Source organism: Neoarius graeffei, chromosome 12 (assembly GCF_027579695.1).
Source record: "Neoarius graeffei isolate fNeoGra1 chromosome 12, fNeoGra1.pri, whole genome shotgun sequence".
NCBI lineage: Eukaryota > Metazoa > Chordata > Actinopteri > Siluriformes > Ariidae > Neoarius > Neoarius graeffei.
In genome coordinates, this window is record NC_083580.1 from 66398307 (window position 1) to 66470395 (window position 72089).

Here is a 72089-nt window from a genome sequence, read left to right on the forward strand (position 1 = left end):
GGTTAACGTTGACTTCAAACATCAGAATGGGAAAAATTGTCATCTCAAAGTGTGACTTTCACTGTGGCATGGGTGTTGGTTTGAGCCAGATGGACTGGTTTGAGTATTTCAGAAAATGCTGATCTCCTGGGGTTTTCACACACAACAGGCTCTAGAGTTTACACAGATAGAATGGTGTGAAAAACAAAAAACATCAAGTGAGTGAGTGAGTGACAGTTCTTTGGGTGGAAACAAATGCATTGTTGATAAGAGAGGGTCAGAGGAAAATGGCCAGATTGGTTCAAGCTGCCCGGAAGGATATAGTAACTCATAGCAACTCTTTACAACTGTGGTGAGGAGAAAAGCATCTCAGCATGCAACAGCAGAAGAACACGTTGGGTTCCACTGCTGCAGCCAATAACAGGAATCTTAGAATCAAGAACTAGTTCCTATTAAAGTGGCCGGTGAGTGTACAATGCAATGATCATGAATATTTTAAATTTTATAATTAATACAGGCCTACTGTAATACATAACATTTATTTGACCTTGAAACCAGCAAAACTGGAGGTTCTTACTAACTGAAGGAACTCAAAAAGCACACAAAGCTCATACATTATCAGATATTTTACAATTCCTTTAAGAACAGACACACACTGAGCACTTTCTTAGGAACATTTGTACACATACCTATTCATGCACTTATCTAATCAGCCAGTTGTGTGGCAGCAGTGCAATACATAAAACCATGCGGATACGGGCCAGCAGCGTTGGGTAATGTTCACATCAGTCATCAGAATGGGTAAAAATGTGACTGCAAAAATCTGATTTTGACCATGGCATGGTTGTTGGTGCCAGATGGACTGGTTTGAGTATTTCTATAACTGCTGAGCTCCTGGGGTTTTCACACACAACACTCTCTACAGTTTACTCAGAATGGTGCAATTAAGAAACATTCAGCGAGCAACAGTTCTGTTGACAGAAATGCCTTGTTCATGACAGAGGTCAATGGAGAACATCCAGGCTGGTTTGAGCTCAAAGAAAGACTACAGTAACTCCGATAACCACTTTGTACAACTGTGGTGAGTAGAAAAGCATCTCAGGCTACATCCACACGGCAACGAGATGTTATTTAAAAATATATCGCGTCCAAATGGGCAACGATCAGTAAAATATCAGGTCCATATGGCAACGCAACGCTTGCTGAAAACGATGCAATACACATGTCACACCTCTAGGGGCGCTGTAAGACGGTCCCTTCGGAGACACCAGAACAATAGAAGTAAGGACGCATGCGCATAAACTATTATGCACGAGACTTCATATTAGCCACAAAGTCAGGAAAATCTGTTCGTAAAATTACATTATAATGACCAAATACAATGAAAAGTATTTTTCCAGTCTCACCTGTGAAAGGTAATCCCATGTGATCTCGTTTGGACGGCAAACCTGTTGGTACAGTTAAACGCAGCTAATCTTTATTCTCCGCTTTGACCTATCCAATATGACGGCGAGGATGACGTATGATTCTACGCGGAAGGCGGCGTCTTTAATGGTCCGGAATAAATTGAATGCTACACGTTGATGGATTAATTTGTTGTTTCTCACCTGTGAAAGGTAATCCCATGTGATCTCATTTGGACGGTAAACCTGTTGGTACAGTTAAACGCAGCACATGAATCTTTATTCTCCACTTTGACCTATCCAATATGGCGGCGAGGATGACGTATGATTCTACGCGGAAGGCGGCGTCTTTAATGGTCCGGAATAAATTGAATGCTACATGTTGATGGATTAATTTGCTCTTCTACGCCCTTTTTGAGGAATGTATTGTATAGGACTTAAACCAACATCTGAAGAGCTGAGATCGCTCCTTTTTTTCCCTATTTTTGCTGGCGGGATTGACTCTGCCCTAAGGGCAGAGTCTCTCTCTCTCTCTCTCACTTTGCACCATTACACAATAAATATTCACAGTGAAAATATTTTGTAAGCGCGTTTCATGAACCAAGTTATAGGATTTGTTGACAACTCGCATCGAGTTCGTTACACTTCTACCCGGCGTGAAGCACTCACAGTCATGTGGTTGTGACATCATCGTAAACAAATCCGTTCTACTCATCCAGACGACTTCACAACGGCAACATTGCCAGATCTTTCCACTCTGGAACCCGTTCTCAAAAAGATTGCGTTTTGGGCACCCAAAACGCCGGTGCCGTGTGGACGCCAGGCCTAAACGATAAGCAATTGTATCGGAGTCACCTGAATCCGTTGCCGTGTGGACAGGGCCAAATGAGAATGAACAACACATTGGAACCTTGAGCCGGATGTGCTACAAGACCAAAAGACCATTTCAGGATCCACTTCTGTCAACCAAGAAAGCTGAGGCTGCAGAATCTCAAAGGAATATCTCGAACATCTTGTGGAATCCATGCCATGAAGAACTGAGGCTGTTTTCAGAGCAAAAAGAGACCCTACACAGTATTAATACAGTATAGTGTTCCTAATAAAGTGTTAGTGTGTATTAGTAAGTCAGCGATATTCTATGTACTGAAACACAACAGACTCCCACAGAAGCTGCTCATAAATTTCTACCGTTGCACCATTGAGAGCATTTTAACTTATGGCTGCACAGTCTGGTACTCCAGCTGCACTGCAGTAGAGAAGAACGACTTACAGCGGGTGGTAAAAATGGCTCAGTGGATTGTTGGCTCTCCACTCCCACACCTGAGTGGCATCCATTCGAGCCGCGTCTTCAAGCGGGCCTCCAACATTTTTAAAGGGATCCTCCAGTGGATCTATTCTCAAACTTATTTCCAGTAAAAGTAGTCACAGATTTCAAAAATCAAGCTTTCATTTTCGGAGATCAAATAGTGTTCGAGAAAAATGAATTTTCTTTAAAATGCCAGATGGGCTTGACGTATGCGATGACATCATGTAGTGGTCACTTGGAGCAACTCAGCTGTTTATATTCTCTGTTTACATCATAGTTTTGCTAGTTTTACAAGTATTTTTACCAAATTTATCAGTTTTTAAATAAGTATGCCTCATTGTGTAGCATATAAATGCCACAGTGATGCTAAAAAGAAAGCACAAGCTGGAACTAAGACTACGTTCAGACTGCACCCTGAAACGACCCATATCCGATTTTTTTGCCCATATGCGACCTGTATCCGATTTGTTATTGACAATCTGAACGACACAGATCCGATTTTTTCACATGCGACCCAGGCCGCTTGGATATGTGGTCCTAATTCCGATGCATATCCGTTATTTTCACATGCGACTGCAGTCTGACCGGACAGGTCGCATTCATGCGACCTACACGTCATCAACAAGAGACAAACATCACTATTCTGCATTGGCTAATCCCGCCTCTTTGGTGGAAAACAACAACATTTGTACAGTTTTCAGAATTTAAATAGACTTTTATAGAATTGATCAAGCTAATGGTGGATTTGGTAGGGACCTGGATGTTTATCTGTTAGCCTGGTTAAATAAAACAGTTTCTATAACTGATTTATAACTTAAACCATCCTGTATTACAAGATTATAAGATTGTTCTGGAAATTTCCAGTAATTTGACACCTTCGGTCTCATTAGTCTGCTGCCCACATTAATCAGATTATTGTGTGAGTTCCGCCGCCGCCACAAAAACCACATCGCCAGGTCTCGCCTCATCTCCATGCTTTACTTGCAAACTTGAAGAGTGCGCTTTTTTTTGTTTACGTATTACGTTGATGTGCTTATTACGTGTCAATTTGCGCATGCGGGACACTTTTGGGTCGTTTTCCGTTCATATTGGAGATCGCATACAAGTCTCATATAATTGGTAATGTGAACGGCCTAACAAAAAAATCGGATTTCACAACAAATCGGATATGGGTCGTTTCAGGTTGCAGTCTGAACGTAGTGAAAGACTGCATTTCCACAGAGAAAATGCAAAGTGTGCTTACTCAGCTGGAACAGAGCATCACCAACAGAAACTGGATCAGATGCTACACGATGAGGCATACTTGTTTAAAATCTGATAAATTCGGTAAAGTACTTGCAAAACTATGATGTAAACAGAGAATATAAACAGCTGAGTTGCTCCAAGCGACCACTACATGATGTCATCGCATACATCAAGCCCATCTAGCATTTTAAAGAAAATTCATTTTTCTCGATCACTATTTGGTCTCCGAAAATGAAAGTTTGATTTTTGAAAACTGCAACTCATCTCATTATCTCTAGCCGCTTTATCCTGTTCTACAGGGTCGCAGGCAAGCCGGAGCCTATCCCAGCTGACTACGGGTGAAAGGCGGGGTACACCCTGGACAAGTCGCCAGGTCATCACAGGGCTGACACATAGACACAGACAACCATTCACACTCACATTCACACCTACGGTCAATTTAGAGTCACCAGTTAACCTAACCTGCATGTCTTTGGACTGTGGGGGAAACCGGAGCACCCGGAGGAAACCCACGCGGACCTGGGGAGAACATGCAAACTCCGCACAGAAAGGCCCTCGCCGGCCACGGGGCTCGAACCCGGACCTTCTTGCTGTGAGGCGACAGCGCTAACCACTACACCACCGTGCCGCCAAAACTGCAACTATTTTTACTTAAAATAAGTTTGACAATAAATCAATTGGAGGATCCCTTTAAAGACTCCTCACAGCTTGGACACTCCCCGTTCACTACCCTCCCATCAGAACCATCCGAACCAGAACCACCAGACTGAAAAAGAGCTTCTTCCCAAGAGTTGCGGACTCACTTCTGAAATCATAAACACACACATACACACACCTGATGGACAAGTGCAATACACAATCATGCTGCTCGAGTTTTAATACAGTGATTTTATATATTGTTTTTATTTGACTGTTCTTTTGATTGACTGACTTTTATGTCTATTTATTTATTCAGTTATTTCCTATTATGCACCAATCACAAAATGCTGCTATTTGGAGAGTTACTGCAAACAAAGTGTCATTGTATTTTATATGCAATGTCAATAAAAACCATCTAATCTAATCATACAGTATTTTGCAGTATATTACTATATAGTATTTCCTTTGTAAAATGGTATAATCACTTAAACTACAACTGAAGGAAATTTATATGTCTGTATCGTAGCAATAAAAAAAAAAAAAAGAATGAAATAATTCATCCAGATCTCTAGTCACTATTTAATTCAGGTGAGCAACCTCTCGGTTAAAATCGTAATGACTTGTCATTTTGCCATCATCCAGTGGTACAGGTTTATGGCTTAATTATTACAGTACTGTGCTCATGTCATAAAGTTGTAGAGCCAGCAGGAAGAGGTGGGTATTTAAGCAGAAGAAATTTATCCACGAGTACTTTCCTCTAAAATCAGCCTTCCATTCACTCGTCATTGACATCATCTCTATCCAGCCATGGCTTACTCTGGCAAGTGGGAGACTGAAAGTCAGCAGGGATATGATGACTTCTGCAAACTTGTTGGTGAGTAAGTTGGTGCCTGGAACTACTCATCTCATCTCATTATCTCTAGCCGCTTTATCCTTCTACAGGGTCGCAGGCAAGCTGGAGCCTATCCCAGCTGACTACGGGCGAAAGGCGGGGTACACCCTGGACAAGTCGCCAGGTCATCACAGGGCTGACACATAGACACAGACAACCATTCACACTCACATTCACACCTACGGTCAATTTAGAGTCACCAGTTAACCTAACCTGCATGTCTTTGGACTGTGGGGGAAACCGGAGCACCCGGAGGAAACCCACGCGGACACGGGGAGAACATGCAAACTCCGCACAGAAAGGCCCTCGCCGGCCCCGGGGCTCGAACCCAGGACCTTCTTACTGTGAGGCGACAGCGCTAACCACTACACCACCGTGCCGCCTTGCCTGGAACTAGAGGTGTGAATTAGTGCTATGTTTTTTCGTGAACGAGTCAGCTTTTTGAGCTCTTTTAGGTGAATTTTTGAGAGTTGGCTTGCAGATATGAGCAGATATTGGCAGGTTTTTTTTATTTTTTCTTTGCAGTGATAGGCAATGTCATTACACATGCAATTCTTTTCAACATCTAATCTGTTAGATGTGGTAAATATGTACAGGATTTAATTGAGTGCACTACAGGAGGTGACCAGTTGTCAAGATAAATGAAGCTTCTTAATGAAGCACAGACACAGCAAGCAAAGGGATGCGACAATGCAGGGATTTGACAATGCATGTCAATACATTTACATTTGGCAGATTCCCTTATCTAGAGTGACTGACAGAAGTGCTATCAATAAATACACCTTCATACTGGTTCACTAGATCAGGGACTAGGAGCACTATCAGTCTAAAAACCCTGTTGGGAAGGTTAATATGGTATTTAAAAAAAAACAAGACTTTTTTAGTACACTCTCAGAAAACAAAGTATGTCATTATACCTTTAGGGGTACAATGGCTTGTCACCGGAGTAGTACTCTCTAAGGTGTACCTTTTTGGCCCTAAAAAGGTACCTATAGTTGCCTTGGAGACCAATAATGAGCCCTAGGGGGTACATCAGTGTAGATTGTACCTTGGGGGACAGAAATGGACTCCTACTGTGCCCCTATGACAGTGTACTTCATGAAGAGGTAGGTCTTTAGTTTTAGTTTGAAGGCAACCAGTAACTCATCTTAAACCTCGGCTCTGTTACTACCAGCCATTCTAGCTCAGAGGTGTAACAACACAGACCCTCGTTCCACATTCGGAAGGAATGTAGTGCAGTGCAGGGTGTCATGAGTGCTTTAAGGTAGATGGGCGTTGGTCCTTTTTGGCTTTGTAAGCATGCATCAGTGTATTAAATCTGATGCAGGCAGCTACAGGAAGTCAGTGGAGGGAGTGTAGCAATGAGAACTTTGGGAGAACTTGGGAAAGTTGGAAACAAGTTATGCAGCTGCATTCTGGATCAGTTGCAGAAGTCCAATGGTATGCAGAGGCAGGCTTGCCTTGCCAGGAGTGAGATACAGTAGTCCAGTCTCATAATAACAAGGGCCTGAACAAGCACCTGAGTGGCCTATGTGGATAGAAATGGACGAATCCTCTTAGGTGGGGTTTACATTAGACCGTATCAGCAGATCATCAGATTAACGTTTTTAAAACGATTAGCGTGCACACAGCAACGCCAATACACGATTCCCGTGCACACAGCAACGCTAATACACGGGTACGCTCAGCTCCGCAGGCATCCTGCGCTCCAAATCACTCCGCCCTGAACAGCGAGTGCCCTCTGGAGGGTGCGCACTCCGGCCCTGCGCAGCTCACAGAGCGCGCGAGTGAAGCGCACGAGCAGTGATTCGGGACTGAGCCGCTGTGTGTGTGCCCTCAGTGCATATCGGGTATGCGCGTCACTTACCACTTGCAAGTGGAAGGATGGCAAGCCTAAAGACAATCATAACTACACAATGGGCAGTATTTGCATCAGTATTTGCAGTATTTTCATACTTTTATACTCTTTAATGAAAGGTGATACAAGGCGGAAGTCCGCGCCGTTTTTCAGCAGTCGCGTCACATGACCAATGCCAGCGAATCAGGAAGGTGGATGTCACAGTGACGTTGTCCAATGAGACCCCAGCTAGAGCTCAGCACAGCGTATCCGCGTATTCTCAATGTTTACACAGCACCGGACCAGACACGATCTGGATTGAATACGTGGACCCTGGCGGATTCCCATTTCCCGGTGTTTTAATGTAAACGGACAGTGCATCCGCGAAGAAAACGAGACAGATACGGTCTAATGTAAACTTGGCCTTAATGCTGTAAAGGAGAAACTGGCATGAGCATGTCAGTATAGCAATGTGAGATGGGATGGGATGGACAATTTAAGGTTGCATGCAGTGACAAAAGGCGAGATCTCAGAGTTGTCCAGGAAGACCACAAGATCGTTATGTAGTGATGCATCTCCAGGGATGTTTTGCTCAATTTGCCTAGGATTAGGTTTCAGCTGATGAGCTTCCATCCTTAATGAGACGTCTGCCAGACATCCTGAGGTCCATGCAGAAATAGGAGTGTCTGAGCAAGAAAAGAATCAGGATAAGTTGAGTATCATTAGTGTAGGAGTGGTATGAAACCCAGCATGTGAGGATATTTGTAATGCCTATTAAATATAGGGTATTCTATAAAATGCAGTGAAAAGTAATATTTTAATTACAGTAAGAATACAAATAATTATTTCTGAAGAAATTTGAGGAAGGAGACAAGATGTTCTCAAGACAAGGTTCTTTTAAAATTGGTGCTCTTATGTTTTGGATCAGGCGGCACGGTGGTGTAGTGGTTAGCGCTGTCGCCTCACAGCAAGAAGGTCCTGGGTTCGAGCCCCGGGGCCGGCGAGGGCCTTTCTGTGCGGAGTTTGCATGTTCTCCCCGTGTCCGCGTGGGTTTCCTCCGGGTGCTCCGGTTTCCCCCACAGTCCAAAGACACGCAGGTTAGGTTAACTGGTGACTCTAAATTGACCGTAGGTGTGAATGTGAGTGTGAATGGTTGTCTGTGTCTATGTGTCAGCCCTGTGATGACCTGGCGACTTGTCCAGGGTGTACCCCGCCTTTCGCCCGTAGTCAGCTGGGATAGGCTCCAGCTTGCCTGTGACCCTGTAGAAGGATAAAGCGGCTAGAGATAATGAGATGAGATGAGATGTTTTGGATCGTAATTGAATTTTTGCAAGATTACATCCTTATTAGTTCATCCGGGCAACAGGTGATGAACTTATGCCACCATGTGTTGTCGGCCGTCCGTCCAGCGTCATCCGCATTTCACGAAAATCGCTTCTTCTCTCTCAATTCTTCACCGATTTTTATTCTTTTTGGCAGGAAGGTAGGTCTGTCTGTTGTGCATATAGCTTCTACCCAAATTTGCATAATTGCAATTAATAATCAAAATATGGAGTAATTAAGCCCTAACGAGCAGTTTCCACACAAATCGCTTCTTCTCTCTCAATTCTTCACCGATTTTGATTCTTTCTGGCATGAAGGTAGGGGGACCTAGGATGCATATAACTTCTACCCAGATTTGCTTAATTACAATTATTAATGAAGTTATGGACTAATTAAGCCTTAATGAGCAGTTCAACAAAAATTGCTTCTTCTCAGTCAATTCCTCACTGTTTTGGATTCTTTCTGGCAAATAGGTCGGTATTCCTAGGGTGTATATAGTTTGCACCATTTATTGCGCAAAGTGGCCTACTTTAGATCGTTCCTTCTGGACTAGACAGGGCCGGAGTGAGCTATGCCGTCACTGACGGTCTCATTTTTTGACGTTTAATCTCATGAAAATTTATTCTAATGTTTGGTTTTTTCCTTAATTTTTTTTGAAAGTGTAAATCTGTGTCTGTGGGCTAATAATATTTTGAGAATTTCACAAACACGTTGTTTTTCAGCTTCGGTGTAAGTATAGTCTTTACTGCAAGGACAAGGACATATATCTCAAAGGTTACAGAGACAGTGTTTTAACACAGGCAGGATAATAATAATGAGTCTGTGCCTTTGCATTTCAGGTATCCCTGATGATGTGATTGAGAGGGGTCGTGATTACAAGCTTGTGACAGAGGTGGTTCAGAACGGTACTGAGTTCTCCTGGACTCAGCATTACCCAGCCAACCACAGCCTCATCAATAAGTTTGTTATTGGCAAGGAGTGCGACATGGAGACCATCGGGGGAAAGAAGTTTAAGGTAAGACTGAGGCTGTCCCTCATGAAACAATAACACAGAAAACTACTGGCATTGCTATAACTCGCCATCAGAAAATGAACAAGATCTAAAGATCTACTATGTACTTCTACCAGGAAATTACAGCTCAGCAAGACGTCAAGTACAGATCTCATTAATTAAGATTATTTTTTAAAGAGAGACAATCTATTATAAGATCTGTGAATAGGATTTATTCTTCACGTCACCAGGCAACCGTCACCATGGAAGGAGACAAGCTCAGGACACAATTTCCCAACTACGACCATAAAGTCGAGATCAGCGGCGGGAAGCTCATTGAGGTACATCACTGAATAAAAGCTGAGCAGATTGTAGAACTGAAATTTTTGAGGTGGTAACTCATAACCATACCTAGGTATTATAAGTATCATATAATAGTATATTTAGATTATTAAAGTATATTAAAAATGAATACTTGTAACAAAAACACACTTTTTACTCCTTACAATTTAATTCAGGCCTTTTAAATGATCTCAAAGACCATTAGACAAATATTTTTGTCCTGTTGATGTTAAAAAATCTATTTAAATCCTTACCTTTGGATAACTATTTCTTACTTAATATTTCTTCATATATTAAATTTACTTGAATGAAAAAAAAACATACAAAGTTAAACAAACAAGGCAGATATGGTTGCATTTCATACATTTTCCTTCATAGCTTTTCATATATAATAAGTCATGTGAATATTTACAAATTTGATTGTATGAGACCATATTACACAGTCACACAAAGATATGAAGTTTATGTTTGAGTGGTGAACGTATATTTCACAAGTGAGTGTAACGAATATTATATAGCTACATCCATAAAAAAATATGCAAGTTAATCAAAAGGATTCTAATTTTGAACCAGTTTGCCATTTTGGCAATGCGCGTCCAGTCAGTGGGAAAACACTGGGAGTGACATCATCGGCGTGAAATATCAGGAATTATTATACATACAGGACACTTTTTCCATGGAATAAAAACGTGTTCTATTCCCTTCTAGCTGGTTTCATTCATTCGGTTTGATAGCATGCAATATTGTTAGCATATTGCTTATTCTACATATACAACGTCACTCTATCCGATGGAGAATGAGCATTCAATATGGTTTACGATATTGCATGGTTGTCAAGACAACATGCCATCACACATCGGAGCTGATGTGAATATCCAATGAGAAAGTTTTCTGCTGTCCATGCGCAGAAGCATTTCTTTGTTCACCAGGAAAGAGAAAGACGCATTGAATATCCGAAAGGCTACCAAAACTTCATTAGATATTCTTCACGCATATTTACAAGAGAAAAACATACCAACGGACATTGAAAAACTGGAAAAGAGACACATTGGAGATGTAAAACTTCTGCACTAGCAAGCGACTGTGACAGTTTGTAAGCAAACATGGTCACCAAGTTTGCTTCGTTAAAGACAGAAGATTTTGAGAGAATTTTGAAAAAGAAAGATGTGTTAAACACCCAAAAGGAATGTGTATATATAATAATATTGGCTGGCTTTTTTTTTGTGGTATATCAAATATATTCCATTCAGCTACTCGTCTTCGACTTGTTCAATATCATGCTAGCTGAATGGAATATATCTGATATACCATGAAAAAAAGCCAGCCAATATTATTTAAATACGTCACTCAAATCCACAATATGAAAAATGCAAGTTTTTCAACATGAGAAGATAAACTTCATATCTTCAAGCCAACCTGTGATTTTCTTTGTATTATATAGACACATTCACAAACAAAAAGTCTCCAAATTTATCAAAACAATTCATCGATTTCCTCATGAGTGACAAATAGAGATTTATGTCACGGTTTTGGTTCTCCATGTCTCGGATGTAGCTCGTACGAAAAACGCGTACGAGTCCACTTTTACATGATTTTGACACACTACCCATGTTTTCACTTTATTTTCACATTTCACAGTATGTAGAAAATGCCTAATGTGAATAATATTCTTTGCTACACAGACTTCCACGGCCACCACAGCTAAAGGTCCAGTTGTCTATATCCGAATCAGCAAGAAAATCTAAATGCATCACGTTGCTTGTGTATGACTACAAATGTATTCAATAAACTGTAAAAAAAAAAAAATTCTCCTTGTGTGCATCTTAATGTTTCTTTAAGCATATACACTACCTTTCAAAAGTTTGGGGTCACGCAGACAATTTTGTGTTTTCCATGAAAAGTCACACTTTTATTTACCACCATACTGTAAGTTGTAAAATGAATCGAAAATATAGTCGAGACATTTTTCTGGCCATTTTGAGCATTTAATCGACCCCACAAATGTGATGCTCCAGAAACTCAATCTGCTCAAAGGAAGGTCAGTTTTATAGCTTCTCTAAAGAGCTCAACTGTTTTCAGCTGTGCTAACATGATTGTACAAGGGTTTTCTAATCATCCATTAGCCTTCTGAGGCAATGAGCAAACACATTGTACCATTAGAACACTGGAGTGAGAGTTGCTGGAAATGGGCCTCTATACACCTATGGAGATATTGCACCAAAAACCAGACATTTGCAGCTAGAATAGTCATTTAGCACATTAGCAATGTATAGAGTGGATTTCTGATTAGTTTAAAGTGATCTTCATTGAAAAGAACAGTGCTTTTCTTTCAAAAATAAGGACATTTCAAAGTGACCCCAAACTTTTGAACGGTAGTGTAAATCCTCAAAATCTGAAATCTTTTTAAAAAACATTTTTTGGTGACCACATGGCTGCCACTGGGGGGCAGTCAGCTTTCAAAATGTGTTCCTGCCCTGAGGGTATGATGTACCCCTGCTAAAATCCTTGGCAGTTCTCTTTGTTCCAGAACATTGTGAGAACATTGTTTAAACATTACTAGGAAAGGTTTGCTGTGTCCGACGTTTTATAATTGAACCTGAAACTATGATGTGAAAAGTAAAACAACACATAAAATAGATTAATACATGCACTCAAACTAGTCTCCTTTTATTTTAGCACATTTAAACTCATTTCCACTTCCAACCCTCTTGACTTTATATTATTTCTTATGAAACGCTTTTAAGCTGTAAAACAACATCAAAAAGTGAATAGATGTTGCAGGTTGGGTTTGGAAGTAAACCTTTGTAATAATTAAAAGTGTGCCAGCACCTCTCCCCCCCTCCACCGTCCAAACAAAGGTTGTGAAAATGATCCATTACCCAACTGCCCCCTCCCTCCCTCCAGTCCTTTCTTCACACCGGCTCAGACATGTGGTGTACCTCCCTGGGCCTGCACATGTACCCCCAACAGAGCGCTCGCACAAAGGAGGCTCCCTCCTCTCCTCCACTCCTCCCAGGCTTCCTCTCTGTCGTCTTCCAGCCAATATCTTTAATTACTCAGATAAGACGGCTCTCTCAACAGACCCACTAATCTAGCACGACATCCCATTCTGCAGGTTTACACCTTATCAGACTCCCATCAGTCCACAATGAGAGTGTCTGGAAAAATAATCAGGCCTTTAAACAGGACAGATGGTTGGAAGAGCAAACAGGACATAGGCCACTTCAAAATATAAATGATGACATAAGTACAGCATTATGTCTTTATTATTACTGTCGTCCAGGATTTTTAATACATTTTATCTTTCTACTATCTTTTTAGGAGCTGTTCTTTAATCGAGATAATCTCGTTTCCCCTCCCCGTCCCAAATGTCCTACACAAGCTTTTAAATGAAACTATAGGCCAATGAATGAACTCGGTCATTACTTCCTGGTATACTAAATGTCTAGATTTAGAAGACATCGGCTGCGACGTACGTCGTTTTCCGAGTGGAGATTAAAAATCAAGACTTGAATGATAAAATTATGAATTGGATACAGTAGCACAGATATTTGAATTTCTGAGTGTTTCCTTTGACAACACTGATGTCTGCAGTGTTCTGCTTTTTGGACTGCTCTTTGATCTGGATAATCTTTAGCCCTTGCTCTTGCTCTTTATTTGCCGTTTAGTGACAGGAAAGAGTGTCATGCAGAGCAGGAATCTCCTCCATTGTCTTGTATGTAGCACATGAAGGGAGAGAGAGAGACAGAGAGAGAGAGAGAGAGAGAGGGGAGGGGGGCACTGCTTTTTGGGGTGGGGCTAAAAGGAAAACATGTCCACACTCCCTTCCGACCTTTTCATGTGCAACGACTCGACATTCATATTAAAACACGTGACCTATGCAAATAACCTGCTTTTACTACTTTGTACAGTATGCAACGAAGAAGAAGGAAAAAAAAAAAAAAAAGACATCTCTTCTGTTTGTTTTTCTTTTGTTTTATTTTTCAGGATTTTATATCCAAATGGCATGTTTTCCCTCCCGTCCCCACTGGCCTTAATCTCCTACACAAATACAGGCTTTTAAATAAAACCATAGACCACTGAATGAACTCTATCAGTACTCACTGATCTACTAAACTTCTGGATTTAGCAGACATCGGTTGCAATGTGCAACATTTTCTTGGTGGACGATTAAAAAAAAAAAAAAACCTTCAATCACTGCCTTCTAGCAGTAATATCCTGTTATAAAACACACTAAGGCTAAAATAATAAAAATAATGTAGTGGTAAAGTTAAAAAAAACAACAACAACAACAACGTGACAGATCTGCAGTAACATGAAATTAATGGTTACGTATTGCACACACAGAGGCTTCACTGAAATACAAGGAACTGAAATACAAATCCGTGCCTATATCCATCCGTTACAGTGAACACAATTCATCTACCTACATAATGAGACTTCAACATAAAGGAATTCAATGTTCTGTGGATTAAAACTAATCCTGAAGCTCATGACCAGTCAGAAAGAAGATAATCTAATCAAAACAAATCAAATCAAATCGAAGTCCTGCAAAATCAGCGTCAAAACAATAGCATACGTTGAGGTAGTTCAAGATTCAGGACTATCAGAGGACGATTTGGATCCAAAGTCCAGTAAAGTGGTTAAAAAGCTTAGAATTTAAGCAGGACATAAAGCAGACACTTTGGTCTTGCTGCCGGTTGACTTTACTGTGCAGTCGACATCCCTGTAAAACCCAACAAAACCTGAGAGAAATGGACTCGGAGTTGATGCTCGTCTAATCTTTAGTGTTCTAGGAAAACGTGTCTGACTTTCACAACAAAGTAAAAACAGTATGGAATGACAAAAAAAAATAATCATGGAATTCAGAACAACACATCATCTCTGATGTCTTTACTCATAACACCATCGTCAAGCTCGCTATGCACGTGCGCACGTGTGTGATTAGATCTCCTATAAGCGCCAGATCAGTAGTATAGCTGATTATGCAACTGTATAATATTCTCTAATCTACCAAATGTGTCCGGTTTCCTCGCGTGTGATCGCAGAACGACTGAGCGTCATTCGGCACAGCAGTAGCGTGAGGTAATCTGCATGCACCGCGGCGACTAAAAGAATGAGGTAAAAGACAATGAAGTCATCTTTCTATGGTAGTGAGCTTAACGTGGATGAATCAAGGAGGAGTCTCCCCCCCGCTGCCCCCGCCTGGGTAAGCAGCTTGTAAAGCTCAGCTTCCTCCAGCGCGAGTTACAGAGGCGACAGGACAGATGCCTTGCTCCCCTGGGGCTTCCCTTCCATCTGCCTGTAGGAAGACCGGAGGGATGGGGATCTAAGCCCAAAGCTGCAAGTAACCTTCCTTCCCAGACATGATCACCTTTAAAGCAGATCACATACAAAACACATTTACAGATTCACCACTTCATACAAACAAACATCGGCTGGTATTTTTTCAATGGCATTTTTTTTTCTTTCAAGTAATCTGCACATCCCTGATATGTGTGTTATTTAGTCACTGTAAACGATACTGAAAAGGGAGACAGGTTTCTTGGTCATAAAGCCAGCATCTGACTTTTAAGGCAGCAGCATCAAGGACGACACAATAATTCCAGTGTGAAATTTCTAGGACGCCTTATTTTAAAAATGATAAAAATAAAAAAAACAAGAAAACAGAAAGAAAAGGGGAAAAACAGCAGTTTGGGAAACTGATCTCCACAGTTTCTCTTCTTAAGGCTTTGTATGGAACTAAAATGCTCCTGTGGGACATTTCTAAGTGTCTGATAATATCATATCATATATATATCTTGCAGCGCTGGCGTTCTGTTTTCCTCCCATCACGTTTTCAGAACGTGATACATACATGGGCATGCTGTAGTCTTTGAGATATCTTTTCTCAACAGGCACCTAGGTGTTTAAAAGGAAGGGGGAAAAAAAAAAAGGGCAGAAGGTCCACACTTGAGCTTGTTTCAACTTAACACTATGACCTTTGATGGATCTGTTCGGCTGTGGGCCTTCTGTTTAGAAAGTCTGTGCCTCTGGCTGAGAGTGGATGGCACCGGGGAGGTGGAGAGGAGGGCGGAGGACAGCGGGCGCGCCGAGTTCAGTCTGCCCTCCCTCTCCTGGCGTCACCTGTCGAAACATCCGGCTGTGAAGCTGTGGTGTGAGCCCAGGTAGCTGTTGGTGTAAGCCAGGCCCACGCAGGGTCGTGGTTCCGCCGCCATGCCTACTTGCATGGAGAGGGGTCCTTGCAAGGGCAAGCCGCACAGCCCTGATGCCAGACTGGGGAAAGATGGGAATGACGCAGTGGGCATAGAGGAAGAGAGCAGGCTAGCCTGGTGCGGCTGGAGGTATTCCCGCGTGCTCACTGCGCCCATGGCCTGGCACTCGGCCAGCATGTGCAGCTGTGCCAGAGCAGGGGAGTGCTGAGAGAGCGGCGGGTAACTGCCAGTCTGGAGCAGTAGCTGCTGTGAGGTGGACGCAGGGTGTCTCTGTAGGGCTGAGGGAGCAGGGCTGGGCGAGACGTGAGCCTGAGGCTGTGCACTCTGACTGGATGAAGGTGACGACTTGGATTTGTTGGCTTCTTTCACATCATTATCGTGCGCACTGTAAAAAAGGCACCAACAATTAGATAACAAGTAAACTGTTCTTACTAAGAAATGAGACAAGATGTCACATGGATCAATCTCACTTTTCTCTCTTTTTTTTTTTTTTAAACTTCTCTCTTACTGGTTTGTTCTGCTAAAGCCCTTCGAGGGGAAAAAAGAAGTGAGCTGATTTTATGCTTTTTAAAAATTCTCTATAAAATGAACCTTATGACAAGCATTTCTGTAAGATGGTGTGTCTGAACTGGCAGTGTTTGTTTATTCAGAGTATTCCTGATGAAGCTTCGCAGGCTTTAAGCATCCTCTCCTCTCAGCTAGCTTCATGAGGAGGAGAAGGCAGCTTCACCCAGGAGGTTTTCTTAAAGGTTCCAAATAGGCCGAGCTCCTAATTACTTCTCATACTGTACATTCAGTTAAATTTTAAGTAAAAAAATGTTAATAGTAAAACGTTTTGAAGAAGTAAGAAATACATGATATATCATCATATTATTCTACACACATTCACTGGATATGAGCAATCGCGCGCTCTGATTGGCTACTCTACTACTAGGCTATCAGCTCATATACCGTGAGTAGAGAAAAACAAAACGGCGGAGTGTGTTACTGAACCAACCGAGGATGAAATAAACTCTACTCGAAAACAAAACTCCAAAAATAAAAAAGCAACAAAATATGGAATGAAAGTATTTGATAGTAAGAACGTCTTTTTTTTCAAGAATTAATAATAATAATTATTATAATTATTACTACTACTACATTTTTCACAAATTGCTACCATCATTTAGCTGGCTGGTTTACATTCTAAGCAGAAGTTAGACTACGTTCAGACTGCACCCTGAAACGACCCGTATCCGATTTTTTTGCCCATATGTGACCTGTATCCGATTTGTTATTGACAATCTGAACGACACAGATCCGATTTTTTCACATGCGACCCAGGCCGCTTGGATATGTGGTCCTAATTCCGATGCATATCCGATATTTTCACATGCGACTGCAGTCTGACCGGACAGGTCGCATTCATGCGACCTACACGTCATCAACAAGAGACAAACGTCACTATTCTGCATTGGCTAATCCCGCCTCTTTGGTGGAAAACAACAACATTTATACAGTTTTCAGAATTTAAATAGACTTTTATAGAATTGATCAAGCTAATGGTGGATTTGGTAGGGACCTGGATGTTGATCTGTTAGCCTGGTTAAATAAAACAGTTTCTATAACTGATTTATAACTTAAACCATCCTGTATTACAAGATTATAAGATTGTTCTGGAAATTTCCAGTTATTTGACACCTTCGGTCTCATTAGCCACCGCCACAAAAACCACATCGCCAGGTCTCGCCTCATCTCCATCGCAAACTGCACTGGTGTTTCTGCACCTTGAGCCAGCGCTGAGAGAAGTTGCAGAATTCAGCTGGCTATAAACAATCTAAATAAATATTTATAAAAATGTAGAAAAAGTTTATTAATATGACGAAATAAATATGTGCAAATTATTAAGCCTGAATTAAGAGTTTGGTAATACAGCGGCCGTATCCCAAATGACTGCCTACTGAAGCTCGAGTGCACTATATAGAGTTTAAAAATCCATTACTTCCTAGTAACATGTAGTGCACTTATAGAAATTAGAGAGACATTTAGGAGTCAACCCTCGTTACCAGGCTACACGTTTTCATTTCAGTTCAGAAACAAAAACACACACGAGACCTCACACTTTAACACTAACCAGATAATTAAACAAACAAACAAAAAAATCATTAAACTTGAAGAGTGCGCTTTTTTTTTGTTTACGTATTACGTAGATGTGCTTATTACGTGTCAATTTGCGCATGCGGGACACTTTTGGGTCATTTTCCGTTCATATTGGAGATCGCATACAAGTCTCATATAATTGGTAATGTGAGCGGCCTAACAAAAAAATCGGATTTCACAACAAATCAGATATGGGTCGTTTCAGGTTGCAGTCTGAACGTAGTGTTATTTTGTCGGATAAATAATAATAATAATAATAATAATAATAATAATAAGTTCAATTTATATAGCGCCTTTCACAAACCCAAGGACGCTTTACAAAAGAATTACCACCAAACAACAACAAAAAAAAACCACTAGGAAGAATAGTGTGAGGTAAAGAGAAAAGTTTTCAAGTTGGCTTTGAAGGAAGAGAGAGTGGAACAGTCACGAAGTGATTGTGGTAACGAGTTCCAAAGTTTAGGAGCAGCAACACTAAATGATCTGCCACCCATAGATGTCAGTTTAAAATGTGGAACAGTCAGAAGTCCACAGACAGAAGATCTGAGGAAGCGAGAGGGACAGTCCAAATGAATTAGCTCACAGAGATAGGAAGGAGCGAAACCATGAAGAGCTTTATAGGTTAAAAGCAAGATTTTGTATTTAATCCGAGAAATAACTGGCAACCAGTGCAGTTGCTGTAAAACAGGATGTTTTGGATAAAGTTTTTATTAGTGCTGTCAAGCGATTAAAATATTTAATCGCGATTAATGTCGCGACAGTCATAGTTAACTCGCGATTAATCGCAATTTAATCGTACATTTTTGTCACATAAAAAACCATTGTAATTCTCTTATCAGCATAAAAAAGTGAATGGGCTTGCTTTGTACCAATATTTTTTTTTTATTGCAAAGCATAACACGTCTTGACACAGCCACTGCAAAGTGAAACCTAAGCCGAGCACCGGCGCGGGGCTAGCAAGAGAACCATGAGTGAAATGATCTACTGTTTGAGTTAGTCTACAACTCTAATCAGAGAGACAGGTTACACAGTGACGGTAGGCTTGACATGCTTGATTATAATATAAAGTACACTATTATATTAAGTTTAAGTTGTTCGTTGATAAATATTGCATTGAATCTGATCTTTACTGTTTCAGCTCACTTAAAATATTTTGTACTTTTACACTTTCTGCCTGTTGATGCGTCGCGCTGTCCAATCAGAGGCAGCCAAATTTGCATATTACAGGAAGGATTTCTGGGATAGCATTGAGTTTACAGTTCAGAGGGATCTGGCTTCTTTAGACGCTGTCTTCTTAAAACTGAATAAATATTTAAAAAGAGCCAAATGAGCCAGTCTTTTGAACGGCTCTTTTCAAAGAACGGATCACAAAGATGCGGATCCCATCAAAGAGCCATAAATCCCATCTCTACTAGCGCGCCCCGCCCGCGCTGGTTCTTTGGGGGGGCGCAGAGGACTCTGGCTGTGTGGGGCATTACAGTCTAGCTGCTATCGGTTTTCTAAGCAAAAGTCTCTGTTCCAAGTTCCTGGCAGTTTCAAAAGCTTATGAAAAACCTACATCATGTCACAGAGCGTTAATCTCGCGATAATAAAAATTATCGCCGTTAAAATTGAGTCAAGTTAACGCGTTAATAACGCGACATTTTTGACAGCACTAGTTTTTATTTATCGAATTTGCAAAAAGTAAAAATAAAAATGCCCCGTTTCTCAAAATCCAGTGAATGTGGATAGAATAAAACAGTTATTCCATTCAATCTCATCGTACATGGCTTATAGTCAACTCAGTGCTACGTGCCTCATCAGCTATCAGCTCATGTACGACTCGATTTCATGGAATAACTTAAATATTTCTACCTGAGCCCCAAACTTCACTATTTACATTTGTCTTCGAAACAAATTGGACAAATTCCATAAGACTTTATCAAAAATGTCTTTAAGATGATAAAAATCTACATATTCAGTCGAGCAGGCTTAAACATTTGACTGATAGTGTATACTGTATATGGGTCCAAGGAAATCTAAATGGATGACGACTACATTTTTACAGAATTATTATTGATATGAATAATTACACAGTCCACTCTTACTTTTCTGTTTTTTCTCAAATAAATTTACAGGAAGAAAAGATATTAGTGAAGAAAAATCTGCAATATAATCTATCAGATGTTTAAAATAAGAGTGCTCTGAGAGCACAATATCCCCTGCAGGCAACTCTGCCATAACTCTGGTAAAATGCGACAATCCCCCTTCGGGCCTTTCGGCCAGCGGGGGATAAAAATTGTGAGGGAAGTTGATTTCAGAAAGCAAGCACACCTTGATGAAATTGCCAAAGTACAAGTTTGTTAATAATCAAGGGCAGAACTCTGGTCAAATTTGCCCAAATTAAACAAAATTTTAAATGTGTGTACGGTATAACTGTCATATAACAAAGCCTTTTGCCAAGTTTGGTGAAATTCCTCCACGAATTGTGAGAGGAGTTGATTTCAGAAGAACGTACACCCTCATGAAATTGTCAAAGTTATTTAATCAAGGGTCAAAGCTCTGGGAAAATTCCACAAACTAAATTAAATCACAATATGCGTATTACCGTCATATAACGAGGCCTTTTGCCAAGCTTCGAGAAATTCATCCAAAAATTGTGAGAGGAGTTGATGTCAGAAGGCGAGCACACCTTCATGAAATTGTCAAAGTACAAGGTTGTTCATCAAGGGCCACAACTCTGGTAAAATACAACCGAACTGAGCAAAATAACAATATGCGTATTACCGACATATAACGATGCCTTTTTCCAAGTTTCGTGAAATTCCTCCAAAAATTGTGAGAGGAGTTGATTTTAGAATGAAAACACACTCATGAAATTGCCAAAGTATAATTTTGTTAATCAAGGGCTGTAACTCTGGTAAAAAGTGACCGAACTGAACGAAATTAAATTATGTGCATCACCAACATATAACAAAGAATCCTGCCAAGTTTCGTGAAATTCCTCCGAAAATTGTGAGAGGAGTTGATTTCAGAAGGTGAGTACCCTTCCCGGGACGGACGGACGGACAGGCAGACATCGCCACGACATAATCCCCCTTCGGGCCTTTCGGCCAGCGGGGGATTAAAAACTTAAAAAGGACAAACAATAGTACAAACTGTTGTTTCAAAAATTCATTTCGTCTTTCACCTACATGTATAAATTACATATTTAATAGAATTTACATTGTATTGCGAATGTTCTACTTGCACGCTGTACTGACGGCTTTGTTATGATTTGATAGTTGGCATGTTCTTACAGCAGCATGAGCTGGATGCACTGGGTCAGGTGGTCCCAGGAATATCCCGTCAGCAGGTGAAGCACGGTTGTCCAACTTGGGGAAATCTGCAGGCAAATGCGAGAGGCTGCGATGCAGGCGGCTGCCACCTGCGAGGGTCTGAAGCGCAAGAAGGCATGATCTGGGACGAAAACAAAAGTATTCAGGTTGATGAAATGAAGGTCAATTTCAAATATTTTTATGCTACAGTAATCCTGAAGCCAATCCACATTAGCAATAAGTATTCCTCACAACCTCGAACTGAATTCACCTTGCAGGGAAATCTCCAGGAAGTAGTGCGTGTATTTGTCCATGAAGGCTTTGGTCTTGGACAGAGAGGTTAGGGGCCAGCCGTTGTGCAGGTCCCCCTCCTGCACAGCGGCGTGGAGGTAGTAGTCAATGAAGTGAGCTGGCGTGGGCATGCACAGGTTCCAGCCGAAGGTCTCCAGCAGCAGCAATTCCATTTTGATGAGGTCGCGTTTGTTCAGGGCCAGGTTGAGGCTGCACATGAAGCCCAGCGTGTTCAACTGCTCCAGCTTCGGCACACGGTCCTCCTTCTCCTCAAATTTACCTACACAGAGAGAAATGGGGGAGGGGAGAGAATAAACTTGACAGTTAACAAACGTAGTGAAGATCATTTTTCAGTTTAACTGCATTGCTTAAAACCAAGAACTTTTGTTTTAAATCACAAAGACCTTCTAGCACCCATTCCAGGACTCGATTTTCTGCCTTAAAGGAACAGTCCACCGTACTTCCATAATGAAATATGCTCTTATCTGAATTGAGACGAGCTGCTCCGTACCTCTCCGAGCTTTGCGCGACCTCCCAGTCAGTCAGACGCAGTCAGACGCGCTGTCACTCCTGTTAGCAATGTAGCTAGGCTCAGTATGGCCAATGGTATTTTTGGGGCTGTAGTTAGATGCAACCAAACTCTTCCGCGTTTTTCCTGTTTACATAGGTTTATATGACCAGTGACATGAAACAAGTTCAGTTACACAAATTGAAACGTAGCGATTTTCTATGCTATGGAAAGTCCGCACTATAATGACAGGCGTACTAACACCTTCTGCGCGCTTCGGCAGCGCATTGATACAGAGCTCAGATATCAATGCGCTGCCGAAGCGCGCAGAAGGTGTTAGTACGCCTGTCATTATAGTGCGGACTTTCCATAGCATAGAAAATCGCTACGTTTCAATTTGTGTAACTGAACTTGTTTCATATCACTGGTCATATAAACCTATGTAAACAGGAAAAACGTGGAAGAGTTTGGTCGCATCTAACTACAGCCCCAAAAAATACCATTGGCCATGCTGAGCCTAGCTACATTGCTAACAGGAGTGACAGCGCGTCTGACTGACTGGGAGGTCGCGCAAAGCTCGGAGAGGTACGGAGCAGCTCGTCTCAATTCAGATAAGCGCATATTTCATTATGGAAGTACGGTGGACTGTTCCTTTAAATGTGACACATTTTAATTTTTTTTTTTTTAGGACACAAACATTTGATTCCCTCCTTCATATCTAGATCAGCTCAGTAGGGAGTCAAAACAACAACAGAGAACAGCAACAACAGTGAGTGTATTCACTAGAAAGATGGAGGAATTAGTGATTTACTTGATATCAAGCAAAATTGGAAGGAACTTTGAGAAAATGAGTAGTGCCCAAGAAGTCAAGGTCCACATGCAGAACGTTTCGGGGACAGACGTGTTCAAATTCAGGACAGATAATGTGAACATCAACTGTCAAGACAGACAAATCAGGGGAATCAGGGTTGTGCAAAGAGGTTTGTACTGTGAACACAGCTTTATATGCCTTTAATATAAATACACAGGTGGAAATCGCATGCACTGATTATTGAGAAATGGTCTGAATTTCTCGACCAATCACCTTGAAAAAAAGAAAGAAAGCACAACTTTATTCATCACACACTTGTGAAATTTCCTCTCTGCATTTAACCCATCTGAAGCAGTGAACACACACATGTGAGCAATGAGCACACACACATACCCAGAGCAGTGGGCAGCCATACTAACAGCACCCAGGGAGCAGTTGGGAGTTAAGGCCAATTTATGCTGACAACGCAGTCCTCGCAGACGGTGTCGCAGATAGCATCTGCGTAGCCCCCCCCACCTTCGCAGACGCTCTGCGCGCACCTCCCAAAAATTGTGACCACCGCAGAAGCCTCGCAGACAGCGTCGCAGACAAGAGGGCTCCGATTGGTCCACTCTACATCCGCTGTACACGCACTTCCGCTTCCCTACTTTCCCGGTTTGGTTTGTTTTCACGACCGCCATTTTTAAAAACACGAGCGAAGATGGAGCAGCACGAAGAGCGGTTGATCGAGGAAGTGAGGAAGTACGTACATCTATACGACTCCAGTTCTAGTCATTATAAGTAACCGGAGGATAAACACTCCACTAACCACACCCACCAACTACTCCTAGCGATTTTGCGCCCCCTTGCGTTGTAGCGGTGAATAACATCGCGCACGCCTATTACTCCCCGCTCAACGATAAATTACAACTGTCTGCGAAAAGCTATCTGCGAAAGCCTTGTCGCAAGAGCATGCAGAGGCCTTTAGGGGCCTTGCTCAAGGGCACCTCAGCCCAAGGCTGTCCCATATTAACCTAACCGCATGTCTCTGGACTGTGGGGGAAACCAGAGCACCCGGAGGAAACCCACACAGACACGGGGAGAACATGCAAACTCCACACAGAAAGGCCCCCGCCGGCCGCTGGGTTTGAACTTTCTTGCTGTGAGGCGACTGTGCTAAAAACTACGCCACCGTGCCGCCCAAGCGACTCGTCAAAATGGCGCCCAATCGCTTTGTCACTGTAAGTGAGGAAGCATGACAAATTAAAGAAAATGCTGTTCCTAAAAGCACTAAAGATGCTATGAAATTTGGTCTAAAACTATTCAAAGGTAAGGTGGAACTGTGATTTACTGTATTTTATCGATTTCAAAAAGTATTTTATGAGAGTTGGCTTAGATAAGTGACAAGTCTGTGCCGCGCCGTTATTACATTTGCATGCTGCTTTTGAAGTTTGAAATAAATTTTTTTTAAATAAAATCACCTGTGTATTTATACTAAAACAATTATCTGCCTCAGGCTCGGTGAATAATAACCTCGACTTTGTCCCAGTTATTATTAACTACTTATTACCTGAGCGCGGGGTTTTCTCATCTCATTATCTCTAGCCGCTTTATCCTGTTCTACAGGGTCGCAGGCAAGCTGGAGCCTATCCCAGCTGACTACGGGCGAAAGGCGGGGTACACCCTGGACAAGTCGCCAGGTCATCACAGGGCTGACACATAGACACAGACAACCATTCACACCCACATTCACACCTACAGTCAATTTAGAGTCACCAGTTAACCTAACCTGCATGTCTTTGGACTGTGGGGGAAACCGGAGCACCCGGAGGAAACCCACGCGGACACGGGGAGAACATGCAAACTCCACACAGAAAGGCCCTCGCCGGCCACGGGGCTCGAACCCAGACCTTCTTGCTGTGAGGTGACAGCGCTAACCACTACACCACCGTGCCGCCCGAGCGCGGGGTCTTTACGGGAAAATATCAGACTGAGGTTTTGACAGTACTGACCGAGCCTACGTACAAAAAGACCAAGGTCTGATATTTTCCCATAAAGACAGAGCAAGCTAGGTTAATAAGGAGTTTATTATATGGCTTTTTTTTTTTATTTCTAAGGTTAAAATAGACGGTCATTATAACGAGGCGTGACGCTGCTTTCAGTCCTGTCATATTTGTAACATAGTTGAGTCACGCATGCAGAATAAACTGCTAGCGGTTTCAAAACTAAATTTCTGTTAGCAGTTAGCGGTATCTGAATGCTCTTCGTTGCTCAGTTCTTGAATAACTCTGTGACTCTTGTTTGTCTTTTGATTTCCAATTAATCTTTTTTTGCCGTTTTGTTTTTTTGTCACATTGAAAGCTGGCGCCTTGGAAAGAAAGAAAGTCCATCATCGCTCACGGGCATTACGGGGAAATACTACCCGCCAAGGAACCAATCAGAGCGCACGATTTTACCAGAAGTAGCTCGTGCCTAATAATAATCACTGATATTATTTACCAAAGGTGAAGTGAATTGTTAATTAACTCTTCTACACCTGTGTACTGTAATAATTTATCGTGTGCTACCCAGAAGAGCATGGGTTCCATTTTGAGTCTGGTTCCCCTCAGTGTTCCTCAAGTCATCTCAGGGGTTTTTCCTTTGCCACCATCACCACCTCTGGCTTGCTCATTACGGGATTAATCTACATCCCGATTTTATGGACAAAATGTCCATTGTCAAAAATGCTTTACAAAGAAAACGGAAAAAAAAAAAAATCGACACTGTTTACAAAACTCCAATATATGCAAGTGTAAAGCATTAATTAAATATATGAGTGAATAATTAGTTTCTTTTATGCCTCATCGCATTACCAGCAAGATCTTTGGAAAACCAAGACAAGGCTAATTACACCGATTTTTTTTTTTTTAAAGAAAAACCCCATAATTACAGTGAAGGCGAACACATTTGTGTTTACAGGCTGGGAAAAGGAGACCTGAAACTCATTTCTGTGAGCCTCCATTCACACATTTCCCTGTTGGCATTTCAGACATCACAATCTCCGAGATGTCAGTCTGCCGGCCTGAACAAGTAATTATCACACAGTCTAAAGCCCAGATCTCTCATTCCTTCCACATACCAGAGTGTGTTTATAAAATGCAGGATGCCTGTACGGACTCTGCTGTCAAGTACAGCCGCTACAATAACCAGATAAGATTGCGCTTAAAAGCCGTATCCATACGCAGATGGAAAAGGCGTGAACTTGATGTTGAACTGAGGAAGATACATAGCAGATGGAGCGTTTTGGAAATTCCTTTGATGAGAGGACCGATTGTGGCGTCGGGTGCAGGGTAAATGACACACGGGTGGGAATTTACACGCTGTTTGTACTGTGGTTGAGTACATTTACGAAGGCAACTAACTTATGCACCAAAACATGTAGCTTCACTAAGAATACAGTGAAGGCTGGAGGAGAAAAGGAAAATATATCTACTTTACATTTTATTCCTAAGTCCTTCCCACGCCATGTGGCGCATCGGGCGGCGCCGATCTCCGTTTCCACAGCCCTCGGCCTCTCGCCTATTGAGGATTTGCACGTGACGTCACGAGGTCACGTGATAGCTGTTTATCCGCCATTTTGGACGGCAAGGTCGCGCATAGAACTTAGACAGACCCGTTCTAATTATCAAGTGTGTGGGAGTAGATCTTTCGAGAATGGTTATATCTTGTTCAGCATTTGGTTGTACCAATAGACAGGGCCAAAAGGAGGGCCTGTCATTTTATAGATTCCCCGCAGACGCGGAGAGACGCGCAAAATGGGTGTCCGCTGTGCGAAGAGAAAACTGGAACCCCAGTTCTACCAGCCGAATTTGTAGTGAACACTTCATATCAGGAAGGTGTAATCTTCTAATTCAATACTCCTAGTACATCTGTTAAGTTGATTTTTGGACTGAATGATAACTGCATACTTAGAAACTAGACAGTCTCTAACGTTTAAAATGGCTATGCCTAGCCCTACTACCCTGGCCTAGTCTATGACAATGTTTTATCTTTTTGGCTCATATATGCCTTTGAAAGGCCAATCCATAGTAGGGATGGCAAAAACTAAAAAAAAAAAAAATCTTGACCGACCACCGAGCCTCATTAGCCGGTTAAAGTCGGTTAACCTATGAGTTTAAACAGGGATGCAAACGGCGGATGCTGTTTCACGGCTGAAACGCGCAGATCCGATGTTTTTCTTTAGGGGGGCGTTGGAGTGTCTGAATAATTTCATCAGAGTAAATTCTGTATTAAAATTATTAAATAAGCGATAAAACGTCCTGCATAGTCTCTTTATGATAAACGTCTTAATGCCACTTACCCGTGAGGTTATCAAGTAGACATTCTTCTTCGGGACCTTCCAGAGGTATAGTTGAGAGACCCATCCCGCAACAAAATATTTATAAGCTTCCAGGCTCTTGTAAGCTTTGAGGGCTTTGCCAGTGTAACACGATTAACGAGAAAATTGTAAATGTTAGGTAGGCCAGATCGGGCAAATCGCCGGCACCGCAGCTCCGAATTTCCCTGAACAAGGATTGCGGCAAGTTGTACAGATCTGCAATCCCCAACCTGGAACACTTTTCCACGTAACGCTGCCTCACGTCACCTTCAAGATGCTGAACAAACTTAGACAAGTAATCGCGTGATGTAGATGGGGTATTTTCCGAATTTTCTTGGGGATTACTGCCTGGATCCATTACACTCGCGCAAGGTAAACAATCCTGAAGCCGTCCAATATGGCGGAGTAAACATGGACGGGTCACGTGACTGCACATCCTCTATTACATAGCTAGGGTTACAGTGGGGGGATAGTCCTCTGGTAACCACGAGAGTTTAACTCCCCACTCGCATCTGTATTGCAGCGTGCCTTGCCAGATGGTAGTAGGTACCATTTTTATGATGGTCTTTGGTATGACCCGACCGTGAATAGAACTCCCAATCTCCCGATCGAGAGGCGGACACGCTACCACTAGCCGGTTTTATTCCTAAAAGCATGTTTAAAAGGAGATATACAGTACCAGTCAAAAGTTTGGACACACTTTCTAATTCACTGTTTTTTTCTTTATTTTTATCAATTAAAAGTCACTTCATGTCTTAAAGTAATGTCATTTCTGTTTACTTAGTTGAGCAGTTCTTGACATAATATGAATTGCTACAGTTGTGGAATAGGGATATTTACTGTATTTTTATTATTAGCTCATCCGGCCGACAGGCGATGAGCTTATGCCATCATGTGTTGCCAGTCGTCCATTTGGCATCGTCCACATTTCACGAAAATCGCTTCTTCTCTCTCAATTCTTCACCGATTTTTATTTTTTGGCAGGAAGGTAGATCTGCCTGGGGTCCATATAGCTTCTACCCAAATTTGCATAATTGCAATTAATAATGAAGATATGGAGTAATTAAGCCCTAACGAGCAGTTTCCACACAAATCGCTTCTTCTCCCTCAATTCTTCACCGATTTTGATTCTTTCTGGCATGAAGGTATGGTAGAGGTACCTAGGGTGCATATAACTTCTACCCAGATTTAATTAATAATTGTAATTAAGCAAGTTATGGACTAATTAAGCCTTAATGAGCTTTTCAACAAAAATCACTTCTAAGTGGTCAATTCCTCACCGTTTTGGATTCTTTCTGGCAAACAGATCGGTATTCCAAGGGTGTATATAGCTCGCAACATTTATTGCGCAAAGTGGCCCACTTTAGATCGTTCCTTCTGAACTAGACGGGGCCCGAGTGAGCTACGCCGTCACTGACGGTCTCGTTTACTATTTGATCTCGAACACATTAAGGTGGCAAGAAATTGCACTAATTAACTTCCGACAAGGCACACCTGTTAACTGAAAAGCATTCCAGGGGACAACATATGGAACATACATGAACTAATGTTTCATAGTTTTGATGTCTTCAGAATAGAAAAACTCATGAATGAGTAGCTGCGTCCAAACGTTTAACTGATGCTACAGATGCATCTTTGAAGAAGGCAGACATAACAGACACCAGACAAAATAAGTGGATGAAGTTTGAAAAGAAGTTTGTCTCATCCCCTAGACTTGATCACAACAAAAGCGTTGAACACAAAACGTTGGACTGTAGCTTAATGTGCACTACGACCATTTTGAGATACTTGAAATATAATGAAAGAAAATCTGAAAACCTATACACTACATTCTCTTGTTGCGATAAATCAACGTTCTGTCTTCCTCGGTTTGTCCTAAGGGTAACAAATATTTGCGCTCAACTGCAAGTGAGGCATGAATCACATCCAGCATGTCTGATGGTCTCTAAAATCCAAAAGATTAAGAGCAAGTTAAAATAGTGTGTGGAAACGGTTTGGGAACATTTATACTAAGCTTTTTAACAGGGTATTAAGAAGCTTTGCTAATTTTGTCCTGGCGCCAGACTGGTTTGTGGTGGTGCACACGAGTAATAGTTCGCTATAAAAGTTCTGCTTTGTGCATTTGCTCGATGGGGTTTTTCAGTGCCGTTCACACGGCTGTTAAAATTCTTCATGGGCCACCTTCAGTTTGTAAAAGACTCCAGTGAAGTCAGGTCTTTAGCAGTCATTTTCAGATCATGTTTCTATTTAAAAAACAAACAAACAAACAAACAAACAAACAAACAAACAAACAAACAAACAAAAAAAGCACACACACAGTACTGTGCAAAAATCTTAGACCCCCTATTTTTTCATACAAACTTTATAGATTTCTATTTTATGACTTCTGCATTATCGAGTCGGTACAAAAACATTTTAGAGTCCAAACGTTCGTTTTTCCAGCACAAAATTAAATGTTACAGAAAAAAAAAAAGTTTGTATCTGAGCAGCATATTACATAAGAGAGCGCTTTTCAGATTAAAAAAGAAAACATAATGAAGGCTGCTGGGTTTTGGTGCAAAATGAAGACGCGAGTGTGACAGTCAAATGGCCCTTTTCCACTACCCTTTTTCAGCTCGCTTCAGCTCGACACGGCTCGCGTTTCGACTACCTCAGAGCAGCACGACTCAGCTCACTTCAGCCCTGCTTAGCCCCTAAAACTCGCACGGTTTTGGAGTGGGGCTGAAGCGAGCCAAAGCGAGCCGAGTGAGGCTGGGGGCGTGAGCAGACACTCCCCTGTGCACTGATTGGTGAGGAGGAGTGTCCTCACACGCCCCGCGAGCGCGCTGGGATCTGTAAACACCGCAAACCCGGAAGAAGAAGAATTACGAATTACGAGAATTTCTGAAGCCTTATGCGCCTCGCCTCATCTATACGCTCTTGCCGGTATCTGTCCGCGTTGTCGGTGACAACAAGCCTCAGCACCAAGACCAGCAACACTAACGACTCCATGTCCTCCATGTTTATTGTTTACTATTCGGGGCGTGAGACTACCGCTTAAAAGATCACTGATGTCACTGTTTGCACTGCTTAACGACATCACCTGACGTCCACCCACTTTCGCTAACTCCACCCAATGTGTCCACCCACTTCCAGCCAGTACGGCTCAGCGCGGTTGTAGTCGAAATGCAACTCCAACAGCCCCGCTCAGCCCGACTCAGCACGGCACGGCTCAGCCCAACTCAGCCGCGTTTGTAGTGGAAAAGCGGCAAAAGTGTCCAGAAGAACTGTAGCTGGTTCTGGAAGATCCTCAGTAAAACCTACAGCTCGTTTCCTTATCAAACTGCACTCGTTGGACCTCAGACTACTAATTTTTTTTAAAAGCAAAGGGTCGTGTCACACCAAATATTCACTTTGTTTCATTTGTTATGGCTTACTGCTTTGCCATTTTTGGTCTACAGCATTTCTAAGACGTTTGCACGGTACGGTATGTCATCCAAGATTCTGAAAATGTCCAAGTTACAATATTTTTACACGCAACACCCAACCCCTACAGCGAGTACTGCTTTGGATGGAATTCCTTTCCCCTCACTTAACAGTCCTCCCTTCTCCTTCTCCCTTTTGTGCGAGGTGTTAATATCTTTACTGCAAAGTCCTACTCTCCTGTATTGCTTCCCCTGCATTTAGATGCCACAATAATAAAGGCAGCATGACCCCTGACCTCTTCGGCTCATGCTTGTGCACTCACAGAGGGCCCCCGTCTTCAGATCAGCGGCGGGTATGAAGTGGACCCGAGTCGAGGAGCAGGGGGTCAATAAAATTCCCCACAAGCGGTGCTCACGTCGGCATTCTTTGAAGAAAACAGATTCCAACATCATGGCTTATACAGCTTGAATGTAGCTAATTGTTCAGAAGTTTATTGAAAAATTAAAACTGGGCGTCCATAAGATGAAAGCATTGCCAAAATTGCGGCTTGTGGATTTATCAAAATTAAGTGTTGCAAATGGTGGCGTCATTTTGGAAATAAATTCCAAACACGAGGTTGGATTTCAGTTTCTTAATTCACACACTGCCATCCGACACTTCCACATTTACACCAGTGATGACCCCGGTAGATTTAAACTCGTTTTTACATTCATGGACCCCTTTTTTACAATGTCACACGAGCATCTGTGGCCTGTATACATGGCTCTGTTTTCTCAATTATCTGCGCTGTATTAATTCCCCTCGTTAGCATCAAACCTCAGGGGAACGTCCGTCACACTAATCTGAATATCAGGAACCCTGCTGAGTGTTTCAGTTCAAACATGACCCTCTAGGCTACTCAGGCCTCCCCCCTTCCTCTCAGACCAGAGAGAGAGAGGATGCAGCAAAACGGCCCTGCTTTCTCAAAAAAAAAAAAAATCCAAAAGGAGATCACATTATTCTCAAGATACGATGCTTGAATTTTCCTACGAATACATAAATGTAAAACTGCTACACAGGAGCTCATTTTGTCTGAACACAGAAAATGACACTTTTTTTTTTTTTTTCCTTTAATAGACGTTGCACCGAGACAAGCTTTAAACTGGTTAGCATAACAAACCTCGTGTGTCCCAGGAAATTCAGTATGCTTTCAGTCGTGAGCTGCTCTCCTCCCCCTCACACTCAGCTGATAACACCAGCCACAAGAGTGCATCCATGCGTCCCCCAAACCTGCCCATGGCCATTGCTCAAGCATTATTATTATCAAAACAGCAACTCTAAGAGCACTCCATTAGTTCTGTAATTATCTGCTGCTTGCTTAGTCTCAGCTTCAAGGCTAATTACATTTTTCTTCTCTACAGGTTCCTAAAAAAAAAAAAATCTGTTTAGAATAAAAAATAAAAAAAAGGAGTGAACTGAAGGTGAAGGACTTCCTTAAGGCCTCTGCATGCTCTTGCGACAAGGCTTTCGCAGATAGCTTTTCGCAGACAGTTGTAATTCATCGTTGAGCGGGGAGTAATAGGCGTGCGCGATGTTATTCACCGCCACAACGCAAGGGGGCGCGAAGTCGCTAGGAGTAGTTGGTGGGTGTGGCTAGTGGAGTAGTGTTTATCCTCCGGTTACTTATAATGACTAGAACTTTTTTTTTTTTTTATAATGACTAGAACTGGAGTCGTATATAGACCCCGAAGCCGTTTGTTTTCAGGATAATGGCTGGCTGATGAAATTATTGGCTGGCTAGCTGACTCAGCCAAAACCTTAATGGCTGCTGCAGCCACCAAAATGTTTATGGCTACAAATGGCTGATACTGGACGTCACTGTGTGGCGTATATCCGGGCGAACGGATCAAACAAATGGGGGGAATAAATAGCAAATTACCACAGGTCCCCTGGTCTCTTACTTCATTGTAAATATAAATCTAGCAAGATTGTAGTTCAATGCTAATAATAAGCTAATCTGGATTGTTCGAGGAAGGCATCTAGCTATCTACTCTCACTAGCAATGACCAGTGAAGGACTGGCAGCTATCTTACTATGATGAAAGTAGAGTGGTGGAGTACTTTTTTTTTTTATCAATCTCGAAGTATGTGAAACAAACAAACAAAAAAAAAATACCTTTACACTTTCCCTCAGCAGCGGCAAAGAATGCAGCCATCTCGTCGATATCAGAGTCGATTGATGCTCTGGGTGGGTTCCCGGGTTCCCCAGTGTATCGTGGGAACGGTGTGAGGGGCGGGAAGCCAGACAGGTAGTCACAACGGCAAGCTTGTGGTGGCTCTCTGTGCTGTGATATCAGTTCTAAATCTCTACAGTGTATGCCTATACGTCTCTATTGTGTTACTACTAGTGTGTACAGTTGATCATGTTTGTGTCACTTTTCTTGTAGCTCATGATGTGGATAAACCCATTATTTGATGTACACAATTCTTAGTGGCTCAGCCAAATTTTATTAGATAGCGGCTCAAATTGGCTTACAAAATTATTGGCTGGCGGCGGCTCAAATTCTAAATGGCGGTTTTAGCGGCGCCTGACGGCGGCTTCGGGGTCTAGTCGTATAGATGTACGTACTTCCTCACTTCCTCGATCAACCGCTCTTCATGCTGCTCCATTTTCGCTTGTGTTTTTAAAAATGCCGGTCGTGAAAACAAAACAAACCGGGAAAGTAGGGAAGCGGAAGTGCGTGTACAGCGGATGTAGAGTGGACCAATCGGAGCCCTCTTGTCTGCGACGCTGTCTGCGGTGGTCACAATTTTTGGGAGGTGCGCGCAGAGCGTCTGTGAAGGTGGGGGGGCTATGCAGACGCTATCTGCGACACCGTCTGCGAGGACTGGGTTGTCAGCATAAATTGGCCTTTAGAGATCACTCAACCTTAGATCAAAGCGTGGATTATGAAATAAGCTGGAGGTTTCAGGGGCGCAAACTGAAATTAAGAACACGCACCAAGACAGACGCATCTGAAAATACTTAATTGATTCTGAGAGGTGTTGGGTTTTATTCAAAACGAGCAACTCGCCTTCGTGTCCTTGGCCCGAATAGACAGTGCGCTTTGAATGTAGCACTTATTTCAGTGGAAACTGTTCAAACCCAAACCTGTTTAGCGTTTGACCCACAAAAATGTTTTGAAGATGCGCCATGTCTGCAATTTCATCAGTTAAAATCTTTTATTCGGCCCGTTTTGTGAAATGAACAATACGGAGAATGTCGCATTTTAGAGAAGAAATGGAAAATAATGCAAGAAACCAAAATTTCAAGCACACGCACACCGATACAGAACTATCGAAAAGATACGTCATGGATTCCGGGAGGAATAATGTTTGATTCAAAGTTCATTTGTCAAAGCTAATAATGTCCATGGCCTGAATGGAAATGAAGCTTTTTCTCCGTGTGGGTTTGGCCCGGAGCAGACCTCTATAGCCCATCTCTCCGAAAGCGATGCAACAATAGCGGCTGCAGCAGCAGCAGCAGCGTGAATCAATGAGCTAGAAAAAAAGGAGGGATACTTTAAACCCAGAGCATCAGCAAGGTCATTACTCATTCAGTCCTGTGTAATTAATTAACGTCTGCACAGCGCCGATTGCCAGTCTGCCCCAACACCGCCCCCTTTCCTGGAATCAAGCACCTTTGTGAATGACGGAAAGATGGCACAAAGATCCTGGATTTACAGACAGGCGTCTTTAAAACAAACCGAAATACGTCTGAGGAAAAATAAGGGCTTTGGTTTGACGGTGTAACACTGCTGTACTTTGAAAATTGCAAGAAGGCTATTGGATGATACAAGGGTTTAGAAATGTACACATCCCGGTCACACCAAAGCAAAACAAAAGGTTTGAGAAGAACGTCGCGGTCAATCTATAATAAAATAATATGTCTGACAACGTAAAACAGAGGTACTACTGCCAACACTAACAATTTGTATTCTTTTTATCTGCTTAATGTTGTGGAACATCTGCGAAACAGAGTTACTGTAAGCACTTATGGCTTATGACAGCTATAAACTAACAGTCGCTCTTTCACCACAATGCTGTCCATCCCAAAGACTTTCCCATCCCAGAACAGCTTTATTCACATGAAATAAACATATCCTGTCAGCGTATCAACAACTGGAGTGTTTGCATTCGATGACGATATAAATTACAGCTTGAATTGTATTGTCCAAGCTGAGAGTTAAACAGGGCTGTGGTAGAAAACGTCCACAATAAGTCCAAACAATCATAACATATGTAAAGCTCAACATCTGACATTGCCAGCTATTTAAAACAGAACATGTACCGCATTAAAAAAAAAAAAATCCTCTGTGTAATTGGTTTGGGTTCTGTGAGGAGAAAGTACAAGGGTAAAGAAAATCTCATAAGGCTCAAGTTAAAAAAAAAAATATATATATAATACTACACATTTAAAAATGATGAATTGTGGTCAGAATATGAACCTGTATTGCCAAGATTTATGGCCCTTTTTCAGCTCGCTTCAGCCCGACACGGCTCGCGTTTCGACTACCTCAGAGCAGCACGACTCAGCTCGCTTCAGCCCTACTCAGCACCCAAAACTCGCACGGTTTTGGAGTAGGGCTGAAGCGAGCCAAACCGAGCCGAGTGGGGCTAGGGGCGTGAGGAGACACTCCCCTGTGCACTGATTGGTGAGGAGGAGTGTCCTCACACGCCCCGCGAGCACGCTGGGATCTGTGAACACCGTAAACCCGGAAGAAGAAGAATTACGAATTACGAGAATTTCTGAAGCCTTATGCGCCTCGCCTCATCTATACGCTCTTGCCAGTATCTGTTGGCGTTGTCGGTGACAACAAGCCACAGCACCAAGACCAGCAACACTAACGACTCCATGTCCTCCATGTTTATTGTTTACTATCCGGGTCGTGAGACTACCGCTTAAAAGGTCACTGATGTCACTGTTTGCGCCGCCTAACGACATCACCTGACGTCCACCCACTTTCGCTAACTCCACCCAATGTGTCCACCCACTTCCAGCCAGCACGGTTCAGCGCGGTTGTAGTCGAAATGCAACTCCAGCAGCCCCGCTCAGCTCGACTCAGCCCAACTCAGCCGCGTTGGTAGTGGAAAAGCGGCATTAGAAACGTGATTCCAATTTAACTTCATGCGATGTTACATAACCATAATGTTCTTATACTGCCTTAAAAAAAAAAACATGTCATATCAATTATTATTGTACATGTTATAATGATAGAAATGTTGCTCAGCCAGTTTTGGTTTGCAGACAAATCAAAAACTAACAGAAATGTTTCTGTTTCTAAAATGCTCCTGCCAAACATCTGGAAAGAACATTCGCAAAGTTGTTCGCCAAGACGACCCGTGTATCTGATCCGTGCCTCTATTTCACCTCACTTTTGTTTGCATGTCGGGAGACATGGCTGCAAGTGATAACACATCTCAAAGCATTGCTTTAAACACTGATACACAGCTGGCGTGCCCTGCAAATTTCCTGTATAATAAATCTCGTTAGGAGATCAGACCCTGTGGCCGCACCACAAAGCCATTGCAGTGTGTGTGTGTGTGTGTGTGTGAGAGAATGTAAGACATTCTCAAATCATCCCAACACCCTAAACTCACTTATAGCTGCCTGAGCTCGAAAAACAGAAAGCAACCTTCCTGATTTGTGAGTGTAAAAGCTGCCTTGGTGACTAACTGAGACGTCTTTGGGGTCCAGCGAAGGCCACAGTCTCTTAACCGCACAGCTGTCAAGGAACACAATGCAGCAGCCTGTGAGGCAGCACCGAGCCCCGACTACTGCATGCGACATTCCAGCATACAAAGACTACAAAGGACAGTAGAGCAAGCAAGTCATTATTCACGCTGTCATTTTAGTGATGGAAACTGAAGCAGTGGATTGAAAATTCAATACTTTAATCAATACTACAAACGTGGCAAGCAATTCAATGCTCTAACTTTCCTCGCTCACGCCATCACTTCAGCCACGCGCCACTTCAGTATTACTATCATGAGGAAAAGACTGCATATTCAGACTAGACGTGAACTCACTGGCTAGGAGAAGGCAGGAAAGGGCGATGACGTAAAGTTGTCTCACAGCTACATCATAGTGGTCCATGAAGAGGTCGAGCAGGTAGACGGCCAGGTGGCGAGCCGTGGGGCACAACTGGTAGCGATTACTTAGGACGGCGAGCAGGTCGGCAAAGTAGCGCCTCATTCCGATCTGCGGCGAATGAGCATGGTATGTAGGTAACTTCAGCTCCTGGGTAAAGACAAGGGAGGAATAAAACAAAATGATTCTATACACATTCACTGGATATGAGCAATTGTGCGCTCTGATTGGATACTCTACTACTACGCTATCAGCTCATATACCATAAGTAGAGAAAAACAAAATGGCAGGGCGTATTGATGAACCAACCGAGGACGAAATAAAAACTCGACTCGAAAACAAAACCCCCCAAAAATATATTTTTTTTAAAAAGCAACAAAATGTAGAATAAAAGTATTTGATGGTAAGAATGCATCTTTTTTTCACAAATCGCTGCTGTCATTTCGCCAATCTGTTTACATTCCAACTAGAAATTGTTTTGTATAAAAGTTTTTATTTACTGAATTTGCAAAAGAACAAAAACAAGAATGCTCCGTTTCTCAAAATCCAGTGAATGTGGATAGAATAAAACAGGTTATTCCACTCAATCTCGTCGTACATGGATTATAGCCGACGAGGTGCGTATACAACTTGATTTCATGGAATAACTTAAAGTGCCATTCTACCATTGGATGTATTCTTTGGCATAAAATACATGTACAATATGACAACATGACTAGACAGAGAAATCTTTTAGCTTCAAAATGATATATCAAACATAATTTTTTGACAACGACAAGTATATTAATTTTGCGACCAAAGTCACCTACCCTTTTAATTTCCGCGCGGTAGTGAAACGTGATGTCATCGGCAGGTTCCCCTTCTTGTGTACCACGTCACGTGTGACGTGGCACAGATTATCAGCGATGGCGGATAGAACGCGATTTCCACTTGTCGATTGCTGTGCCAATATTCACCATCGACCGTCTCCTTTGGGCATCACTTGCTATTTTCCTTCGCTTCTTTTCCGAAGCTGACAATCGCGTTCTATCCGCCATCGCTGATAATCTGTGCCACGTCACACGTGACGTGGTACACAAGAAGGGGAACCTGCTGATGACATCACGTTTCACTACCGCGCGGAAATTAAAAGGGTAGTTGACTTTGGTCGCAAAATTAATATACTTGTCGTTGTCAAAAAATTATGTTTGATATATCATTTTGAAGCTAAAAGATTTCTCTGTCTAGTCATGTTGTCATAAAATATATTGTATTTTATGCCAAAAAAATACATCCAATGGTGGAATGGCACTTTAATTAGCCCAGAACTGTTGAGTCCAGGGGAGGGAAAAGGAAAAGAAAAAAAAAAAAACCTCACTCACTCACTCAGGACAGAAAATTATTCAGAATATTGCAAAAGGATAGTGATACATATTTAAGCCATAATCTAGCAAAAAGATTATAAACAACCAACCACGTGGGATTATACCAGAGCGCGGTTAAGCTGTGCTCGATTCTGATCGATAGATTAATTTTCTATAACTGTAGTAAACAAATAAAAACATCGTTTCACAAAGAACATTTGTTACGGAGAAGCTTTCGAATAAGACATGTTTATTTAACGTATACAAAGGCGGTTTCAGAGTCAGCCCTTTATAATGGTCAAGTTTTCCACCACAGTAAAGACTCCAAGACAGAGGACTTTGCTTTGTGCCAACATGACAAGCTGCATGCTTTTGGTCACGCTCTGCTGTGATGTGTGGTTACAACAACAAGCACTATTTTGTTGCAAGACCTCAACAAATTCATATCCTCGCCCACTAGAAGTACAATCATAAGCATCAGTAAGTCAATAACGCTGCAGTCTCTGATGTTCTCCAGTATGTCAGACTGCTTTATGATGGCTGTTTGAAAGAGCGCTGGTTCCTCTGCTGGCCCAGCCACCATGTCTCCCAGCCATCTGTCCCTCAGGGCGTAAGGGGCTGAGCCTCGACCCTCTCAAGCAGCCCTTTTTTGTGTGTCGGCTGTCCGCGATTTAGACGACTCTACAGCTGCTGTTCTCTCTCTGAATGCCCAATGAGCTTGGTCAAATGCATGTCCCTAGTCTGGAAATCCCTTTAAAAAGAAGAACTCGCTGGAATCCACAGATAAAATACAATGCCAAAAGTAGAGGAAGTACAGCCAGCCAAACCGGTTCAATCAATCGCTGTTCTTTGTCATGTTTGTTTTCACTCCGTTGCTTCCAGAGCGGGCGAGATCAGGAACGGGATTTTCGCACATTTAAAAAACAGCACATAAAACAAGGAAGCTAGACTGCTCAAGCCTTGTTAACTTGACGGCATATGCACTGTAACACCAATTATGATGCACATACCAGACTTATTACCAAGGTCACTGGAAACATTTATATTCCCGTCAGTCTAATCTGGCATGTTAAATTAAACACCGTTTAAACGGGGCTGCTTCTCATTACAGCCATGTGCAGACAAGCCGGTAAACGCAGCAAATTCAGAAACGGGGGGAAGGCAATAAAAAAAGTCAACATCGCTGGGTGAACATTCAAGCAGTCAGGCATGGCAAAAAACAGCGCAAACTTCTGCTGATCTGTGCAATGATTAAGTCAATAATTCTGCTGTTCATTCCTCAATTATATGCACAAGAGGACAGATTATTCTGATTCAGCACACTGCCAGGGCAGCAACAATGAATCTTGTGTACGTTTCCACTTGTTTCTTACAAATAGCTGCATAGCCGGCTTTAATTCACTGTATTAAACTCTGTACAGGGGTTTTAGTAATGGAAAACAACTCAAACAGAAACCTTTTGTAAAAAAGAAAGAAAGAAAAAAAAAAAAAAGCAATGGAGCCTGGAGACATACACAGTAAATCACAAAAAAAAAACAAAAGAGCTGCATTCATTTTTTATGCCATCTTTCACGGCATTACGAGGTGTATTAAACCTTGGCGCTGTGTCTTTTTTCTTTAGATCTATGAAGTTACAATGGATGTTAATAATAATGGAGCTGGTTTTATAGACCAGCAGAGACTTGAAATCAGTCAAATACAAACCCTGTTTAAGGATAAACACTGCTTTGCTTACATGCCACTAGAACTAGCCATTACAAAATGAAAACTGAGACCACTTAAAAAAAAAAAAATAAAATATTATATATATATATATATATATATATATATATATATATATATATATATATATATATATATATATATATATATACACACACATATATATATACACATATACATACACACACATATATATACACATATACATACACACACACATATATACACATATACATACACACACACATATATATATATATATATATATATATATATATATATATATATATATATATATATACACACACACACACACACACACACACACATACATACATGTTCACAATCTAAACACATGCATTACCATATTTAACCTCCTAAGGCCCAAGCTGTTTTTTTTTTACATGCATTTTTTATTTCTCTTTGCTATTTGGGCTGATTAGAACCTGATTAGAATAAAAACTAAGCATCATCTTTTGATAAGATGTACTTTTAGAGAAAAAGTATGTCCACATATGTGGATTCTTGTTCCGAATTTCCATAAAGTGCGGTCCATGCATGTGACCGCTAAGCCCTAGGAGGTTAAAAGTCTTAAAAGTCCTAGTAGAGTAATGTATCGGCATGTACACGCAGATTTAATCAGCTACCTCTGAAACCGTAAGGACTTGCAGATAAAAGAAAAAAACAAACAAACCATATTTAGAGCTAATTATTCAGTTAAATGATCAACTCCATTTACATCTATTCAAAAAACGTGTTCTTCATCCTTGTATGGATTTTGTTTCTCAAGGAGTGACAGGAACGACTTTTTTTTTAGTGCAAGTTACAATTAAACTTGTTAATAGTCAAACTCAAGTACAAACAAACACAAACAGACCATTTCCACTTTGCATTCCCAGCCGGATATGGGACTGAAATACAGCCCCGTCGTAAACAGGCCAGACAATAAGACAACGACGCACATGTCCACTTCATGGACAACAGGCCAGACTGAGAAAACACACATTAGCCTTCACACTGCTCTTGGCACGCAGCAAACTTCAACACAAGCCCAGCTGACGAGCTCACAGGCCTACTGAAATCTCACACTTCTCATATGCCACAGATGTCCTAATTCATCCACATGCCTGTTAAATTAAGCATTAAAGTCTTTACTGAACCCGTACACACGTCTGTACTGACGAGAGAACATTTCTTTCGGTCTTCCTTTCCACGTGATGTCGGTTTGCTGTGTAGATCTTTGGCGCTGCATTACATTTTAGAAAAAGGTTTTTCAGAACGAAGAGCTACGGTATAACTTGTTACATTCCCGATGCTGACACAAACAGAAAAGGGGCTGGGATTTAGTGATGCGTAAATCAGAAGAGCTGCCCACTCAGTAACCTTTTTCTACAGGACGTGCAAAATTTCACACCTTTGCTTCAAGGTTGGATGGGAATCGAACCAATCCGAGGTAACATGAACAATCATACAGCTTGACAAGAAACCAAACTAGAACACAATATTTGCAACATGCAGTGCATCCCATCCCATCATAGTACAGTCTTGGGGGGGGAACCACATCAAAGGATCCTTGGATAGTTAATGATTTTGCGGGTTCTACTCAGAACACTTACTGATATGGGAATGCCAAATGGACAAACAGTTTTAACCGGGACCCTAAGGGCCTCTGCATGCTCTTGCGACAAGGCTTTCGCAGATAGCTTTTCGCAGACAGTTGTAATTTATCGTTGAGCGGGGAGTAATAGGCGTGTGCGATGTTATTCACCGCCACAATGCAAGGGGGCGCGAAGTCGCTAGGAGTAGTTGGTGGGTGTGGTTAGTGGAGTGTTTATCCTCCGGTTACTTATAATGACTAGAACTGGAGTCATATAGATGTACGTACTTCCTCACTTCCTATCCTTTTTGGATGACTTTGATTTACTCGATTAACATATGTCAAAAGATAGTTAAGTAGCCCCTTTCTTGTTCATATTTTTTACTTTATTGCTATGTGTGTGTTTTACTACTTTGATGTTTTTGGATCTGTATATATATGGTGCTCTATTTGTTTGTATTTTGAATGTTTTGGGGAAAAAAAAATTCCTCGATCAACCGCTCTTCGTGCTGCTCCATCTTCGCTTGTGTTTTTAAAAATGGCGGTCGTGAAAACAAAACAAACCGGGAAAGTAGGGAAGCGGAAGTGCGTGTACAGCGGATGTAGAGTGGACCAATCAGAGCCCTCTTGTCTGCGACGCTGTCTGTGAGCCTTCTGCGGTGGTCACAATTTTTGGGAGGTGCGCGCAGAGCATCTGCGAAGGTGGGGGGGGCTACGCAGACGCTGCCTGCGACACCATCTGCGAGGACTGCGTTGTCAGCATAAATTGGCCTTAAGAGTACAATCCCATGTTTAGAGGATGTTTTTATAAGTGATTTTTTGATAATAAGTTTAGGGCAATTCCATGTAAATGTCAACCTCACCATGCAAAAATAAAGCAACATGTAATACATCAAAACCACTCCCAGAGAGATCACCTAGGCCTGTATTTTACAGATGTGAATAAGTTGAACCAATTTGTAACCAACCTAATATGTCACTGTCAGTCTTTCTTTCTTATAATGTAAAACCCAAGCTAAAATCAACTTTGATCATGTACAATTCTATATTATTGCCACAAGCCACAGAAATGTATGCTAAAATCCACAAAACAGCAAAACAATAGCCATCCTAAATATTATTTAAGAACTTTGATAGTTTTAGCTGATATTTAGAGAGTTTTTCAAAGGGTTATGGTGGTTAAATCGCTGATTTTCTAAACATATGCCATGTCTATTTCAGACGCGTCACATCCATAACGGAATGTCGTCACATCCATAACGCTGACTTTTCCTTCCGAAACTCTGCATGAAATACAAAATATTTTAAACAAAGATTTTTTAATATTCACCTTGGACCCCTCTATCAAATGGATATCTCCATTTCGACATTAGGTTTACAATTTCACAGAGTTTGATAAAAATGTACAGTCACCCAAGAAAAGTGATACTTTTTCTGTCACATCCATAACGCATCTTTTATTGGCATTTTCTGGCATGCCCTAGATGTACTATGGGAATTGTTCTTGTTCTATCACTTCTCCAGTATGGTACAGCCTTAAAATATGCAACACCTGTTTAAATACTGGGAGACAATAAAACATGCACTGGGTCATTTGTTGCCATTTTGAGTTCAAGTGTCACGTCCATAACGCTGGAATTGCTCTTAAGGCGGCACGGTGGTGTAGTGGTTATCACTGTCGCCTCACAGCAAGAAGGTTCTGGGTTCGAGCCCAGTGGCTGACAGGGGCCTTTCAGTGTGGAGTTTGCATGTTCTCCCTGTGTCTGTGTGGGTTTCCTCCGGGTGCTCCGGTTTCCCCCACAATTCAAGGACATGCGGTTAGGTTAACATGGGGCAGCCTTGGGCTGAAGTGCCCTTGAGCAAGGTACCGAACCCCCAACTGCTCCCCGGGCGCTGTAGTATGGCTGCCCACTGCTCTGCGTGTGCGTTCACTGCTTCAGATGGGTTAAATGCAGAGGATGAATTTCACTGTGTGCTTGAGTGTGCATGTCACAAATAGAGGCTTCTTCTTCTTCTAAGTGATGTTTTGATAATTTGACCAGTCAAATTAGTCATGGGACAATGGATGAATAAAAGTTCAATAGATTGGTTGGTTGGTTGGTTGGTTGGTTGATATTGATGTCAGTAATTACTTATGTCCTGGAGTCAGTAACCATTCAAGTCATAATTTTAAGCTCAAAACAATACAAGCCTACTAAGGATGTTTATTTTTATTCTTTTTTTTTTCGTAGAATCATTAGACTTTGGAATCGTCTGCCAAGAAACATGCCCGAAAGTAGTTTTTTAGAGACATTTAAAGTTAAGGCTCTTGAATACTTAATTGATTAATAGGTCATGGTAGTTCTGGGGCTGTTTTTAAATTTTTAGTGGTGTTTGTTTTTAACATGTATTTTTACAACTTGTATGTTTTGCATAATGGTGGTTTTATATAGTAGTTTAATAGTTGATGTGATGTCGATTACCGACTTTATAATACATAGGGCCAAATTACTCAATTCTGATTGGTCAATCAAGGAGGGCTTTTTGCCTTAACACAGGGCCATATTTCTGAAATGCTATTGGCTAGTTCGTTGCTTGGTTACGGTTACAAAAATTAGCAAATTTTGTCAACAAAATGGCTTTTGTAAAGAAGTTCCAATAAAATTTTAGAAACCACTTTCAAAGTCCTCATGTCGTGTCATGATGAAAGACACTTTAGAAACTGATTCAAACATGTAAGATAGTCTCGCGCCCTGATTGGTCCAGAAAACGTGAATGACAAATGTTGTGAACTTGAATGGCTTCTGAAGTATGAATTTGGCCCTATATATTATAAACAAGTAATCGTATGGTTCCTCATAAAATTAAGGATCAATTTCACTTGTGATTTCGAAGTTTTGAAATTGCCCGAGTCGCAATTTTCAAAACTTCCAAATCACTCGTGAAATTAATCCTTAATTTTACTCGGCCCCATACGATTACCTATACTAACATGTCGGGAAATAATGAGGAAATGGGGGGCGTCATGGCTCAGGTGGATAAGGCGCCATACCATAAATCCGGGGACCTGGGTTCGATTCCGACCCGAGGTCATTTCCCGATCCCTCCCTGTCTCTCTCCCGCTCATTTCCTGTCTCTACACTGTCCTATCCAATAAAGGTGAAAAAAGCCCCCCCCCCAAAAAAAAGAAATAATGAGGAAGTGGGCCACACCTGGCTATAAAGGCACCAATTACTGTGTCCAATTACTTTTGAGTCTGTGAAAATGGAGCAACTATGTAAAAAATAGCTACAGTTCCTAAACAGTTAATGCAATTTTTTTTTTGTTAAACACCTTCAATTAAAGCTGAAAGTCTTGATTGCTAAATTTCAAATCCATTGTGGTGGTGTACGGAGGCATATTGTGTGTCAACTGTCACTGCCCAAATACTTATGGACCTGAATGTATTGTGCATTGTTGGCTGTTTATTCTAGGAATTGCTCATTGATTTATTTCTACTTTTAGACCTTTAGGAGCTCAAAATGTCAATTCTGGGACTTAAAAAGAAACAACCGAAGACTTTTAAAGTCAAAGTCATCGCCATGGATGCAGAGATGGAGTTCAGTTGTGAGGTAATTTAGGTTGCATTTAGGGACGAAACAGTCCCTCTTTTCCTTTTTTTACATTTTCAATACAATATGATTATCATGGCCCTATATATTATAAACAAAGTAATCGTATGGTTCCTCATAAAGTTAAGGATCAATTTCACTCGTGATTTCGAAGTTTTGAAATTGCCCGAGTCGCCAGTCGTGAAAATAATCCTTAATTTTACCCGGCCCCATACGATTACCTATACTAATCTCATCTCATTATCTCTAGTCGCTTTATCCTGTTCTACAGGGTCGCAGGCAAGCTGGAGCCTATCCCAGCTGACTACGGGCGAAAGGCGGGGTACACCCTGGACAAGTCGCCAGGTCATCACAGGGCTGACTCACAGACACAGACAATCATTCACACTCACATTCACACCTACGGTCAATTTATAGCCCTTTTCCACCAAATTAGTTTCAGGGCTGGTTCGGGGCCAGTGCTTAGTTTGGAACCGGGTTTTCTATTTCCACTGACAAAGAACTGGCTCTGGGCCAGAAAAAATGGTTCCAGGGTAGCACCAGCTCTACCCCTTTTCCACCAAATCAGTTCCAGGGCTGGTTCACAACTCGTTCGACTTGCGAGCCAGCTGAGAACCAGTTTGCTTTTCCATAGCTCAGGGTGCTAAGGGGAGCCACGTCATTACGTCGCTGCGTTTGCATAAACCTTGGCGCGAACATCAAAGCAACAACAACATGGAGAAGAAGAAGCAACAACAACAATAATGGATGACTTCGTGTTTGTACAGCTGCTGCTTCTCGTTGCTTAAAAATGGCAACCTTTCGCGGTCTTGCTATTATTGTTGGTCTTAACAACTCCGCCGACGTAAGCGGTTCTTTCCTCTGGCCAAGCAAAGAGCTGGTGCTAGCCTGGAACCGGTTTTTCTGGCCCCAGAGCCAGTTCTTTGTCAGTGGAAACAGAAAACCCGGTTCCAAACTAAGCACTGGCCCCGAACCAGCCCTGGAACTGCTTTGGTGGAAAAGGGGCACTCGAGTCACCAGTTAACCTAACTTGCATGTCTTTGGACTGTAGGGGAAACCGGAGCACCCGGAGAACATGCAAACTTCGCACAGAAAGGCCCTTGCCGGCCACGGGGCTCGAACCCGGACCTTCTTGCTGTGAGGCAACAGTGCTAACCACTACACCACCGTGCCGCCTACCTATACTAATAAAGATGTCAATGCAGTTATCATATCAAAAGTAGCGCAACACTGAAAACCCACCTTAATTCGCAGAGCTTGATGGATATCCGAGGCGAGCTGGCTTTTCCACCACTGTCCCTCTGATTCCATCTTTCCATCCAGACAGACCTTCAGCTTTGGGATTAAAAACAAAACGCAACGTAAAAAGTTTAAATATCTTTAACGCACATGAAAAAAAAAGGTTTATTTTAATTCCTTTCTCCACTTGCTTGTTGTGAAACTTCAGGGTTGTTTTACAATCAGGGTCCGCAAGCTCAAAATCACATTTAACACTTATCTTCAATATCAAAAGGCTTGACTAAATAAACTTGGTTGTTTATTGTAGCCCTGTGATAGCTCTATTTACCATGCAAAAAAAAAAAATTTGGTGATAACGTTATTTTTGGTGAATGTATGGCAATATGTGTCATATTTAGCAAAATTACTCGTGTCATTTAGAAAAAGTGCTTTTTTTGACCACAGGTAGCTCCAAAAGGGATGCACTTACATCATTCTTTATCCCATAAAACAAATATTTGGTTCCATATCATTGGAAACATAGTTAAGTTTTAATGTTGAATGCCAGTAAGTTTTCAGACTGTTTTGATCAAATTAGTATGTAATTGTGTCACAAAAATGTCCTCTCCGAGACAGCTAATTTTTCAATATCAGGAAGAATAACATATCTAAAATGATTATTTTCATCCTAAAATGTGGTCAAGATATTGGGACATAAATATTAGAGACAACTAACACAAAGCTTACAGCCTTATATTTAAAAGCACTATGGAAGTAGTGGATTCTGAATTGTCAAAAAAAAAAAATGTCCTCTCCGAGAATCACTTCATTTGTTTCTCCCATCTTATAGCAGATTACACAAAACTACCATACACATACACTACCGTTCAAAAGTTTGGGGTCACTTTGAAATGTCCTTATTTTTGAAAGAAAAGCACTGTTCTTTTCAATGAAGATCACTTTAAACTAATCAGAAATCCACTGTATACATTGCTAATGTGCTAAATGACTATTCTAGCTGCAAATGTGTGGTTTTTGGTGCAATATCTCCATAGGTGTATAGAGGCCCATTTCCAGCAACTCTCACTCCAGTGTTCTAATGGTACAATGTGTTTGCTCATTGCCTCAGAAGGCTAATGGATGATTAGAAAACCCTTGTACAATCATGTTAGCACAGCTGAAAACAGTTGAGCTCTTTAGAGAAGCTATAAAACTGACCTTCCTTTGAGCAGATTGAGGCTACATCCACACGACAACGGCAACGAGATGTTATTAAAAAAAATATCGCGTCCACATGGGCAACGGATCAGTAAAATATCAGGTCCATATGGCAACGCAACGCTTGCTGAAAACGATGCAATACACATGCCACACCTCTAGGTGCGCTGTAAGACGGTCCCTTCGGAGACACCAGAACAATAGAAGTAGTAAGGACGCATGCGCATAAACTATTATGCGCGAGACTTCATATTAGCCACAAAGTCAGAAAAATCTGTTCGTAAAATTACATTATAATGACCAAATACAATGAAAAGTATTTTTCCAGTCTCACCTGTGAAAGGTAATCCCATGTGATCTCGTTTGGACGGTAAACCTGTTAGTACAGTTAAACGCAGCACATGAATGAGGCATCTTTATTCTCCGCTTTGACCCATCCAATATGGCGGCGAGGATGACGTATGATTCTACGCGGAAGGCGGCGTCTTTAATGGTCCGGAATAAATTGAATGCTACACGTTGATGGATTAATTTGTTCTTCTACGCCCTTTTTGAGGAATGTATTGTAGGACTTAAACCAACATCTGAAGAGGTGAGATCGCTCCTTTTTTTCCCTATTTTTGCTGGCGGGATTGACTCTGCCCTAAGGGCTATTCTCTCTCTCACTTTACACAATAAATATTCACAGTGAAAATATTTTGTAAGCGCGTTTCATGAACCAAGTTATAGGATTTGTTGACAACTCGCATCGAGTTCGTTACACTTCTACCCGGCGTGAAGCACATGTGGTTGTGACGTCATCGTAAACAAATCCGTTCTACTCATCCAGACGACTTCGCAACGGCAACGTTGCCAGATCTTTCCACTCTGGAACCCGTTCTCAAAAGATTTCGTTTTGGGGCACCCAAAACGCCGGTGCCGTGTGGACGCCAGGCCGAAACGATAAACAATTGTATCGGATTCACCTGAATCCGTTGCCGCGTGGACAGGGCCTGAGTTTCTGGAGCATCACATTTGTGGGGTCGATTAAATGCTCAAAATGGCCAGAAAAGTGTCTTGACTATATTTTCTATTCGTTTTTACAACTTATGGTGGGAAATAAAAAAAAGTGTGACTTTTCATGGAAAACACAAAATTGCCTGGGTGACCCCAAACTTTTGAACGGTAGTGCATCTATATGTCAAAAAAAAAAGACCTGAAATCTGTTCTTTAACTTGTCCTTCACTTAAAAACTGCTACAAGAACCAGTTTGAATCGATTTGAATTTCGGACTGTAAAACAGCCCCTTCACAAAAGTTCCCCAAGCATCTGCTCAGAAGAGTTGTTACGTCATAACAAGAAACCCATATACATTTATGTAATGCATGACGTCATCAGCCAAGGACTTCATAAGTTTTACAGAACACAACTGGGCAAGTTGCTCTAAAAGTAGCACTGCAGTGAATTCCAGTATTAAAAGGACACACACACACACACACACTCTCTCTCTCTCTCTCTCTCTCTCTCAAACACACACACACTCTCTCTCTCTCACACACACACACACTCACTCACTCACCACGAGTAGCTCTTTACAGTCGGCGCTTTGAAATTAAACAGTTACAGGATGTAAAAACGCGACTCTTCTCACCGACATCTTGGCAAAAAACAAACGGGAAGTAAACACGCGGTAAAAGCGGGTGAAAATCCAGTGCGCGTGCTCAGTGTTTACCTCGCAGCCAGTTGTTCCCGGTGAGCGGAGAAACGGCGCGTGCTCGAGTCCCTTTGTTTCAGAGCCGCACCACACAAACACCGCACGCGCAAAAATAACAGCCGGTTTCAGGCGCTCATGCGCACTCCGGGCTGCGCGCGCGGCTTTCCGACAACTTGGGCTCTTTGTAGAAAGATGTGCGCGCGTGCTTTCTCTCTCTCTCTCTCTCTCCCTCCTGTACGGTGTTCCCCCAGCGGCCGGAGCGGAGCGGAGCGGAGCGGACAGCCTGATGAGACTGAGGGGACTGAACAGAGGAGGAGGAGGAGCGCGAGAACGCGCACACCCGATTACGCGTGCACGAGCCACGATCTCATCTCATCTCATTATCTCTAGCCGCTTTATCCTGTTCTACAGGGTCGCAGGCAAGCTGGAGCCTATCCCAGCTGACTACGGGCGAAAGGCGGGGTACACCCTGGACAAGTCACCAGGTCATCACAGGGCTGACACATAGACACAGACAACCATTCACACTCACATTCACACCTACGGTCAATTTAGAGTCACCAGTTAACCTAACCTGCATGTCTTTGGACTGTGGGGGAAACCGGAGCACCCGGAGGAAACCCACGCGGACACGGGGAGAACATGCAAACTCCGCACAGAAAGGCCCTCGCCGGCTGCTGGGCTCAAACCTGGACCTTCTTGCTGTGAGGCGACCTCACCTCATCTCATCTCATCTCATCTCTAGCCGCTTTATCCTGTTCTACAGGGTCGCAGGCAAGCTGGAGCCTATCCCAGCTGAGTATGGATGAGAGGCGGGGTACACCCTGGACAAGTCACCAGGTCATCACAGGGCTGACACATAGAGACAAACAACCATTCACACTCACATTCACACCTACGGTCAGTTTAGAGTCACCAATTAGCCTAACCTGCATGTCTTTGGACTGTGGGGGAAACCGGAGCAAACCCACGCGGACACGGGGAGAACATGCAAACTCCGCACAGAAAGGCCCTCGCCGGCTGCTGGGTTCAAACCTGGACCTTCTTGCTGTGAGGCGACCTCATCTCATCTCATCTCATCTCATCTCATCTCATCTCATTATCTGTAGCCGCTTTATCCTGTTCTACAGGGTCGCAGGCAAGCTGGAGCCTATCCCAGCTGACTATGGATGAGAGGCGGGGTACACCCTGGACAAGTCGCCAGGTCATCACAGGGCTGACACATAGACACACAACCATTCACACTCACATTCACACCTACAGTCAATTTAGAGTCACCAGTTAACCTAACCTGCATGTCTTTGGACTGTGGGGGAAACCAGAGCACCCGGAGGAAACCCACACGGAGAGAACATGCAGACTCCGCACAGAAAGGCCCTCGCCAGCTGCTGGGTTCAAACCTGGAACCTTCTTGCTGTGAGGCGACCGTGCTAACCACTACACCACCGTGTACCTTAAAATTTATCTCTCGAAAAGTTTTATTTTCTGCAAAATTTATTCACACATGCACTATCTAAGGTAGCACGGTTGTCTCACAGCAAGAAGGTTCTGGGTTCGAGCCCAGCAGCCAGCGGGGGCCTTTCTGTGCGGAGTTTGTATGTTCTCCCCGTGTCTGCGTGGGTTTCTTCCGGGTGCTCCATTTTTTTTCCCCTACAGTCCGAAGACATGCTGTTAGGTTAATATGGAACGGCCTTGGGCTGAGGCGCTCTTGAGTGAGGCACCTAACTCCTAACTGCTCCCCAGGTATGGCTGTTAGCATGGCTGTCCACTGCTCTGGGTATGTGTGTGTGCTCATTGCTCACGTATATGTTCACTGCTTCAGATGGGTTAAATGCAGACAGGAATTTTACAAATGTGTGATGAATAAAGTTGTGCTTTATCTATCTATCTATCTATCTATCTATCTATCTATCTATCTATCTATCTATCTATCTATCTATCTATCAAAAGCTCTTTATATATACACACAGTATATCTATTTTTTTTTGTTCTGTCAACATTCACTGGATATGAGCAATCGCACGCTCTGATTGGCTGCTCTACTACTAGGATATCAGCTCATATACCGTGAGTAGAGAAAAACAAAATGGCCGGGCGTGTTGCTGAACCAACCGAAGACAAAATAAAAACTCGACTCGAAAACAACCCCCCCCCCCAAAAAAAGTGACAAAATATGGAATAAAAGTTTGATGGTAAGAATGTCTTTTTTTAAAATGTTTTAATAATAATAATAATAATAATAATAATAATAATAATAATAATAAATTGTTCTTATTATTATTATTATTATAGCATTTTTCACAAATTGCTACTGTCATTTCGCTGGTTTGTTTACATTCTAAGCAGAAATGAGTAGAGAAAAACAAAACGGCGGAGCGTGTTGCTGAACCAACCGAAGACAAAATAAAAACTCGACTCAAAAACAAAACCCCCCAAAAATAATAAAAAGCAAGAAAATATGGAATAAAAGTTTGATGGTAAGAATGTCTTTTTTAATTTTTTAAAAATTATTATTATTATTATTATTATTATTATTATTATTATAGCATTTTTCACAAATCACTACTGTCATTTCGCCGGTTTGTTTACATTCTAAGCAGAAATAATTTTGTTGGATGTTTTGTATAAAGTTTTTATTTATTGAAGGTGCAAAAATAAATAAATAAATAAATAAATAAATAAAAATGCTCTGTTTCTCAAAATCCAGTGAATGTGGATAGATTAAATCTCTAGAATTATTCCACTCAATCTCGTCGTACATGGCTTATAGTCAACTCGGTATAACGCGCCTCATCGGCTATCAGCTCATGTACGACTCAATTTTGTGGAATAACTGTTAAATATCCCTCATCAAACAATTCCCGTACAGGAATTGGCCAAGCATGGCTCACATGACATAAAATAGTTCCACCATTGATTAAGCAATGTATCTTATGATGTCAAAAATAAAAAAAAATGGATATGGTGTGAGTCAGTCATGGTATATCCTGGATATACCATGAACTGACGTCACAATTTTAAGCTATACGGCCGACTCGAGTCACATCTGTGGCTCCACGAGCATTTGTGTGTATGTAGATCTACGGATCATAATCATGCCTAGCAAGACAGAATTAGACTTCTAATATTTTTTCAGGTTTATTTGTAATTCTTTGTAGTTAACACTTTTGGTTTGGAAACTTTTGATGAGGGATATAAATTAAATATACCATACACTCAGAGGCTCTGGTTGAAATTATGGATTCTCTTCGGTGACTGGCATAGTACTATTTTCTTCAGGGCTGTGCCCCTCACATAATAGTACTATGCCAGTCACCTCAGAGAATCCATAATTTCAATCAGAGCCTCTCAGCGCATGGTTTATTTGATTAATACACTACCATAGCACTGAATCTGCTCTCTTAAGAGTTGTTAATGACCTCCTGCTCTCAACTGATGCTGGTCATCTCAATGTCCTTGTTCTCTTGGACCTCACAGCTGCCTTTGACACCGTACATCATGAGAGACTCATTTCCAGACTATCTTCTTTTGGTATTACTGGCTTAGCTTTATCCTGGTTTCAATCATATCTAGCAAACAGGCAACAGTTTATTTATATTGGTGTTCATAAATCATCCACTGCTACTGTTGCTCAAGGTGTGCCTCAGGGTTCTGTCCTTGGTCCCCTTCTTTTTATATGTTTCTCCTAGGGCGCCACGGTGGTGTAGTGGTTAGCGCTGTCGCCTCACAGCAAGAAGGTCCGGGTTCGAGCCCCGTGGCCGGCAAGGGCCTTTCTGTGCGGAGTTTGCATGTTCTCCCCGTGTCCGCGTGGGTTTCCTCCGGGTGCTCCGGTTCCCCCCACAGTCCAAAGACATGCAGGTTAGGTTAACTGGTGACTCTAAATTGACCGTAGATGTGAATGTGAGTGTGAATGGTTGTCTGTGTCTATGTGTCAGCCCTGTGATGACCTGGCGACTTGTCCAGGGTGTACCCCGCCTTTCGCCCATAGTCAGCTGGGATAGGCTCCAGCTTGCCTGCGACCCTGTAGAAGGATAAAGCGGCTAGAGATGATGAGATGAGATGAGATGAGATGAGATGTTTCTCTTATAGGCCAGATTATTCGTAACCATGGCCTTAACTTTCATTGTTATGCTGATGATATTCAAATCTACATCACTATCACCCCTTCCATAGCCTCTGTTCAGCTGCTAAGGACTTGCATCACTGACCTTAAGCAATGGTTGCATAAGAACTGCCTTAAACTTAATGCTGGCAAAACGGAGGTTCTATTAGTAAGTACCAAAAGACGGGTTCAGAATTTCTCCAGTTTTACTATTGATGTTGATGATGTGTCTATTCATCCTTCCCAAGTTATAAAAAACCTTGGAGTTATCTTGAACCTCATCTTAAACTAATTACTAAGAATGCTTTCTTTCACCTCCGCAATATTGCACGTCTCCACCCTATTCTCTTGGAAACTGATGCCAATATGTTGGTCAATGCATTTATTTTTTCTTGTCTTGACTATTGCAATTCTCTCTTTTATGGTCTCCCTGCCACATTGCTCAATCGCCCGCAGTACATCCAAAACTCAGCAGCAAGAGTCCTCACACTCACCAAGCGCACTGCTCGCATTACTCCTGTTTTTACAGCAACTGCACTGGTTGCCAGTTATCTCTCGGATCAAATACAAAATCCTGCTTTTAACCTATAAAGCTCTTCATGGTTTCGCTCCTTCCTATCTCTGTGAGCTAATTCATCTGTACTGTCCCTCTCGCTTCCTCAGATCTTCTGTCTGTGGACTTCTGACTGTTCCATGTTTTAAACTGACATCTATGGGTGGCAGATCATTCAGTGTTGCTGCTCCTAAACTTTGGAACTCGTTACCACAATCACTTCGTGACTGTTCCACTCTCTCTTCCTTCAAAGCCAACTTGAAAACTTTTCTCTTTACCTCACACTATTCTTCCTAGTGGTTTTTTTTTTTTTTTTGGTGGTAATGCTTTTGTAAAGCGTCCTTGGGTTTGTGAAAGGCGCTATATAAATTGAACTTATTATTATTATTATTATTATTACCGTTCAAAAGTTTGGGGTCACTTTGAAATGTCCTTATTTTTGAAAGACAAGCACTGTTCTTTTCAATGAAGATCACTTTAAACTAATCAGAAATCCACTCTATCCATTGCTAATGTGCTAAATGACTATTCTAGCTGCAAATGTCTGGTTTTTGGTGCAATATCTCCATAGGTGTATAGAGGCCCATTTCCAGCAACTCTCACTCCAGTGTTCTAATGGTACAATGTGTTTGCTCATTGCCTCAGAAGGCTAATGGATGATTAGAAAACCCTTGTACAATCATGTTAGCACAGCTGAAAACAGTTGAGCTCTTTAGAGAAGCTATAAAACTGACCTTCCTTTGAGCAGATTGAGTTTCTGGAGCATCACATTTGTGGGGTCGATTAAATGCTCAAAATGGCCAGAAAAATGTCTTGACTATATTTTCTATTCATTTTACAACTTATGGTGGTAAATAAAAGTGTGACTTTTCATGGAAAACACAAAATTGTCTGGGTGACCCCAAACTTTTGAACGGTAGTGTATATAGGGGAGAGCGGGGAGACTTGGGACAAGTTTTAAATTTTTGTAGATTGTGTGAAATTCTTTGCAGGTAGCGTCACATCCATATTGCATTAGAGAGTATTTACTATACCCTCTTACCACAACATTAGTTTCTCAGTTTGTCACATATACTAGCTTTCAGATTTCACTTTTTCTGTTATTTTTTTGTGGTGAGACATGAGACAGTATGTTGGGAGACATGGAACAAAAATAAAATACTTTGGTCTATATGTTTAATTTTTATTTATCATAAAAACTTATAACATATGAACTGTTTGAACACACAGTGCCAGTACAGTAATAGAAAAATGTCAGTTTACCCAAAACGTGGCTTGAAAAAACAGCTCCATTCTCAAGAAGAAATTAAATGAGTTTAATCCTCATGCAGGGACACGGCCACATTTTTAAGAAATATTTTAAATAATTTAATATTTCTAAATCACAAGAAAAAAACCTGTAACATGATGAACTGTCCCAACTCTCCCCATCTGGCCATTTTGAGAAAAAAAAAATCCTTAAATGTTTTTTCCCCAGAATTTAAGTTTAATAAATAATACTATATATGGTAACTCTTGGGTACATACTTTAATTTCTAACAAATCCCGAATTCTCCAGCGGATATTACACCATAGAATGGAGGTGGAGGTGAAGTAGAAAATACAAGTTTTGGTTGACAAAAATATTGAACTACACAAACCTTACTGTAGTGTTCAGCTTCGTGGCTCCAAAGGAAGTCGGTTACTCTCAGGGGAAACATCTAACTTCTGATGACGTCTAAAATCTGATTGGTTGAAATTAATTTATGGGAAATACAAACTGTCCCAAACCTCCTCTGTCCAAAGTGTCCCATATACACTGACATTCAATGAAAATGTCCAGGTGACATTTATGAAAATAATTTTATTCATAAGCTATGAAATCATGTACTAGAAGCTTACAGATCAATATACTGACATTTAACTCGAGATGAATAAACAAAAAATCACAATTGTTGTGAGCTTTGATAATGTACAGTCCGAACAAAATGGATACCCTGTAATTGGAAAGTTGCAGCTTCAGTACCGAGTATTGTCCCCACCAACAGCAATACAAGCCGTCAGTCTGCGACGCATACTGCGTATCAAACGGCGAATCCTGTCTTGTGGAATGGCCTACCACTCCTCTTGAAGAGCCTGGATCAGTTGACCTCTGTTCATGGGACGAGGAACACGGTTCTGGATCTGAACACCAAGGTGATCCCATAAATGCTCAATGGGATTGAGATCAGGTGAATACGCAGGCCATGGCAGGGTTTGGACATTCTGACCTTCCAGGAACCCTCTGGTGACACGGGCAGCATGCGGACGTGCATCTGTCATCTGGATTTAACCGTGGCATCTTGGACATAAGGAATACAAAAGTCGGCTTTTTCATGGCCTTAATAAAGGCTATCCAACCCATCCTTTCAACCGTGTACAAATTTTTGTTTTTCCTCCAAAACAGCACTTTGAGCTGATTCGTAAAGACCACTCCCTGAAGACTATTGAAAAATGTTTGGATTGAGGAGAACTCATTAATGACTTCTGTGCACGCTATTCAATAGAAACATCTCAAAACAAACATTTCCCCAACTCCGTATTGCATAATATGTTGAATTATTGACCTGGACTTTTTCGTTGACTGCCAGTGTATATAAAAATATAGTGAAAAGTTTAGACACACCTACTCATTCATAGGCTTTTCTGCATTTTTACTATTTTCGATAATTCAGAAGACATCAAAACTATGAAATAATTCCATATATGTTCTGTAAGTTATATTGTAAACAAAAAAGTGTTCAAAACAGAAAAGGTTTCATATTTTAGATCCTTCAAAGTAGCCAGCGTTTACCTTGATGATCCTTTGCATGCTATTGGGATTATCTTCACCATCTTCATGAGGCAGTCACCATTATCTCAAGTATCTCAAAATGGTTGTAGTGCACGTTAAGCAACATTCCAACGTTTGTGTTCTTCAAAGGTTTCGTTGTGATCAGGTCTGGGGGCTGAGACAGACTCATTTTCAAACTTTTTCCACTTGTTCTGTCTGGTGTCTGCTGTTTGTCTGCCTTCTTGAAAGACACATCTACAGTATCAGTTAAAATTTTGGACACACCTACGGTACTCATTCATAGGTTTTTCTGTATTCGGACTATTTTCTACATTGTCGAACAATACTGAAGACATCAAAACTATGAAATAACATCTGGAACATGTATGGAATTATGTGGTAGACAAAAAATGTTTAAAAATAAAGTTTCATATTTTAGATTCTTCAAAGCAGCCACTGTTTATCTTGATGACGCTTTGCACACTATTGGTATTATCTTAACCAGCTTCATGAGGTAGTCACCTGGAATGCCTTTCAATTAACAGATGTGCCTCGTCAAAAGTTAATTAGTGCAATTTCTTGCCTTCTTAATGTATTTGAGATCAAACTGTAAATAATAACAATACAGTAAATAGCCCTGTTCCACAACTGTAGTAATCCATATAGCATTATGTCAAGAACCGCTCAACTAAGTAAAGAGAAACGACAGCCATCATTACAACCCCAATTCCAAAAAAGTTGGGACAAAGTACAAATTGTAAATAAAAACGGAATGCAATAATTTACAAATCTCAAAAACTGATATTGTATTCACAATAGAACATAGACAACATATCAAATGTCGAAAGTGAGACATTTTGAAATTTCATGCCAAATATTGGCTCATTTGAAATTTCATGACAGCAACACATCTCAGAAAAGTTGGGACAGGGGCAATAAGAGGCTGGAAAAGTTAAAGGTACAAAAAAGGAACAGCTGGAGGACCAAATTGCAACTCATTAGGTCAATTGGCAATAGGTCATTAACATGACTGGGTATAAAAAGAGCATCTTGGAGTGGCAGCGGCTCTCAGAAGTAAAGATGGGAAGAGGATCACCAATCCCCCTAATTCTGCGCCGACAAATAGTGGAGCAATATCAGAAAGGAGTTTGACAGTGTAAAATTGCAAAGAGTTTGAACATATCATCATCTACAGTGCATAATATCATCAAAAGATTCAGAGAATCTGGAAGAATCTCTGTGCGTAAGGGTCAAGGCCGGAAAACCATACTGGGTGCCCATGATCTTTGGGCCCTTAGACGGCACTGCATCACATACAGGCATGCTTCTGTATTGGAAATCACAAAATGGGCTCAGGAATATTTCCAGAGAACATTATCTGTGAACACAATTCACCGTGCCATCCGCCGTTGCCAGCTAAAACTCTATAGTTCAAAGAAGAAGCCGTATCTAAACATGATCCAGAAGCGCAGACGTCTTCTCTGGGCCAAGGCTCATTTAAAATGGACTGTGGCAAAGTGGAAAACTGTTCTGTGGTCAGACGAATCAAAATTTGAAGTTCTTTATGGAAATCAGGGACACCGTGTCATTCGGACTAAAGAGGAGAAGGACGACCCAAGTTGTTATCAGCGCTCAGTTCAGAAGCCTGCATCTCTGATGGTATGGGGTTGCATTAGTGCGTGTGGCATGGGCAGCTTACACATCTGGAAAGACACCATCAATGCTGAAAGGTATATCCAGGTTCTAGAGCAACATATGCACCCATCCAGACAACATCTCTTTCAGGGAAGACCTTGCATTTTCCAACATGACAATGCCAAACCACATACTGCATCAATTACAGCATCATGGCTGCATAGAAGAAGGGTCCGGGTACTGAACTGGCCAGCCTGCAGTCCAGATCTTTCACCCATAGAAAACATTTGGCGCATCATAAAACGGAAGATACGACAAAAAAGACCTAAGACAGTTGAGCAACTAGAATCCTACATTAGACAAGAATGGGTTAACATTCCTATCCCTAAACTTGAGCAACTTGTCTCCTCAGTCCCCAGACGTTTACAGACTGTTGTAAAGAGAAAAGGGGATGTCTCACAGTGGTAAACATGGCCTTGTCCCAACTTTTTTGAGATGTGTTGTTGTCATGAAATTTAAAGTCACCTAATTTTTCTCTTTAAATGATACGTTTTCTCAGTTTAAACATTTGATATGTCATCTACGTTCTATTCTGAATAAAATATGGAATTTTGAAACTTCCACATCATTGCATTCCGTTTTTATTTACAATTTGTACTTTGTCCCAACTTTTTTGGAATTGGGGTTGTACTTTAAAAGACACGGAGTGACTTTTTTAATTCATAAAAATGAAGAAAAAACACTGAATTAGAAGGTGTGTCCAAGTTTTTGCCTGGTACTGTAAATTATCAAGTCAGTACAAAAGCATTTAAGATTTCCAAACGTTAGTTTTCCAGCACAAAATTAAATGTTACAGAAAGATGTTTGTACGTCAGTAAAGAAAACAACATATTACATAAGAGCCCACTTTTCAGATTAAAAAAGAAAACATAATGAAGGCGGCTGGGTTTTGGTGCAAAATGAAGAAGCGAGTCTGACAATCAAAGTGTCCAGAAGAACTGTGTCTGGTTCTGGATGATGCTCAGTAAAACCTACAGCTCATTTCCTTATCAAACTGCACTCGTTGTACACGAGACTACTAGCTTTTTGTTGTTGTTTCATTTATTACTGTTTACTGATCTTTGTAGTACTTTTTCTTTCATATAAAAACATTTAATTTCATGAAAAAATTGGAGTCTCAGATACAGTTTGTGTTCTAAGGAAATTAGCTAATAAATCCAGAGGTGGACAGTAACAAAGTACATTTACTTGAGTACTGTACTTTTTGAGTATCTACACTTCATCTCATCTCATTATCTCTAGCCGCTTTATCCTGTTCTACAGGGTCGCAGGCAAGCTGGAGCCTATCCCAGCTGACTATGGGCGAAAGGCGGGGTACACCCTGGACAAGTCGCCAGGTCATCACAGGGCTGACACATAGACACAGACAACCATTCACACTCACATTCACACCTACGCTCAATTTAGAGTCACCAGTTAACCTAACCTGCATGTCTTTGGACTGTGGGGGAAACCGGAGCACCCGGAGGAAACCCACACGGACACGGGGAGAACATGCAAACTCCGCACAGAAAGGCCCTCGCCGGCCCCGGGGCTCGAACCCAGGACCTTCTTGCTGTGAGGCGACAGCGCTAACCACTACACCACCGTGCCGCCGTATCTACACTTTACTTGAGTATTTTTTTGGGGGGAAACTTATGACTTTAACTTCACTACATTTGAAAGACAAATATCATACTTTTCACTCCACTACATTTCTATCAAGGTCCTCGTTACTCGTTACTATGAAGCGGCTTTGAAAGTGGATGTTTTTTTCTTTTCTTTTCTAAAACGTGATGGTTTTTTATCGCAGGTGACCAAGTTTACATTAGACCGTATCTGTCTCGTTTTCTTCGCGGATGCACTGTCCGTTTACATTAAACCGCCTGGAAACGCCGGGAAACGGGAATCCGCCAGCGTCCACGTATTCAATCTAGATCGTGTCTGGTCCGGTGCTGTGTAAACATTGAGATACGCGGATACGCTGTGCTGAGCTCTAGCTGGCGTCGTCATTGGACAACGTCACTGTGACATCCACCTTCCTGATTCGCTGGCGTTGGTCATGTGACGCGACTGCTGAAAAACGGCGCGGACTTCCGCCTTGTATCACCTTTCATTAAAGAGTATAAAAGTATGAAAATACTGCAAATACTGATGCAAATACTGCCCATTGTGTAGTTATGATTGTCTTTAGGCTTGCCATCCTTCCACTTCAAAGTGGTAAGTAATATGCGCTGGGATCACACACACAGCGGCTCAGTCCCGAATCACAAGCTGTGCACTTCACTCGCGCGCTCTGTGAGCTGCGCAGGGCCAGAGTGCGCACCCTCCAGAGGGCACTCGCTGTTCAGGGCGGAGTGATTTGGAGCGCAGGATGCCTGCGGAGCCGAGCGTATCCGTGTATTGGTGTTGCTGTGTGCACGCTAATCGTGTATTGGTGTTGCTGTGTGCACACTAATCGTTTTAAAAACGTTAATCTGATGATCCGCTGATACGGTCTAATGTAAACATGGGCTGAGACAGCCGATCAGTAATCATTAGGGCCACGTCACATCCATAGACTGTATAAAATCAAGTTCAGTGATTTCTCCACAGCATTATTTAACACAATCAGTTGATGGCAGAATGGAAGGAGGCGGTTTTTCTGGGGAATGCACACATCCATGGCCATACCTAGAACCCACGTTTCAGTTTTCTGAAAGGAATAAAGATTCGTTTCGTTTTAATGTTTGCTTTGTTTGCCGAAAACGAACCACATCACAGCCTACAAAAACTCACCATCCAAGCTGCAGAAGCATGTTGAGGGATATAAACGTTTTATTCCAAGAGAAAGCTTGGAATGAAGTTGTCTGTGCTTTTAGAGCTAGCGATAACATTGCAATAGCTATGCAGTCTGGTTAGTCAAATGACTTTCTATGGATTTTCCCGCCAGGCTGCCATCGCCTTGTCCACGGCTAACGTTAACACATAGCTAGTTAACGTGGACACTGTTAGTTAGCATGTAAACATGGAGTTACGCTAACATGAATAACGTTAACTTATCTGAAGTCCTTTCAGAAATGTGTTTTAGCATAATCTTGCCAAATAAACAATGTAGAAATCTTTCTTTTCTCATCACGTCAGCGACCCAATATGATTTTGAGTTTGAAAAGAGTTTGCTAGCATGTCAGGTGGAGTTTCACTGACGAGCTAGCTTAACGTTAAACCACCATGATGGCACAGCATGCGCTCATTTTGTGAATTCATATATCTGTCTTTGGTCACAGCATTAGGTTTTGTAAGCGTTGTGGCAATAATACAACGATGCATTGACAGAAAATGTACTTTTAATACTTAAGTATTTTTTAAAACAAGTACTTCAGTACTTTAACTTAAGTAAAAATTTGACTGAACAACTTTCACTTGTATCAGAGGAACATTTGACCAGTGGGATCTGTACTTTGACTTCAGTAATGAAGTTGGGTACTTTGTCCACCTCTGAATAAATCACTGGTTTGTATGAATGGACTTGAATGATTGTGTTTTCAGACAAAACCCAGTTGGGCTTTTTAAGATGCTTTACCCATGTTTGGACACTAGAGGGCCACTTGATTGTAAACTAGGTGGAAATATAAATGTATCTCTATTTTGCAGGGTTTCTTATAAATTATATACAACAAAGTATGAAAACTGCAAAGGAAAGTCCAGGGTATGAAAGAGGTTGTAAATTGTTGTAAAAAAAAATCAGGAAAGGATTTATTATTATTTATTTATCATTTTGGTTCATTCTGAACAGAAACAATAATTTAACATTCCTGCTCCAGTGTTCTACACCCCATTTAGCTAGAAATCTCATCTCATCTCATCTCATTATCTCTAGCCGCTTTATCCTGTTCTACAGGTTTGCAGGCAAGCTGGAGCCTATCCCAGCTGACTACGGGCGAAAGGCGGGGTACACCCTGGACAAGTCGCCAGGTCATCACAGGGCTGACACATAGACACAGAACCATTCACACTCACATTCACACCTACGGTCAATTTAGAGTCACCAGTTAACCTAACCTGCATGTCTTTGGACTGTGGGGGAAACCGGAGCGCCCGGAGGAAACCCACGCGGACACGGGGAGAACATGCAAACTCCACACAGAAAGGCCCTCGCCAGCCCCGGGGCTCGAACCCGGACCTTCTTGCTGTGAGGCGACAGCGCTAACCACTACACCACCGTGCCGCCCTCAGCTAGAAATGTTTATTATTATTATTATTATTATTATTATTATTATTATGAACAAAATAAAAGAATGGTTAATAATAGCTTTCTTTACATATGATAGCCTAACTCGGCTTATATGATGCACATGGTTTAAATAAAACCAAACACTGCATTGACGCCAGTGTGTATTTATTTTGAAAATCTTCAGAGCATCTTCAGCTCCTTTTAGATTTGTTGCTTGAAAAATCGTAGAAAAAATTCTTCTGATTCTTCCAATTTCTTTCCAGCACCCCATCTTCGAAAACCCGGCATGCACAAAATGACAAATTCTGGACAGGAATTCAGACTTCTTGAGAAAATGTTTAGGCTATACTTTCTTTATATAACACTAGAAAAAAAGTTATGAACCAGTTAAGCACTTTTTAAAATGCTTTAAAATGTTTTGACTCTAGAACAATTTAAGGTGATTTCATTAGCATTTTTTAAATTACATTGAGTGGGAAAAATAGGTTTTGTTTTTGTTCTCATTTGCATTTCAAGTTCCTGAATAATTCATTCACACTTTTCTGGGAAAAAGAAAAAAGTTTAGAAGTTTGAAAACTAAAATGAAAGTCCAAGGTTTGACACTATCACCGATTATAAAAGAGATTGGAAGTGGTTGTAAAAGTAAGTAAGTAAGTAAATAAATAAATAAATAAATTTAGTTTTAGTACACAAATTGAGGAAAAGATTTATTAGAAGTTATTGTTTATATCACATTTGGGGAAATATTTATTAGAATTATATACTGTATATATATATATATATATATATATATATATATATATATATATACACAAAACCCCGATTCCAAAAAAGTTGGGACAAAGTACAAATTGTAAATAAAAACGGAATGCAATGATGTGGAAGTTTCAAAATTCCATATTTTATTCAGAATAGAACATAGATCTCATCTCATTATCTGTAGCCGCTTTATCCTGTTCTACAGGGTCGCAGGCAAGCTGGAGCCTATCCCAGCTGACTACGGGCAAAAGGCGGGGTACACCCTGGACAAGTCGCCAGGTCATCACAGGGCTGACACATAGACACAGACAACCATTCACACTCACATTCACACCTACGGTCAATTTAGAGTCACCAGTTAACCTAACCTGCATGTCTTTGGACTGTGGGGGAAACCGGAGCACCCGGAGGAAACCCACGCGGACACGGGGAGAACATGCAAACTCCGCACAGAAAGGCCCTCGCCGGCCCCGGGGCTCGAACCCAGGACCTTCTTGCTGTGAGGCGACAGCGCTAACCACTACACCACCGTGCCGCCCTAGAACATAGATGACATATCAAATGTTTAAACTGAGAAAATGTATCATTTAAAGAGAAAAATTAGGTGATTTTAAATTTCATGACAACACCACATCTCAAAAAAGTTGGGACAAGGCCATGTTTACCACTGTGAGACATCCCCTTTTCTCTTTACAACAGTCTGTAAACGTCTGGGGACTGAGGAGACAAGTTGCTCAAGTTTAGGGATAGGAATGTTAACCCATTCTTGTCTAATGTAGGATTCTAGTTGCTCAACTGTCTTAGGTCTTTTTTTGTTGTATCTTCCGTTTTATGATGCGCCAAATGTTTTCTATGGGTGAAAGATCTGGACTGCAGGCTGGCCAGTTCAGTACCTGGACCCTTCTTCTACACAGCCATGATGCTGTAATTGATGCAGTATGTGGTTTGGCATTGTCATGTTGGAAAATGCAAGGTCTTCCCTGAAAGAGACGTTGTCTGGATGGGAGCATATGTTGCTCTAGAACCTGGATATACCTTTCAGCATTGATGGTGTCTTTCCAGATGTGTAAGCTGCCCATGCCACACGCACTAATGCAACCCCATACCATCAGAGATGCAGGCTTCTGAACTGAGCGCTGATAACAACTTGGGTCGTCCTTCTCCTCTTTAGTCCGAATGACACGGCGTCCCTGATTTCCATAAAGAACTTCAAATTTTGATTCGTCTGAACACAGAACAGTTTTCCACTTTGCCACAGTCCATTTTAAATGAGCCTTGGCCCAGAGAAGACGTCTGCGCTTCTGGATCATGTTTAGATACGGCTTCTTCTTTGAACTATAGAGTTTTAGCTGGCAACGGCGGATGGCACAGTGAATTGCGTTCACAGATAATGTTCTCTGGAAATATTCCTGAGCCCATTTTGTGATTTCCAATACAGAAGCATGCCAGTATGTGATGCAGTGCCGTCTAAGGGCCCGAAGATCACGGGCACCCAGTATGGTTTTCCGGCCTTGACCCTTACGCACAGAGATTCTTCCAGATTCTTTGAATCTTTTAATGATATTATGCACTGTAGATGATGATATGTTCAAACTCTTTGCAATTTTACACTGTCGAACTCCTTTCTGATATTGCTCCACTATTTGTCGGTGCAGAATTAGGGGGATTGGTGATCCTCTTCCCATCTTTACTTCTGAGAGCCGCTGCCACTCCAAGATGCTCTTTTTATAGCCAGTCATGTTAATGACCTATTGCCAATTGACCTAATGAGTTGCAATTTTGTTCTCCAGCTGTTCCTTTTTTGTACCTTTAACTTTTCCAGCCTCTTATTGCCCCTGTCCCAACTTTTTTGAGATGTGTTGCTGTCATGAAATTTCAAATGAGCCAATATTTGGCATGAAATTTCAAAATGTCTCACTTTCGACATTTGATATGTTGTCTATGTTCTATTGTGAATACAATATCAGTTTTTAAGATTTGTAAATTATTGCATTCCGTTTTTATTTACAATTTGTACTTTGTCCCAACTTTTTTTGGAATTGGGGTTGTATATATATATATATATATATATATATATATATATATATATATATATATATATATATATATATAAATCACATTCAGAAAAAGATTTATTGGAAGTTATTATTTATATCAACATTTGGAAAAGAGTTTATTCTTAGAAATCATTAGTTATATCACGTTTGGGGGGAAATTATTAGAAGTTGTTATTTATATCACATTCACTTCTAATACGTTTCAAACTTTTTGAAACGTATTAGAAGCTCCTGGGTTTTTTCCCATTATTGGAAAAAGAGTTATTAGAAGTTATTTGTATCACATTTAGAAAAAGATTTGTTCGAATTTATATCACATTCAGAAAACAAAGTGCAGACTATTTTCATTTTTTTTTAAATAAGGTTGATTTTTCTCACGGGCAGCATGGTGGTGTAGTGGTTAGCACTGTCGCCTCACAGCAAGAAGGTTCTGGGTTCGAGCCCAGTGGCCGGTGAGGGCCTTTCTGTGCGGAGTTTGCATGTTCTCCCCGTATCTGTATGGGTTTCCTCCGGTTGCTCCGGTTTCCTCCACAGTCCAAAGACATGCAGGTTAGGTTAACTGGTGACTCTAAATTGACCGTAGGTGTGAATGTGAGTGTGAATGGTTGTCTGTGTCTATGTGTCAGCTCTGTGATGACCTGGCGACTTGTCCAGGGTGTACCCCGCCTTTCGCCCGTAGTCAGCTGGGATAGGCTCCAGCTTGCCTGCGACCCTGTAGGACAGGATAAAGCGGCTACAGATAATGGATGGATGGATGTTTCTCACACTAAATCAATCAATCAATAAATAAATAAGGCCCTTTTTTTGACACTCTGGACTTCACACACCAAACTGTCCATGTTTTTCAAATAAAACATTTAAACATGAATTGTAGTTGCTCTATACTTGCACTTTCATGCAAATCATATTTGGTGGAAATCTCAAGCACTGACTAACCTCAGATTGCATTACTGCTTTATAACTTGCATTACTGAAGTTCTTTCCACAGCTTTGAACAGGAACATATCTCTAGTCTCAACACTATGGTCTAACACGATCATATTTGTAGGTATGATTTACTTTTCTGCTGACTGGTTTGCTAGTGCCACAACAGGGCTTATCATTTAATCATGGAAGAGAGCCTATTATTAAAAAAAAAAAGTTATTTCCTAGAACATAACTAATCCTAGTCACATTTTGCACTTTCAAAAATGTGTTTTCATCTGTGCCTTACAGAATTACATCATTGTTTAGCCTGTCTGATAGGTGGCTGCCAAAACAACCTACGATTACTACAGACAGGGGTTAAATTGGGCCGGGGCTGTCCGGGGCTGAGCCCCGGCACATAAGCTCGGAGCGGATGGCATATGATCACGCACACATCAAAAGCAACAAACCCTTTTCACGATTTTCAGTTCTGAATAATTAAATATCGTTTTATTAATCAATAAACCCATGACTTTTATGAGATAGATCATAGTTTTCCTGATAACAAGATGACCTGTCAAAGCTATTTAGAACAGAACTTGCGATCAGAGATTCTGGTTTCTGGAACACTGCGTGGGTTGCCAATTCCGCTTTTTATAAGCGACTTTGGGGTTTCTTTTTTTGTGAGCTCGCTTTAAAAAAAAATCAGAAGTCGTGGTTTGCGGGTTTTTGGGCTTGTGTTTCAGCGTTGTGACTTGTTTATAATTTTCTCCGTACACCGTCTCCCCTTTTACCTGCATACGATCCTAATCCATCAGAGGTGCTTGAACGAACTGTCTGTGCATTTGGCGAGTTCAATTTCCATAGTCCCCAGTTATCGACAGAAATGAGCCAGGGGGAAGGGGGAGATGTCAGTTAAAGTTAGCTACTGAGATTGACCAAAAGTTGAGCCTAACGTTGCCTCAAGTTAGCTACCTTTGGCAAACATAAACAAAACACTCGTCTTGTGCTCTAGCCTTAATTAACTGTCGATACAGTCAATTTCACTTTTATACAAGAAGGTTAATAAATTGTTTTGTTGTCTTGGATTTTTAGAGGTCAGCAGCTAAAGGTTAAAAATGAGGAAAGCAAAGAGGAGGAAGCTTACAGATTTCTTCAAAAGGTGGGCAGCAAACAACATATCTGTTAAAATGTTAATTTAAGGTACTGTACTGGTAGCCTGGTTAGCACCAGACCATATCACATATGGTCTGGGGACCCTCCTATTCTAAATCCCGTATGGGAGTGTGGTTTACCTAAACCATAGCCAATTAATGCATAAAACTTTTGCTGCATTCAAATGATTGTGCTTCTATTTTGCTGCTATAATATGCTCATCTTATGTATGTTCTAGACAATACAAAAAGCACCACATGCCAAATAAATAATTGAATACATAATAATAACAATAATAATAAATGCTTCCAATGTTATAGTGTTGTTTGTATTTGGTTGCATTCACTGCATGAATATATTTGATTGACAATTTGACTGACAGTGTTTTGGCATATTTAACATTTATCCTCCAAAATAAATCAACTGTTTTGGTTTAAGATTGTGCAAGCCTTCAAATTTTCTCACTGAACATTTCTCCTTCACATTTTTCACCTGTAGGCATGTGACAAGATTTAACATGATATTGCTCAACCTACCTCTGTAAAGTCAGCTAACAACTTATTAAAATGCACCAGAATTCAGCAAATAACATGTATGATAATAAAAAACTTCTGGGGGAGGACCCCCAGACCCCCCACTAATCATTTCCTTCAAACCAATGTACAACAACCTGTACAATCTGTTACATTGGCCAACCAATCTACATTCAAACTGCCATAATGTGTAGGGGGGCACTACAAGACACACATAGGCCTACAACACACAGATAAGGTGTATATCTCTGTGCAATATGATATGGTTATCAAATTAGAGGGTTATTTTCCAAAAAGTATATTGGGGCAGGGCGGCGGGGGCAGGGGCGGGTACGAGGCAGAGCCCCCCCACATAACCAATCCCAATTTAACCCCTGACTACAGATACTATATTCCTCCAATTAAATGGAAATATATTATTTTTAGAAATTTTAAAATGTTGTCCTATGTTCATATGACTAAATGATTCAACCATTTTTTTGTTCGTATCGTACACATTAACACACTCAAAATACCCCGACAATAACGTTTTAGTACTCCAAAAGCTTTTTGGTTTATAGCCTACCAAAAAACACTGCAAAATGTTTCACCACAGAAAGGAATGCTGTATTTCTGTTTTTAAAATAGGCCATATCACTTTTCAGAGGCGAGTATGAAGGGTGTGCAATACCTTTAACCTTCATGTCATGGAATATAGCTTTCAGTCACGTTAGTACCACAGTGTTACTACTGCCCACTAATCTGCTTAAAGGGTGTTATGTACATCTGAGATATCCAGACCTGCTTGTGTGCACTGATACCACAGGATCATGTTCAGACAGCCTATTATATCACGCAGTTAAAACATTCGCAAAGACCAGCTGGTTCATATGCTTCAGCTCTCATAACATGTTTGGTCTCATTTCCTTCACTGGAGGTCCCCGAGAAAATTGGCACAACACACATATACACACACATACAAATAATAACTTGGATGCACACTTGCTCTTTAATGACTTCAATGCTTCCAACAGCAATGTTATTCCCGGAAGCTCTTGACACATATTGACCAACTGATTTCAGGACCGAATCGTGTTTGGTAACCATATAAAAGCATCTGATCCAAAATCAAGGTAAAATTAGACAGTATGAATGAATGACCCCCATTTAACCACTCTGTGTGAAGCTGCTATTTAGAAGGTTGTATGTTCTTCCCAAGCCTTCTCCAAAAGCCCCTAGTGCTATCTCTCTGATGATAATGTTATGAGGCTGAGGGAGTTATATATATAACTGGCCCTGTGACTGGACTGGCCATACCAACTGGATTCCGGAGACAAGCTCACCACACAGCCAGACCAGCACCTGCTGTAAAAGCTAACTGCCATGCTGCTACCTCAAATCCTGGGGGGCCTGGACCCTATAAACTGGGCCAACTCTCAACAGCTAAAATATTAAGGTCTGATTCATTTCCTCTGAATGATTTATTCGAACACAAGTTGTAAGACAGTGATTGGCTTCCTTTCTTGTTTTAGCTGTGGAAACAAATGTACAGTATTCTAAAGATGCATGTCATATTTTTTCATTGTTTTTTTTTTTTTCTTTCTAACAGTGCTTTGGAAATTACAGGAGACTCTGTACAAGCTGGTTTAAAGATATGCAACAGGTGGGTATTTTGGATCTCATAAGAGATTGTCTTGGAAGCAAGCAAGACAGCTTCTTGGACATTAGCAGTGCTTGGTATATTCAGGATTTCACATAATCAGCAAAACATAAACACTGGATGAGCACGGGAGGTTTTAAGGTAAACAGTGTAAAAATGAGCATGAATTAAAGCAGGAGTAAGCACAAGTTCTGAGAATGTTTAAACTAAACTAATTACTGATTTAACATGTCTTTCTTGCACAACGTTTGTGGTGTTGAGTAGTAATGTGCACTCTTTTTCCTTTCTGGAGGACGAGAATCAGCAAAAATGACTTGGAGTATCAGGGCAGAGCTTCTTCTCTGATCCAAAACCTTCAGAGTACTGGTCATCCAATTATAAGTCTGACTACATGTACTGTTGCACTGGAATAAAGAAATTAAACCCGGATTATTTTGCATAGGCTTTCCAGACCTTTGCCTTGCGGCTATGTCAGAGAGCAAATTTCAAAGTGACAGTTTAAAATATGTGACTCACTCATCATTTTCCTTGAAAGAAAATGACTCTGAGCTTCAAAACGCAAGAGGAGATGAGGAGAGTGACCCAGCGCTGGCTGATGATGCCTTGGATGACTCATCAAGTTCATATTGCACTGCCCTATGTTCACTCAGTGACTATAGCGAGGCTTTGGAAGATGAAACGCAGACAACCTGGACTGACCCACCATGCAAGAAGGCTTCATCTGAGTCCTCACAATCTGTAGCTGTTTCAGGACAAACCTTGACAAATCCTTCACCTGAGAACACTGATCTACTTCTAGACCAGAAAACAAAGCAGAAGGATGGTAAAGAAGCTTCAAAGGATGTTTTACGTAAAGAACTACTAAATAAAATTTCTACCAAAAATCCTGTTTTGATAGAATCAAAACAATTTTCATCAAGCCCTAAAATAACTATTTTAAACATGAATCTTATAAATATAAATTCTGTAGATGCTGACCAAGACAGTACTCCCACCAGAACACTTGACCCCACACCATGGGATTATTTCGAAAGTAAGAAGAATGCTGCTCAAATGGATACCAAACCAGTTCAGGATGTTGGTTCCCTGGAGCATAAAATTACCCCAAATACTATTTTGACCAGAAGTAAAGGAAAGTACAACCAAGAAAGGAATGAAGAACACGGTGATATTAAGCCAGAAGAACGTCCCCCAACACTTCGACAAAGCTCCAGAAATGCTCACTATAAACCAAGTACTGAGTTCAAACTGGACAATGGTGAATACACCATCAGTAAAATGAAATGGGAGGGGGAGAGGGAGGAGCAGGGTATAGGGGTTGGAAAAGAGCAGGCAGAGCTGTCACTCAATACTGGAAATAGAAAACCGCCTGCAAGCTGCACCTCAGCACTCACAGCCAATAAGCAGAAGTCAGGCAACCTGCCACGTTGTTATTCCAAGCGTCTCCTTGCAACCAGGAACCAACATCAGTCCCACAGCCCTCCTATTTCCCAGAGGTTGAAAAAGTGGAACGGACAAGACATCGGGCTGTCCACATCGCTTCCACCAACATCCTGCAGTATCACCAGACAACACTGCAGCTCTACAGACAATACCAAAGAAAATTTCAGCATGGCTACAAAGGTGGCTGGGACAACCACAGAAGTAAGAGGCCTTGGTGCACTGGAATATACAAGATCATCATGTCCTGAAACTAACTACCTGGATGTTTTCAACTCGACCTGTTGGTCTTCAACTCAGCTGTCTTCTGACAGAGACTTTTATGATTGGTCCAAGGATGTCTTGTCCTTCAAGATGCCAATAATAAAAACAAACAATAATAACACTTCAGCATGCTCAGAGGCTAGCAGTTTTGAATGCATTGATGTAGCCTTGGAAAACCAAGAAGAAATGGACCGAAATGCAAAGACAGTACCAAAGAGACAGATTCAGCTGAAAAGACGGGACAATGCAGAGCTTCATGCTAGTGAAAAAGACATTATTCCATCTACATCTAGCCGGCCTCGGGACACTCTCCAACGTCAGCATAGTACCCCTGCTGCCTTTCATCAGGAGTCGCATGGATCTGAAACAAAGTTTGAGCAAACTGAGCAAAAACAGAAGCTTCAGAAATCATTCTCATTGGATGAAACATCCAGCAAAACCAAAATGGCTTCCTGCATCATTAAAAATGTCCTTTCAAAGAGGATGCAACATGAACAGAACCTTCACAGTGTGGATGTTCCTGATCAAACCTTCTGTCCTATCAAAGCAGATGGTA

At 41.4% G+C, this 72089-nt stretch overlaps 2 protein-coding genes across 3 annotated transcripts; one reads left to right on the forward strand and one right to left on the reverse strand.

Annotated features, from left to right (window-relative positions):
• The first annotated feature begins 5379 nt into the window (after positions 1-5379).
• fabp6 (fatty acid binding protein 6, ileal (gastrotropin)) lies at positions 5380-11709 on the forward strand. Its single transcript, XM_060935182.1, has 4 exons — positions 5380-5446; positions 9464-9639; positions 9867-9956; positions 11640-11709. The coding sequence occupies exons 1-4, from the start codon at positions 5380-5382 to the stop codon at positions 11700-11702; spliced, it is 396 nt and encodes a 131-aa protein (XP_060791165.1). The 3' UTR covers positions 11703-11709.
• Positions 11710-13953: 2244 nt separating this feature from the next.
• Positions 13954-55790, reverse strand: ccnjl (cyclin J-like). Of its 2 annotated transcripts, none has more exons than XM_060936267.1 (6): positions 55743-55790; positions 46561-46653; positions 37006-37216; positions 21879-22178; positions 21590-21749; positions 13954-16557 (listed from the first exon to the last, which is right to left on the reverse strand). In XM_060936267.1, exons 2-6 carry the CDS (start codon positions 46627-46629, stop codon positions 16080-16082), a joined length of 1218 nt encoding a protein of 405 aa, XP_060792250.1. In that variant the 5' UTR covers positions 46630-46653; positions 55743-55790; the 3' UTR covers positions 13954-16079. The 2 variants fall into 2 exon arrangements, with proteins under 2 accessions (XP_060792250.1, XP_060792249.1); XM_060936266.1 differs by lacking the exon at positions 55743-55790 and adding an exon at positions 49313-49680.
• Positions 55791-72089: the final 16299 nt, after the last annotated feature.

Coding starts and splice junctions, on each gene's coding strand:
- fabp6 (XM_060935182.1), top strand. CDS start 5,380: ATGGCTTACTCTGGCAAGTGGGAGACTGAAAGTCAGCAGGGATATGAT. Junction 5,447..9,463: donor TGACTTCTGCAAACTTGTTG/GTGAGTAAGTTG, acceptor TTTGCATTTCAG/GTATCCCTGATGATGTGATT. Junction 9,957..11,639: donor GCGGCGGGAAGCTCATTGAG/GTACATCACTGA, acceptor TTTGCTACACAG/ACTTCCACGGCCACCACAGC.
- ccnjl (XM_060936267.1), bottom strand. CDS start 46,629: ATGGAATCAGAGGGACAGTGGTGGAAAAGCCAGCTCGCCTCGGATATC. Junction 37,217..46,560: donor ATCAAGCTCTGCGAATTAAG/GTGGGTTTTCAG, acceptor GTCTTTACCCAG/GAGCTGAAGTTACCTACATA. Junction 21,750..21,878: donor CCTGGAGATTTCCCTGCAAG/GTGAATTCAGTT, acceptor TTTTCGTCCCAG/ATCATGCCTTCTTGCGCTTC.